General features: G+C 47.6%; 2 protein-coding genes and 1 pseudogene across 2 annotated transcripts; 2 read left to right on the forward strand and 1 right to left on the reverse strand.

Annotated features, from left to right (window-relative positions):
- The first annotated feature begins 27,952 nt into the window (after nt 1-27,952).
- On the forward strand, nt 27,953-30,221 carry LOC136518032 (pectinesterase-like). The gene is made up of 2 exons (XM_066511684.1): nt 27,953-29,018; nt 29,300-30,221. Exons 1-2 carry the CDS (start codon nt 28,013-28,015, stop codon nt 29,998-30,000), a joined length of 1,707 nt encoding a protein of 568 aa, XP_066367781.1. The 5' UTR covers nt 27,953-28,012; the 3' UTR covers nt 30,001-30,221.
- A 5,714-nt stretch (nt 30,222-35,935) lies between these two features.
- LOC136516176 (uncharacterized) lies at nt 35,936-36,394 on the forward strand. Its single transcript, XM_066509545.1, has one exon. It carries the CDS (start codon nt 35,936-35,938, stop codon nt 36,392-36,394), a length of 459 nt encoding a protein of 152 aa, XP_066365642.1.
- A 15,270-nt stretch (nt 36,395-51,664) lies between these two features.
- Nucleotides 51,665-53,019, reverse strand: LOC136516177 (uncharacterized; annotated as a pseudogene).
- Nucleotides 53,020-72,089: the final 19,070 nt, after the last annotated feature.

Here is a 72,089-nt window from a genome sequence, read left to right on the forward strand (position 1 = left end):
AAAGATACAGAGGTCTAGTTATCTCCACAAAAATTTCAGAATTTTTATCATCCCAGATTTCGAGATACCAGATAAAGAACATAGGCTGCTCCAGAAATCAGCACAGCAGAGATAAGATAAAGCGAAACATCTGCATTAAGATTTCATTCTAACAAAAAGTTCCAATCTAAGGAAGTTGTGGACATGCCCACAAACTTCCAGCAATCAAGCAAAATACCAAATCAACCAAGTTCACAAATTAAACATCTAATCAACCAAGTTCACAAGACCAACAAGACTAAATAAGAACACGAACTAACAACGTGGTAATCTAGATCAAGGCACCTAACACCTATGGAGCGGTGTCAATCATGGTGAAGGACCGGCGCTTCTTCTTGTAGATGGAAGGCTGTCCAAGTTGTGCTCAAAGTTCATCCACTTGTTTCTGAAGACATCTCTGCGTCCTCTGAGATGCACGCAGTTCTCCTTTGACTTCCTCATCCACTCCCTACATAGTGTGGACATGCTGCACCATTGCCTCCAGAGTTGGGTCATTCTCTGGTGGAGCCAAAACCTACCAAACACCCTCATGATCATTTCGAGGAAGGAACCTGAAGCGATCCTCCCTCATGGCCTCAAAGCGACGACCATGGTAGTGGATGTAGGCATTCTGTGCTGCATCCTCCATGCCATCCAAAGCATGGGCTCTCCTAGCAGGGGCATAGTGGACAGTCTCCACCTCATGTCCATTCTTGATATCGTTCCAAGCGGTGACCACCAGCTCTACCTTCCAGAAGGTAGCCTCCAATGAATGCTGGTACTCGGCGCAGTGGTAGCTGATGGAGGCATGCAAGTCGGGGTAGTAGTCGTCCAGCACGTGGGTGAGGAGAGTGTGGTAGTAGGCTATCTCTGGAGCTGGCTTGAAGTAGTACTTGCACTTCCAGCCAATCTCCTCGTCCTCCACGGGGGTAGCTAGGGAGGGTGCAGGTGTAGAGGAAGTAGCCGTCGACTCCTCAGGTGTAGCTACAATAGGATAGACGGGCACGGTGACTGGTGTAGGAGCAGGTGTAGGCGTCGGTGTAGCCATCTCCTCATCGTCAGAGATGATCACAATCTCCCTCTCCGCCGGTGGGGCACGTGGGGTGAACATGGCACGATAGCCGGCGGTGCTGAGGCGATCAGTCTTTGGATTATGAGGCATCTATAGATTTAAAGTGAGATAGAATTAGAATCAACAATTTTAAATAATAGATTAAGGTATGAAAAGCATAAATGTTTTAATAAAATAACAAGAATAAGACAGTAAGCAAGAAACCAGAGGAGCAAAGATGCTAAAACGACCATTTTCTAACTAGGCTTGCGTCCTACAGTCAACACGGCTCTGATACCAATTTGTCACACCCAATTTTAAGGATAAAATTGAATGCACAAAACTCGAGTGTGCCCAGGAATCAATCACACACACAAGCTGACAAATTACATAAAGTATCATCACGGTGTCTCATACATCAGAGTTATAATAAAACTTAGTCTTATACATCACAGCGGAAAAATAAAAATATAATAAAACTCTCGTGGGCTTCATCATAGGGAAGGTCAGCTGGTTGACCACAAGCCTAAAAATCCTTCGGGAAATCCTCATCCCCGTTGTCATCTGTTACCCATCCGGGATTTTTATCCAAATATAGAAAATAAACAAGTGTAAGTACATTCCGTACTTAGCAAGCTAACATGGGGTTATGAAGCTAAAAAAGGATTGACTCTGGTTTACTGCAGTTAGCATTTTTAGTAAGTCAAGCTTTTATTCTTAGGTATTAACAAGTTATGCCTAAGCTCCCATTTAATCCCATAAGAACATATATCAGTGTAAAGTGTATCATAGATCATCATAGAACATCCTAATAGATCATCATCAAGTATTCAGTTATTCTGTGAGTTTTCTGGGCCACTCGTAACCGTGAGCATAGCTATTATAATAGTTTGTTACCCTCTGCAGAGGTGGTGCACATTCACCGTGAGTCGTGATCCCCATATGCCCGGGTTAATTACTCCCATATCACTACCAAGGTGAGCGGGCAGGGTACACTATGAAGCCATTTCATAGGTTTCCCTAACAAGTTAGGGCCGCTAGGTTTCCTTGGCAGGCAGATGTAGGAACCCTCCTTTCCTATGGCACATATCCATCGCGGCTATACTCATAGGAACAGAGGCAGCCCTATACCCAACGTGGCAAGCCCCATTTGCGCCAAAAAGGTAACCTCTAACTAGCTAGGAAAGATCCTATTACTGAGCTAAAGTCAGAGCCATATGACTCTCCCGGTTGCACTATTAGTCCCATCTTTTGCCGACAGATAAGTTCTTATGGAGGGCCAGGAGCAACATGAACAAAGGTCATTTGCACTTTCGCCCTATGGAACAGTTGTTATATATCATGTTACTCACTTTGTTCCATAGTATCATTCATCAACATGTATATCAAGTTCAGTTAGAGCACTAGCAATCTACCCATATGCATTTAACCCATAGGAGACAAGGAACAGGATAAACAATCACTAGGTTGTCCTTACAGGTATCAAAATTAGACACATGCAAATGAGTAATTGATTAAAGTGAAATAGGACATCAAGGAAGGCACATGCTATACTTGCCTTGGTTCACAAACTCGTGCTGGTCCTGCTGGTCGTCGAAGAATTCTTGGTCTCCAACGTTTTCCTCACCGTCTGAACATGACCAACACGGCAACATACAACATTCCAAAAGCATTCATGCAAAGCAAACATTCCTATCATTAGAACAGTACACCAATAGTATTGAAAACAAGATAAATGTTTGTAAACATAATCTACGTCTCGCTACGATCACGTCAACGCGAAGTTCACGAAAAACGGAGCTAAAATGCGAAAGTTATGATTTAAACGGGTTTTCCTATAGCAATATATTTAATTAAATCTAACCATGAATTTAAAAAGTTCCAAACTTGACTAACAGTGGTTCTAACATGTAGGTTATGGAATTACAAAGCTAACGCGATTTGAATGGATCAATTCAGAGCTAAAACGACAATTTTATAAGCGAAACAGTTCAAATGGCATTTCTGTAAATACTAAAAACGTATTTTGAACAAGAACGGTGCACTTTACGTTTTCAAAATGAGAAAGCGTAATCAGCGAAGTGCGCTAGGGACTGCGGGTTCTATTTTCTAAAAACCGAGGGGCTCTTTAGTATAATCACCCGCGAAGGGGTATCTTCTAACGTGAGCCGTCGGATTTGAAATGAACGGCCAGAAATCGATCCGGGGGAGAGAGAAAGAAAAGGTGGCCAGAACAGTAGCTCCGCGGTGGCTCTCCATGGCCGGCGGCGTGAAGCTCACCGGAGTGCACGGTTTGGGGGCCACGGTCCACGGTTCGATGAACCGAGAGCACCGGGAGAGAGAGGGGGAGCAGGCGAACACGTCTGGGCCGATACGGCGGCCGGAGGATGCGGCTGACAAGGTGGCGGACATGGCCGATGGCAAGGAGCTTCCCGGCGCATGCGACAAGGCCATACAAACCACAAAACGAGAAATAAATTGAATGGGGAGAGAGAGGGGAGAACGGCGAGGCTCACAGCGGGGAGAAATAGGGTCGACGGTGGCTCGGAGTCGACGGTTCAAGCGGAGGGCGGACGGTGGATCCCGGCGACCTCGTGGTGGTGGTTCTCTCAGGCACAGCGACACGAGAGTGAGCGGGGAATAGTAGCAGAGGGTGCGGGGACGGCCTCGGCTTCCTTTTGTAGAGGCAAGGGCGCGGGCGATGCTCCCACGATGGCGCAAGACGTGGGCGAGGAGGCGGTTGCGGCTTGCGGCTTGACTGGCATGGCGGTTGCGGAAGGAGGGAAGATGGCGCCAACAGGTGGGGCTAGGCGGTCAGCGGCTGGGCGTGGGGCGCAGGCGCAGGCGCGCGGCAACGGCTGGCGCCCGAGTGGGCCGGCGGGGCTTGCTGGGCCAAGCAAAGCACGCGGCTGGGCCAGCGGGCCGACAGGAGTGGGAGCTAGGCTATGCGGCTGCTCGGGCCGAAAACGGAGGAGGGGGAGAAAAGAAGGAATTTTCTTTTTTTTCCAAACAAATTTTCCAAAAACATTTTCAAATAATTTTAGAATTCATTTGAACTCTAATTCAAGAACAATCATCACATGAATAAATATTGCAGCAGCATGTATGCATAAAAAAGTTTCTAATCTTATAATTGATTTTAATTCCCCAAAAATTATTAATTTCCTATAATTGAATGCACACTTAATAACATAATTAAATCAAATTTACTTATTTTAAAAGAATGAAAAATTTTGGGTGTTACAAAATCTCTATTGTCTTGTGATAGTTGATGACTACTCTGGATATACTTGGGTGTTCTTCCTTCATGACAAGACCGAAGTGGCTGCATGTTTCAAGAAGTTTACCAAGGGAGCACAAAATAATTTTGAAGTAAAGCTCAAGAAGATAAGAAGTGATAATGGAAAAGAATTTGATAACACAAACATTAAAGCATATTGTGATGAAGTTGGGATCAAGCATGAGGTCTCTACAACATACACTCCTCAACAAAATGGTGTAGTAGAGAAAAAGAACCAGACACTTATCACCCTTGCAAGAACAATGCTTGATGAGTACCATACACCCAAAGCTTTATGGGTGGAAGCTATCAACAGCGCATGTTATGCATCCAACCGGCCGGACCTCTCATTCTTTCGGGTATTTGTTTGCAAATGCTACATCTACAAGAAGCAGCAACACCTAGGGAAGTTCCAAAGATGTGATATTGATTTTCTTGTTGGGTACTCATCAAAGTCTAAAACATATTGAGTATTTAATCATGCCACCGGCTTGATTGAAGAAACATCTAATGTGGAATTTGATGAATCTAATGGCTTCCAAGGAGCACATGAGAATCTTGATGATGTAGGTGATGAACCATTGAGGAAGGCCATGAAGAACATTCTAGATAGAGACATCAAGCCCAAAGATGATGTACAAGTGATTGATCCATCCTCTACATCAAGTGTACCACAAGATGATGATAAACAAAGGAGAGTAGAAAATGAAGATACTCATGTCTCCCATGATCAAATGGTGGCACAAGCTCAAGATGTTGATGCTCCACAACCTCCCCCTTAAGTGGTTGATAGAAGAAATTCACCCCTACTACAAGCACATCCACAAGATCTCATCATAGAGAGTCCTTCAAAGGGTGTAATGACTTGCTCTCAAAAACTTGCTTGATTTATTGAACATCACTCGTTTGTTTCTTGCATTGAGCCTACAAATGTACAAGAAGCTCTTCAAGATCTGGATTGGATAAATGCCATGCATGAAGAGTTGAACAACTTCACCCGAAATGAAATTTGGACACTTGAAGAGCGACCACAAGATGCAAGAGTCATTGGAACAAAGTGGGTGTTCCGCAACAAGCAAGATGATCAAGGCATTGTTGTGAGGAACAAGGCAAGACTAGTTGCAAAGGGGTTCTCTCAAGTTGAAGGGCTAGATTTTGGAGAGACTTTGCACTGGTTGCAAGACTTAAAGCCATTCGTATCCTCCTTGCATATGCATCGCATCATGAAATGAAATTATATCAAATGGATGTTAAAAGTGCATTTTTAAATGGCTTCATAAATGAACTAGTCTATGTTGATCAACCTCCAGGGTTTGAAGACCCTATATATCCTAATCATGTTTATAGGTTGTCCAAGGTGCTATATGGGCTCAAGCAAGCCCCAAGAGTTTGGTATGAGCGCCTTCGGGATTTCCTCATTGAGAAGGGCTTCACCATTGGGAAGGTCGACACTACACTATTCACCAAGAAGCTTGATGGAGAGATCTTCATTTGTCAAGTATATGTTGATGATATCATATTTGGCTCATCAAATGAAGAGTATTGCAAAGAGTTTGGTGAATTGATGTCGAAGGAGTTTGAGATATCGATGATTGGAGAGCTTATATTCTTTCTTGGTTTTCAAGTCAAGCAAATGAGAGGAGGGATTTTCATCTCTCAAAAAAAGTATACCAAGGACCTTCTTAAGAGGTTCAAAATGGATGAATGTAAGCCAATCAAGACACCTATGCCATCCAATGGATATCTCGACCTAGATGAGGGAGGTAAAATGGTTGATCAAACTCTCTACCGCTCTATGATTGGTAGCTTGTTATATTTGACTGCATCTAAGCCCGACATCATGTTTAGTGTGTGTATGTGTGCTAGATTTTAAGCTATTCCTAAGGAAGCTCATTTAGTTGTCGTTAAAAGAATCCTTAGGTACCTTAAGCACACACCAAGCGTTGGTCTTTGATATCCCAAAGGAGCTAGATTCCAACTAGTTGCCTATTCCAATTTGGATTATGCCGGTTGCAAAATTGATAAAAAAACACATCTTGAGGGTGCATTTGCTTGGTAGATCACTAGTGTTTTGGACATCTAAGAAGCAAAATAGTGTGGCTTTGTCCACCGCTGAGGTAGAGTACATTGTCATGGGTGCTTGTTGTGCACAAATTCTTTACATGAAGCAAACTCTTCTAAACTATGGTGTAGTTCTAGAAAAGGTACCTCTCTTGTGTGACAATGAGAGCGTGGTAAAGCTTGCTAATAATCTAGTTCAACACTCTCGCACCAAGCACATAGATATCCGCTATCATTTTCTTAGAGATCATGTTGCTAAAAAAGATACATCACTAGAAGGTGTAAGGACCAAGGATCAATTGGCGGATATCTTCACTAAACCACTAGATGAGGCTACATTTTGTCGGTTGAGAAATGAGCTCAATGTGCTTGATTTTAATAACTTCACTAAAAATGAGCTTATGTTGTCCCTTGCATTGCATTGTAATATAAAACATTTTTATTTTTTAGTAATGCACTTAGGGCTTGTCTAACATGATTAAGATAACTACTGAAAGGCATGTGAAGAAGATTAACCTTGGATCAAACTTGACAAGCAACTAGACTTACTTTCAAGTATTGCATTGCATGTGCATGTGTATTGCTTTGTCATTTCTTTTCAGTTATCTTTTGAGCACCCACTGTGTTTGTCCACAAATAGGGGGAGCATTTGAAGCTTCTATTGATTCTAAACCCTATTGTGCGGCCACATGTTGCTCCTCACCCATTTTATTGCATATTTTCTTAAGAAGAATTATAGCCTAAGGCAAAATACTTTGAAAAAATTGAGGGCTTGAGAGAGGTCTCTCACATCAGTCCCAATTAGTGTTTATTTGTGTCTTATTGAAGTTGGGACTTGATTAGGAAAAGGCAGCATGAAGGAGCTTTAAAGATTTGCTGAAAAATGGTGACCGGATGCTGCATAGTGTTCCTCCAGCGTCCGGTGTGAAGATGGCCCTGCGTTCGGTCAAACAAAGAAGATGTCAGGATCGATCGGACTCTGTTGTGTGTCCGATCATGAGGCACCAGACGCGCCTGGTCGTGACTTGAAGGGTTTTGGACCCCTCTGTTGTCAACCGGACTCCGGGTGACAACGTTCGGTCATTGCCACTGGTGCGTCTGGTCAGTTGAATCCATGTGGATCTAAAATTCCTTTTCTTTCCTTGTCTGTCATGAGGGGGCCACCATATACACCGTTCTTCTTCCGTATGCCACGTCGCTGATGCTTCCCTAACCACCGCCTGCATTGCGCTGCCGTGGTCCCGCCATCATGCATCCCGCGCACCCACGCCACTCGCATCTCCACCATCGTGCCTGCGCCTACGCCTCCACCACCGTGCATGTGCCGCTCGCATCTCCACCGCCGTGCCCACACCTGTGCCTCCACCACTGCCTCCACGCCGCTCGCATCTCTACCACCGCACTACTCTGCTCCGCCACACCCGTGCCTACCTTACGAAGTCATGCTCTGCCCGCCACCACCATTGTCGCGCCCATGCCTGTGCCTCCACCATTGTGTCCGCGCCGCCCTCACATCTGCACCGCCACATACTCACGCACCGCCGCGTGGCCACATCTCCTCGGCCGCCCAGCGCCCACGGCTTCTGAGCGCCATGTTTCGTCAGCCGCCCCGTGCCGACTATTTCCCTACATCGTGTCTCCTCGGCTGCCGCAACGCTTTGCGATGCCTAACCCTAGTCCTAGGCGTGACCTTGCCGATCCCGAGTGGTGCCCCATGATCCTTTCCTCTGCTTGTTGGTCACCGGATCATCGAATTTCATTAGGTAGCAAGCTATCGATTTCAATTTCTCATCTACTGCTTGCTTCTTAGGGTGTCTCACCTCTAGATGAATATAGTGATTATTTATATTTCCTATTGATTCCATCGTGCAGCGAGTCGGTGCTCTTTTGATTGATTTAGCAGTTGTCAGTGAACTCGGGGCCAAGCCTGCGAGTATGGATTGAGGCCAAGCCTCACGAGTGTTAGTTGGCAGTTGTTCCTTATCAGTGGTAGTGGTTCTTATCAGCTTCTGAGATGGCACGTTGCAAGAACGCCGGGGGTGGTCCTGGTGATGAGGATCCAAGGCCTCTGCCTCGCCTGATAGCTCAGCAAAAACAAAAGGCAAAAATGACTACAAAGAAGAAGCGCAAGAGAGATGATGTTGAGGTAGAGAGAGCAGCAACAGTGGTAGCCACTGTAGAGCGTGCAGAGAGAGGTGGATCTAGGAGTGGCATTCACATAGGTGATCAGTTATCACCAGCTCAGAGGGCCACCGTCGAGAGGATTGAGACTAGTCTTGGTAGTCCACCCGGGACTATCACGCTTGGAGGACAGCGTGTCTCTTTAGAGGAGAGTCAGACTCAGGGGGTGACTGAGTAGCAGACACAGTTGGTAGAGCAGTCAAAGGATGCTCAACAGGAAGAATAGGTTGAGGAGGCAAAGTAGGCAGCACAGCCATAGCTTTGACGCTCTAGTCACACATGCACTCAGGTGTCACCGAGGCCTCAAACACAGAGGCAGGGCTCTTGTCCACTTCCTAGACCATAGGGTCTGCCTCCGATGGTTCACCTTGACCTAAGAGCAGCTATAGCCAGATAGGTGCAATAGCTATGGTTCGTACAGTTTGAGGATTGGTTTCTGCCGAGGCGAGATGAGCATGCCTCAGAGCACTTCTACATTGTGTTGCAGGAGGACTTCTATAGTGCATATCTCAACAGCGGTGTTGCCTTCAGATCTCAGCAAGTCTGCTCCTTAGAGTTTCTAGTTGTAGCTATAGGTGAGTAGATCTGTCCTCACCTTTCTTATCTGCCAGGTTTGATAGATCTTCTTGGATGGACTGGTCGCTGTGTTCCATCATGGGTTCATGAGTTCTACTCCTCTCTATGGATTGACTCGAGGCACAGATTTATTCACTTTGCTTTCAGAGGCCGTGACTATAGGCTCTAGAGCTCAAGGGTGAGAGAGATACTAAGGATTCTAGAGTCACCTATTTACCTTCATGAGGTATGCTATGGACAGACAGAGCCTTCGAGACTCCCTCACAATAGACTTGTGCCACCTATAGATCTTGTCAGACCATGCTTCACTAAGCCGTTTGGCGAGGGGTCGAGCAGGACACCATGTGACCTTACACCTATAGCTCGGCTAAGGACTCTGCTTCCGAGGATGGGCTACCATGAGGGCCTGACTCGTATTCAGCTATGGCTAGTGTATTACCTGGTGTCTTAGACTATCTTTGATATTTGGGATGTTATGCTTTCAGACATGGAGGACACACTAGTAGAGGGCTTCAGAGGTCACCGCCAGCTGCCTTATGCTCCTTGGATCACTTTCCTACTTCAAAAGGCAGTTACACACAAGTCTCCACAGACAATGGCAGAGTGGACAGGTGCTACCACTAAGTTTCCATAGTATGACATGAGCTAGATGCTACATCATAGTCATGCGAGGACACCTTGCTAGCCGAGTCATCACCTAGAGGTACCAGAGACAGCAGCTCAGCAGAATGAGATCATCAAGGGCATTGCAGCGACAGAGGAGGAGGAGCTTGATGCATAGCAGGAGGATGAGGTCAAGAGCGACCTGAATGATAGCTCAGACGATGACTATTAGCCAATTCCACAGATGACACCTTGTCCTCATGATAGAGAGGCTAGTGGCTCCAGTTCAGCTCCACCACAGCCACCGTAGATAGACCTCGCACTTCTAGCTGTACTTGAGCAGATGAGATAGGACCAGGCATGCTAGGCATAGGAGACCGCAACTACACTTGCTTAGGTTCAGGAACAATAGGATGAGTTTCAGCACTAGCAGCAGGCCCTACAATAGCAATAGCTTATGATTCAGCAGCAGTTACTTGGCTTTATGCAGCATGTATTCACTACTATTGGGGTTGCTCCTTAGCTATCTACACTTCAGATAGGCCAACCTGCTACTACCACTCTAGTGACTCTAGCTGTACAGCCCAGTGGGCTTCAGAGAGGGGACAACTAGCTCCTTAGTTTGACTCACCTATAGAGCATGTATCTTAGTGGTTTGCTTCACCAGGGCCAGCTTAGGGTCCGTACTTTACTCCTATTGTTATGGGCTTCACTCTGTCTTAGAGTTCTTCAGTGTTAGTGATAGACACCCTAGTCTCTAGGAGTCTCAGCACTACATTTAGTGAGCTTACAGGGCAGCCTACACCTCTAGAGTTTTGAGTCCCTATCCCTACCACCGCTGCTCTAGTTACCGAGACTACCGAGATGATTCCATCATCAGTTGCATCGTCCGAGCCACCTCAGACAGTCACATCTACACTTGAGGCTTCAGCGACAGCGACATCAGTAGATGTTGCTCCACTTCCTACAGTGACACCTCCAAAGTCACAGGTCACGCTAGTTACTGAGCTGACCAGATCGCTTCACCTTTACTTCTAGCTACAAAGGGTTAGACTGCTCAGAGTTTGGGGTCAGAGGATGATGCAGCTCAGTTTCATATCTCTCACCACACCTTAGCGCCCGACTCATTTGCTCCTGTCCTGTCGTCTGACCCTTAGGTTTTGGTGCTTGATGCCAAAGGGGGAGAGGGAGCGAGTATGTTAGATCTAGGGGGAGCTATTAGATCTAGGGGGAGCATGTGAGATGGTCTCGATTAGTTTCTTTTTGTCTTTTGTGTGTGATACTTCGTGCATTCACGTTTACTTTCATGCATTGCATTATATACATGTGATGGTGAGACTTATGTGACATGTGTGCTCTCTACATTGTTATATATATATGTCATGTCACTTGGTTATGCTCATTTGCTTTGCTTCTGCATTTTACTCTGATTCAAATGAGCTTTACTTCATGTACTCATGCTTAATTCATATCTTTTGAGTACACCATGTTGGCTTGGGTCATATAAGCATGTCTAACCCCTTTGTTCTTATTGTCAAAAGCTTATATGAACCAAGCATGTTGAAAACCTCACTCATCTCTTTTACATACTCGAGGTTGTGTTGTCATCAATCACCAAAAAGGGGGAGATTGAAAGCATCTAGGCCCCTAGTTGGGTTGCGGTGATTAATGATGACACAAGATTACTATGACTAACGTGTGTTTTGCAGAGACAATTTGAATTAGGTCATGGTAATGGAAATTAATCGGGCAATCATGTTTGGCATGTCCCTGTCGATGGAAATCATTTTAGTTTTCAAAGGATGGATGACAAGGTAAAGGACGGACTGGTTCTAAGTGTCGTTTGGTGTTGGAGAGACACTTAGAGTAGTTTAGGACTTTGTTTTCCTTTGGCCATACTATTAAGGGGGGTATGGACTAGTATCTTGACCTAGGTGAGTCTAGTGGGTTAGGTGTGGTGCACACTTATCAAACCTAGCACTAGGTAGCTCAGGAATAGCCCTAAGATCAATTGGAGTCAATTTTATTCACATAGGATTTCAAGTTGGAAGTGAATGGAGGGTCAAATGACTGATCGGATGCTGGTCTGGTTGTGACCAGACGCTGGAGGGTGATTCCGGTCAGTTCATTTGATCAACTACAATCGTCTGGTACTAACTTGATGCTGGCCTGGTTGTAACCAGACGCTGGTGGGTGAGTCTAGTCAGTTCTTTTGATCAACTACAATCGTTTGGTACTGACCGAACGCTGAGTGGAGGAGCACCAGACGCTGGGGTGCCTGCGTCCAGTCGACTTCAGAGAGGTTCCAGAGAGTTTTTTCTTAATCGGATGTGTCTAGTGGGTGCTGACCGGACGCTGGTCAGAGTCTAATCAGAGCTTAACGGCTCTCTCTAACACAGTGGCGGGTACAATTGACCGGAGCGTCCGATCAGCACGCAGAGTGATGACTTAGCCTCCAAACATTATGTTTTAAATGAGAGGGTATAAATACTTACTCCACTAGTCCATGGAAGGTCTCTTGCCTATTTGTTCAGCTGAGAAACACCTTTGAAGTGTAAGGGAGAGCAAGAGCCTAGTGGGGTGATTAAGATTTGATAATCTAAGTTTAAGGACCTCATTAGTACATAGGGAGTAGCAAGTGTGTATCCACCTTTCTTATTAGGTTTGTTTTGGTCAAGTGAGAGTTTGTGCTTGTTACTCTTGGTGATCGCCATCACCTAGATGGCTCGGTGGTGATTGGGAGCTTGGTGATCATCCGGCGGAGTTTGTGGATGACCCAAGTCAAGTTATGAGCGGTTGTGGGTGATTCACCGCGATGGAGTGTCAAAGAATCAGCCCGTAGAGAGACTTGATCCTTGCGCGGATCAAGGGGGATGCAACACCCTTGCGCGGGTGCTCCAATGAGGACGAGTGGCGACTCTCCGATACCTCGAGAAACATTGTTGTATTCCTTTCCCTCTCTTTACATTGAGCAATTCATTTCATATCTTTACATTCCTAGAATTATCATGCTAGAGTAGGATTAGAACCTAGGGTGCAAAAGTTTTGTGCGGGAGAACAATAGAAACTCATTCTAGGCACACGGGGTGAAATGGGCTCAGTGTAGGGCTTAATTATAGCAAAAATTTAGAATTAGCCTACTTCACCCCTCTTAGATATCTTGATCCTTTCAGGATGTCCTTATCATATCATTATCGATCTAATATACTTATTTGATATAATAAACATTAGTTTTTTAAAAGAGTTTGGTTAAACTAAAGATGGATTAACTAGAAACTATAGTCGGAATTGTACTCATTCTGAAACGGAGGGTATAAGCCATTGGAGTTCACGATCCGCAATAGCCTTATAGTTGAGAAAATTCCTTATTTGACACTGAAAAAACTTGTTGTTCCCAATTTAATACCCAAAGTTGAAATGTTCCTTATCCGACCTCAGCTGAAATTTACGTTCCCAGAATGGCACTACTGTCAGAATGGCCATGTAACGGTGTTAACTGAGACGCAAAAAGATGATTTTGCTCCTCCTTCAGCTTTTTAGACTGGACACCTTCTCTCTTGTACAGGAATTATTGTTGGCCGGCACGGAGGTGTTTTAACGCCATCTTTTTTTTAATTTAACATGGTTGCTGTTCCTGGAGTACAAAAATGATTTGGTGTTTTTTTTTGACAATTTTTGCAGCATTTTTTAGGCCATTTGTGCACCTTTTTTTTGGACAATTTCTGCACCAATTATTTGGACAGAGTGCATAGATAAATTTTTACAGCAATTATTTGCACCATGATAATAAGGCAAACAAAGTTGAAAGAACATCCACAATAACATGAGATCAACAACATCCAGCTAGCATATACACTAACATTCAGATTCACAAACCATCCGGGTTCACATCCAAACAACATAAATATGAGGTTCATATGCACGGTGCTCTTCACATAAATATTGAGACATACAGGTTCACATCTAAACCAAAAGACATGGCATTTCAGCTTCTTAGATTCACAAACTCAGTCTTCTTTTACTCCTTGTGCTCATTGCAGGACTTGTAGGCTGAACCATTTTGCTCCTTGTGCCCATTGCAGGGCTATCAAGTACCAACTTCTTTTTTGGAGTCTTTTTAGAAATTACCTTCTTCCTTTTGCCCTTCCCCTTCTTAACACCTTCAGGTTCGCCAATTGAAAGTCCCTCGGGCTGATTTGAGCCACTTCGTGACCTATACATGTTCATGTATATCAACAATTATTTAAAGAACATATGTAAAAGTGCTATGCAAAAGAAGTCTAGATTTATTATAGCTACCTTTTGGAGCCTGCAGAGTTCGAGTTACCAAGTTTTCCCTTTTTGTTACTTGAAATTTCCATGCTTTGGCTACTAAAAATCAGAATTAGTATATTATACTTAGAGTTCAACATGAGCTTTCAGATTTAGAAGTACCTTTTTGAAGCTTCAGAACACAAGTCAGCATGTTTTCTCTTTTTAGTAGTTGTAGCCTCCAAATTTTGACTATAGAAGTGTGAAGGACTATAATGAGTCACCATGCGATGCAATATAAATTCAGAACAATGAGAGATGAGGAAACCTTGGTGGAAAGGACATAGAAGCTGCTGGAGCTTCATCTTCCAATGCCATAATGGAACTTTGATCAGATACAATTGCATTTTTTCTCTTTTTTGGTGGTCCTCTACATAAGAAATTACAAATTAAACATTTATTGATTGTACAAACTATGCATGAATGGAACCTGAAACATTGGCATGTACCTCACAGCTTTCATTGCTTCTATGTCTTCTTTGCTTCCCTTTTTGCAGTTGTGCCAATGGTGGCCACAGTCTTTACATATAGGGCATTGGTGCTGCCCTTTCTTCCTTTTATTGTCACTACAACCTTTGTACCTCTCAGTTTTAGGCCTACCAGCAACAGCTTTCAGTAGTGGTGGATGCATGAAAAATTCATGCTCAAATTTAGGCCATTGAGACTTGTCCGGCAAAGCAGGGATTAGTGCACTATAAGCTGCTCTAAACTTCTCAATGGAGTAGTACAAATCAACATGTTTCTCAATAGGTTCATTAGTAAGTGAGGTAATAAATGCTAGTGCATGTTTGCAAGGAATGCCAGATACATCCCATTGTCTACAAGAACATGTCCTGTCAACCAAATTCACCACAAACTGAAAGCCACTACCACCAAATGTTGTCACTTCAGCCACATCTTCTGAGCACTCTGATACTTCCAAGGTCAATTCTCTGCTTTTCTCATTCAACATCTTAATTATGTGAGGCAAAATCAAGCCATCTAATTTCTTCCCAATTTTCCTTCTTTGGTTCCACTTCACCATAAGTAATTGTCTAAGCTTGTCCATGAAATCATCGAGATTCATAGCCTTAAGGTCCTTAATCCAATTGTTGAAGCACTCAGCCAAGTTGTTGGTCACATAGTCAACTTTACAAATGGTTCTGAATTGACTTCTTGTCCACATCTTCTTGTGACACTTTCTTAGGTAATTTGTTGCAGCAGGCTTTGCTTTCTCCATTTCAGTCCAATGTTTCTCAAACAAGTATGTGTTCCATGAGTAAGCTGCTACCCAAAAGTGGTCATCAAAAACCTTCCCATGATACTTCTTCTTGAAATTGCTAACCAAGTGGAACATGCACTCCCTATGCTCTGCTTGAGGGAACACTTCAGCAACCCCTACCATCACTGTCTGCCCTGCATCTATGCTTATTGCTAATCCCCTTGGTGACCCAATAGCCTCCCTGAGCTTACTCATGAACCAGATCTAATTTTCATTAGTTTCTGAATCAAAAACACCAACACAAACTAGATACAACCAATTGTGGCCATCAACTGCATTAGCACTTGCCAATTGCCCCTTGAACCTGCCTGTCAAGAACGTACTGTCCACTGCCAAGTAAGGTCTGCAACCATTAAGAAAGCCATCTATGCAAGGTTTCAATGCAAAGAAGAATCTTCTAAATCTGATTTTCTCATTTATTGTGTAGTGATCAATGATTACTAAGCTGCCCGGGCAAGAGTTCTCCACTTGTGCCTTGAACCTAAACAAATTGTTGAAGCTGCTGTCCCAATCACCATACAATTGTTGCAATGCTAACTTCTGGCCATAATATACTCTCTTGTAGTGAATATGCACTTTGTGATGTTCCTTAATCTTCTTTTGCAGTTCTCTTGCTCCTAAAGTAGCATCTTCTATTAGAAAGTCCTTCACCTTCTTGCATACCCAATGTTTAGTTCCATTCTTCACCTTCTTTTTCCTTCTAGTGCTAGAGCAATCATGCTTAAAGTTGTTCTTCTTGACCTACAAAACAGCAGCATACATTATTAGTTAGACACACATAGCAAGTATATAATGGACAAAATGAAGAATAATGAGAATAACATAATGAGATCTCCAATACTTACCACTACAGTCACTTTGTCTACTGTTGTAGAAGCATGTATTTTCCATGGACAGTTATCCAAGACCTTCCTTGAATAGTAACCCCTAAACCTCTGCTTTGAACTCTTCTCTGTGGCGAATTCAAATTCATGTTTGATTGCATGCTGACAAAGAGCCAACTTGAACTCGGCCATATTAGGATAAGTAGAGCCTGGTTCCATAGGAGGATCTTCTTCATCATAATCAATAATTGGGTGATGATTTACTTCTTCATATCCCTGCTGAGGCTCTACTTCATCCTCTGAGTCATCCTCCAAATCAATGTCACACTATAAGTCAGATTCCGAGTCATCCTCGAAATCATCTTCATACTTAGCCACAACCTTTTCCTTCCCTCTATCAGAACACCCAACCACACTTAGAGCATTGACAGGTTCATTTTGCATGTAAATTGTCTCCTCATCAACACCGACATGTTCATTCATTGGATTTGGATTTCTTAGATAATCATCGTCAGCTTGGACCCTGTTGCTGTCAGGTTGCTCTTCCCCATCAAAATCCCATTCAGTGATAGGCTCAAATGTTTTAGAGGGATCACAATAAATAATAAACATGTCTACAACCTTCTCCTTATTGTGCATATCAAACATGTACATCAAATCTTGGTCTGAATTTACTTTCGGAAAAGTTTTCAGAACATGATCATAGTACTGAATATGAGCAACTTCCAAATAACCTGGTGGATACTTGTCTACAATTGACTCAACGAAATCCATATAATTTGACAAGTCTGAATCGACAACCATATCAAAACTAAAACATTTGACATCCTTTCTAGCCTTTTTGCGATTGCCAAGCAATTTGATTTTCAGCAAATAACTGGTATTTGTATCCAACCTGATATTTCACAACAATAGCAGCATGCATCAGATTTCAACTATCTATGTACAGGCGGTCTGTGTACTCCTAAACTGCTAATTGGATGGAACTCATGCAAGGACAAGGGACCCACTAATACATGGGCAACATTCCGTGTCTTTTTTTAGAAATATCAGCATATGTGGACAACGTTTCCTTATAAATCAATCTCTCTTAAACCAGCTAAATAATTTTTCATATGAAAATTACTTCACTTATAGTCAGACTGTGCAAGCAAATCTTAGCAATTGAATGGTGAAATACATGCAAGGCTATGAGTTGTACTTCTATACACAACCGCTAATATTTCCAGATAGCCTTTTTCTTTGTCTTCTCAACGTATTTGTCCCCTAGGCTTCAAAACTACAGGTGTTTACATAGAACTAAAAAAATAAAATCTTGCAGTTGGGAGTAAACATTGTGCAAGGCAAAACAAAGTTCTAGAAAATCCAAATATTTCATCAGTCTCGGAAATTGGCAGAGCGCGAGAAGATTCAGATATGAGAGGCATACTGTAATAAAATTTAGCATTGACACGACATTTGATCGAGCACCTTGTACGCATAACAGATACTACTACAGGAGAAGGAAGCTAAGCTACATCCGCTGACATGCTCAACATCTTCGGCAAGCAGTGCACAAGAAGATGGAAGGCAACGAACTCACCCTGTACAGCCGGCCGCAGTGCAGGCCGCCCCACCCGTGGCCGTGCTGGCGTCGCGCGGGGAGCCTGCCCCGGCCCTGCTAACGGCGGCGCTCGCCCTGGCCGTGCTGGGCTCGCGTAGGGAGCCCGCCCCGGCCTCGCATGCGGCTCCAGCCCCGCCCGTGTCGGCCTCTAATGCTCCGCCGCCATCGTCGTCCATCCAATGCGGACGAAGCCAAACCCGATGAGATTTGAAGCCCTATCCCCTTCTCTTCTCTCTTTCTGTGTGAGCCAGGGGCATATTAGTCTTTTAACAGGTGGCCCTACACGTCGGTTAACCATACAGTAGGTCCAAAGTGACGGTAGTGTCATTTTGGGAACATAAATTTCAGCCGAGGTCGGATAAAGAACCTTTCAACTTTGGGTGTTAAATTAGGAACAACAAGTTTTTTTAGTGTTAAATAAGGAATTTTCTCCTTATAGTTTGCGCGTTAAGTTTGTCCTCCAGTTCATCAATTTGATAACCAAATTTTGTAGTGAGAAAGAATTGATATTCTTTTAAATTAAGAAAAAATATCTATATATCTATATCTATGTCTATATATTGTATTAAAGTACGAAGTGTTTTCATGGTCTTCACTTTATTTCTCTTGAGAGTACCATATTCAAGCATTTTGCACCGTCTGATCCTAATATAAATTAGAATACGAAACGTTTATATGGGTCCACTATCTTACGTGCCTTTATGAGTTAGAGCAACGTCCAGACACAATGTGGAGTCCGATCTCAAGACAAATTAGAATGCATGACGTGATTATTGGATAAATTTCTAAACTTCCCATGCTAGTAGTCTCATACAAGTTAGAAGAATGCGGTTCAGGCACGATGTCAAGTTCGATCCCAAGACGAATTAGAATGCATGACGTAATTATTGGTTACATTTCTAAACTTCCTGTGCTCACAGTCTCATACAAGTTAGAGCAATGCAGGCACACTACGGAAGTCTGATTTTAAGATAAATTAGAACGCATAACATGATCATTGAATAAATCTTTAAGCTAGACACATGTTGTTTAGGTGTCATGTTGGAACGCACGTACATGTTTATTTACTAACTTAAAATAAAGTTCCAGTCATTTGTAAGGTAATGCACACAACTAACATAAAACGACTAAGAAATATAAAGAGGAAAATAAAATTTAGTATATTATAATAGGCAACATAGAATCTTATACTCGAGATACAGCTAAAAACCATCAATCAACCTTCTTTCGACTACATAGAAAAAACAAGAATTGATATATAAATATTTTGCTAGGTTTTTACTGGCCAAATTTATTATTGGCAAAAGTGCAAAACGGGTCGAAGAGGATACCTCTGCACAGTGCACTGTAGAGGTAGTGTCTTGGGTATATGTTCATGTACTGGTCATTTAAAACTCTCAAGATGGCTATAGACATCGTGCATTAGAAGTTTCTTTTTCTTTGCACTCTCTCTCTCTCCCACCGCCCCACCCCCTGATAGAACATTGCAAATTTAGAGCGGCCTAATGATATAGAGTAATATACGTGAGGTTCACACAGACATTCACGACATATAAACTAAAATAACATGGGGTCCAAGTGTCCAACTAATCAAGGCATGGATCACTAGTTAGATAAGGAGTATGCAGTACTTTTTGGGGCTGTTTGAAAGAGCTTTGACTCCAACTAAAATGGCTCTGCCTCTAGCTTCTTTGGTAGATCGGAGCAGCTTTATTTGGTTCTAACTTAACTTTTTTTTAGAGAAATTTAACAAAATAGCTCGTCATTTTTTACTCATGGACCCACTTAACACATCGACTCATTTATCATCGGGCTATTTTTAACAAAATAGTCCTATGCCCCCTTCTCATCTCTGCCCTTACCTCTCTCGCCGTGCCATCGGCCTAATCCTTGCATCGCCTCTCTTGCCCGTGTCGTCCCCATCACCGCACCATTCCTCTCAGCCCCGATGCAAGCAGCTATGTGCTGCCCTCCTACTCAGTGTTGGTGTCTGTGGACTGTGCACCACCTCCTCACGTCGGTGGACGCTTGTAGTCCAACCCTGATGGTTGGCGGGCTGCACACCCCTTCTCCCCATTGCTGCCCAACATCATCAAGCCGGCCTCCTCGGGCGTGTGGCACCATGAGAGCGAGAGGGACTGAGTTGAGAAAAGTTGCTATTTTTAGTTCTCCCTCCTTCCTGTTGCTCGGGACTCCCAACGCTGCGTCCGCCTCTGCCTCTCTGCGACAGCCTTGGGCAAACCTGCCCATCAGCATGCGTGGGCCCCAGAGCAGATGGTGAACCCAAATGAAGCTACATTTTTCAGATGGTGACTTCACGTTGAAGCAGACGCGCGAAAGCCCGTTTGGGAGGAGAAGCTGTTTTTCAGCTTTGTGAAGTCACCAATAATCCCTATCAAACAGGCCCCTCCGCCCCTAGTTAGCGGGAAATCTACAATTCCACATGCGAAGCACGATGTTTAGTTGGCCTTGTGTAGAAACTACTCCGGGAGCTGTTCTTGGAGCAGTACCAAACAAACCTTTATATGCGCAAGTCTAGTGCATGTGCATGCCTAACCCTCAGCTCCACATATTCGTGTATCATGCCGATTGCCGAAACCGATGGCACCTTGGTAATATCAACCAGACAACTAGTCCCTGCAAGGGCGCAACTGTCAAATCGGCCATGGCTCAGAAATGATCCCGATTCACGGATCCATGCATCACCCGGCCCATGCACGTTATTATTGCGACGTTTACATCCATACGCACTAGCTGGCATACGCAACAGCATCTAGCTCCCCCGTGCGATATGCAAGTGCGCTTTTAACGATCTAACCGGCATGCACCCACAGCACCTTCAGTTTAGTTGCATATCGACCTACACAGCAGCAGCTCGGTGGGGTTTGACGACGCAGTGCTCAGTTGCGGCATCGCACGCGCTTCCGCCATTGAGACGTACTCCATATGGCTTCTAAAGTATAGGCCATTTTGTATATATTTTTTACTATACATCTAAGTGTACATAATATCTTTTGTTTAGAATTACACAGTACAACGTAGACGCCTACACACATGCACACTCACTCCTATGAACACACGTATGTAAACCCTACCCCTATGAGCACCTCCGAATGACTGAGCCGACAGATCTTGAGGTTCACGAAGTCACCACAGGCACCTCGCTGTCGACGGCGACGTTGCCTGCCACTGAAAGCATAGCGCCTTTAAATTCTGGAATAACACGGGTGCTGACATTTTAAGTGTACATAATATCTAGATACATAACAAAAGAACAAATTTTGTTAACAACACTGTTTTTATGAAGTATTTGTTTATATGCACCATTATCTCTCGAATGTGCAGTACTACGAGACATATTTTCAGAGATAGACAAACCAACAATCTCTAAAAAAATATCTCTATCAAATGGTCTCAGTTAAAATGGATGTGTTCACAGGGGTGAGTGTGCGTGCATTCTAAATGTCTGAGTTGTATTGTAATCGCAAAAAAAAGACCATTTAAACCAAAAAAAAAAACAAAAATATGTGTTTTTCTAGAATTTGAACACATGAGCTTCACCTCACACAACATTTCACGACTACTATACACTACCCCATCATTTGTGAGTATACATAGAATGTTGTTATCATTTTTAACAATATGTCATAATCTTGTATTGAATATATTAGCCACAAATGATCTAAATGAAAAAGTTTTAAATCTTTTCAAGATCTACAAATTCGGTGTAGGACATGTCTCCATTTGAGATTGTGTGAAAATTTTGAAACTCTGAATGTCAAAATATGAGAACATAAAACAAAAATTTGAGGCTCTCAACAACTTCAAATAAAAAGCTTATTAACTACAAACATGTAGATCTAGTAGACCACTACAACTTTGGTATTCATCATCTGAACAACTAAGGTCTGGAAATTCTATATTTTGAGTTTCAAAATTTAAGAATGTAAAACATATATTTGGGACTATAAAAAACTTCAAAGAAAAACCTTGTGAAATATAAAGTTGTAGATTGGATTGTGAACTATAACTTTGGTATAGACCATCAATTGTTTGAAAATTATAAATTTTAAATTGCAAAATATGAGAACTTGTAACAAATTTTTTGACTCTACAAAACTATCAACTATAAAATAGTAGATCGAGATCTAATATTTTGGTATAAAACTCGTCTTCATATGACTTCATATGTAAGAATTATTTTTATGCAACTATTTCTAGACACAGGTCTCTTAAAAGTGCCACCTCTATTAATTGATTTATAGAGATGGGCTCTTAGAGTGCCTATCTCTACTAATATCCATTTACAGAGCCCAAATCTTAAGAAGTCTGTGTCTGTTAATCAATGAATAGAGGGGATTAATAAAGGTAGGTCTCCTTGGGGTGCCTGCCTCTCTAAATGGTTAAGCATACGTTTGACTAAGACCCGCCTGACCATTACAGAAACGGATCCTAAAAATACAGGAATCAGGGAGCCTACCTTCTAAAACCATTTTTGTAGTAGTTTTGCTTAGTACTATTACGAAAGCATGTATCTTTGCTGTGGACACCACCACCATTAAAATAATCATTTATCCAACACCCAGAGAGAATGTTTTTATTGAAATGTTTATTTTCCATATACTTTATTTTTAACGCTGTAACAGCCGAGCCCATTAGAAACAGCCGAGCCCATTAGAAACATGAAGTGGTTGTGTTGTTGGCCTATGTGGACCATGTGGCACATGAGGAGTTGTTGATGGTGGATTTAGTACCACCTTAGAAATTTAGGAGGGCTACGGCCAGCTTATAATCCTTGTTCCAAATGTAGCACCTCGGGGTAACCCTTTTACACGAAGTGATTGTGAAAATGAGGTGCTACGTGTATGCAGTCCCATTCCACGTGCGGAACTAGGCCCACATCCATGTTTGGTTTTGAGTTAATTGTTGGTATTGTTAACACATAGAAATAATCTGCAAGCGCATGGATACCACCGTAGCTTCCATTCGAGAGTATTCGAGGGTATTCTAGAATATCGAGTTTCATAGGAAACATGAAGTGAACTAGCAATGAATCAAGAACATCCAAGAAAAAATATGGTAAAATGTTTTTGTGGTCCAAAGAAAAATAAGGTAAAATGTTTTGTGGTATCTACAAGCGCATGGATACCACTCTAGCTTTCATTTGAGAGTATTCTGGAATATCGATTTTCATGGGAAATAGGGAGTGAACTAGCAATGAATCAAGAACATCCAAGGAAAAATAAGGTGTCGGGTTCATAAACCCGGGGTCCCTCGCGGACCGGTTTTCTCGCAAAGGCTCGGCCCAAGCAGACATCGCGCAACTCATAGGCCGTCCCAAGTGTCTAAAACAACATGCCAGGAGAGCGGTCCAGTCACCGATCGAAAGGTCAGGCCGAGGAGGAACAGCGCCCGCTTGTCGACTCCGGCCCACCTCTCCGACCGGAGCGCTCACTTCAGTCTCCAGCGCCTCCGGGCGGTCTCTCCGACCGGAAGGCCTAGCAAAGAACTACCTCCGACTCCGACCCCACGTCTCCGACCGGGGTATGCAAAGACCCTACTCACTTCACTTCTCCGACTGGCGCAACCAGAGCCGCCTAGGACCAACCGACCGGGGACGCCCGCCCGGAAGGGACCAAGGAACGAACGGAGAAAGCAAGGCAAGGCGCTCAAGTCAAACCATGATACCAGGGGACTGTACCCTGTCACCTATAGGAACAATACTCTGCAACCGCCCTAACACAAACAGTATTGTAGGCGCCAACATTTTCCTCTACAGTATTGTGGGCGCCGTTAACTCCCATACGGTAAGGCCCCCCACATGCCTCTGAGCATCGACAGTGTTGCGGGCGCTAGGATTTACCATACCAAGTGAACATGGTGAGACTCCTCACATGCCTCTGGGCATCAACAGTATATGCAGGTGCCAACATCTGCCATACCCAAAACAAGACGACGTAACCTCCCACATAAAACCGACATCCAACAGTGTTGTGGGCGCCTACCATCCTCCTGTACCCGCCGGCGTGGGCAACAAGACTTAGAAGCATATGAACTCTCTCCCTGTCACTTGTAAGGCCATCCCCTTCATCTATAAAAGGGGATGCGCTCTCTCCCAAGAGACTATCCTGGACGATTCTGGCCCTAAACTGCCCGGGGGCTCGAGAACTAGCCCTATGCGGCCCTCGCCTAGTCTGGCAGACAGGGTCAGCTCAACCTTCCCATTCGATCCTAAACCTCTTGCCAAGCCCACAGAATCTCCATTGAGGGGAGGCCGTTAGGCCACCTGGGTCGTTCTCCGAAACGACCTAGGCATCTGCCGGGTTGCAGGTAAAGGAGCAGTGGAATGTCTTAAGAGGGCTATGCCGACCCCATGATGAACGACGGACCTAGATTTCACTTGATCATCCCCGTTAGCGAACTCATCGAGCGTGTCAACCGAGCCCGAGCAATCGGGACAAGCGACAAAACTCAGCCCCTCCGGTTGTGAGGAACCGAGGACGGAGTAACGCACACAACTCAAACCGACCCCTACTAAAGCCCAACGGGGCTCGGGCACTCAAGACACAAAACGCCTGGGTTTGTGACCCTGAACTCACAGCATCAGGATCCACGAGCACCACCTTGCCGCCTCGCTCGATCCCTAAACTATTAACTAAACTGCCTCGGCTGCACGGGCTGCACCAACGCCAGGATCTGTGAGCACTGCCTTGCCGCCTCACCTGATCCCTAAACTAACTAACTAAACTGCCTCGGCGGCGTGGGCTGCACCGACGCCAGGATCCGCGAGCACCGCCTCGCCCGATCCCTAAACTAACTAACTAACTGCCTCGGCTGCGCGGGCTGCACCAACGCTAGGATCTGTGGGCACCGCCTTGCCGCCTCGCTCGATCCCTAAACTAACTAACTAAACTGCCTTGGCTGCACGGGCTGCACCGACACCAGCATCCATGAGCACCGCCTTGCCACCTCACCCAATCCCTAAATGAACTAACTAACTGTCTCGCATGGTCCCACGACGCGCACCGATGCCAGGACCCGCAAGCTCCAACTCGACCGGTCCCATAGCGCGCACTGACGCTAGGACCCGCAAGCTCCGACTCGACCGATCCCATGGCACGCACCGACGCCAGGATCCACGAGCTCTAACTCGTTTGATCCCTAAGACTAACTGCCTCGCCGGTCCCACGGTGCGCACTGACGCCAAGACCCACAAGTTCCGTCTCACCTAATCCCTCGAAACTAACCGCCTCGGCTGCACAATGACGCCTTGGTCGATGACTCACGCACCCCCCCCCCCCGCTAAACAAACACCCCCTAGATGGTTCTGCCCGAACCGTCCGGGGCTTGGGGGCTACATCTGCGGGTGCGCTCGCGCGCACCCGTCGACGAAATGAAAACCTCCCTCGCTAGCAACATGGAAAAACCCCCCAGACGGTTCTGCCCAAACCACCCGGGGGCTCGGGGGGCTACACCCGCCATCGAGACAAAAACCCCCAGACGATTCTGCTCAAATCACCCGGGGGCTCAGGGGCTCCTATCAGGTTCATAAACTTGGGCTCCCTCACGGACCAGCTTCCTCGCAAAGGCTCGGCCCAAGCAGACAGCGCGCAACTCATGGGCTAGCCCAAGTGTCTAAAACAACAGGCCATGAGGGCAGTCCAGTCACCGATCGGAAGGTCAGGCCGAGGAGGAACAGCGCCCGCTTGTCGACTCTGGCCCACCTCTCCGACCGGAGCGCACACTTCGATCTCCAGCGCCTCCGGAAAGTCTCTCCGACCGGAAGGCCTGGCAAAGCACTACCTCTGACTCTGACCCCACGTCTCTAACTGGGGTATGCAAAGACCCTGCTCACTGCTCTTCTCCGACTGGCGCAACCAGAGCCGCGTGGGACCAACCGACCGGGGATGCCCGCCCGGAAGGGACCAGTGAACGAACGGAGAAAGCAAGGCAAGGCGCTCAAGTCAAACCATGATACCAGGGACCGTACCCTGTCACCTACAGGAACAGTACTATGCAACCGCCCTAACACAAACAGTATTATAGGCGCCGACATTTTCCTCTATAGTATTGTGGGCGCCATTAACTCCCATACGGTAAGGCCCCCCACATGCCTCTGAGCATCGACAGTGCTGCGGGCGTCGGGATTTACCGTACCAAGCGAACATGGTGAGACTCCTCACATGCCTCTAGGCATCAACAGTATATGCAGGTGCCGACATCTGCCATTCCCAAAACAAGACGACGTAACCTCCCACATGCAACCGACATCCAACAGTGTTGTGGGCGCCTTCCATCCTCCTGGACCCGCCGGCGTGGGCAACAAGACTTAGAAGCATACGAACTCTCTCCCTCTCACTTGTAAGGCCATCCCCTTCATCTATAAAAGGGGATGCGCTCTCTCCCAAGAGACTAAGTGGATTCAAGTTCATACAAGTCATTCCAGATTTATTAGATCAACCAAGTTCACTAGCTCACAACCACAGAACCTCCAGGTTCGGACCTCAAGCACACGCTTGAACACTTAGCTCATAGAGAAGCTCCTGTCACTCTTGGCCCTTCCGACCAGAGCCAACCGGACCTCTCGTGCACCCCATCTTTCTCCTTCTCGTTTGTAACCCCACTGCAAACTTCGAGCACCTAGGCTCAGGAATAAAGTCACCGACCGACTCAAACTGGATGTAAGGCACGTTGCCGGAACCAGTATAAACCCTGTGTCATTGAGTGGTAGGCCACCTCCGATCACAACGTACGGCAAAACTACAAATATTTACTTGGTGGTCACTTTCTGCACCGACATAAGATAAAATGTTTTTGTGGTAAAGAGGGATTTCCTAAGTTTTTTCTAGATGAACTAGATAATCAAGGTTCCAGTTACTTTTTCAACCCTCGAGGGGGTTGAGAAAGCATAGTCAGGGAAAGGTTACCAAAAAGCTCTAAAAAACATCAATCCAAAACATGGTGGATTACAAAGACTCTGACAGGGTGGTCACCCTGGGGCTATCACAACTATCATGGGACTAGGCGCAAGCTCAGGTAAACACTAGCCTAGACATCGCGTCAATAATATGATGATTGCTATTCTAGTCAGAATTGACAACTAGAGCACTCAGTGCGAGTGGAGATCATATCCTGTAAGTAAAGTAAAGTAAAGTAAAGTAGAGTAAGAACTATAGACTTTATTAAGTAGACAAGCTAGAAATACCAAAGTGTGATCTATTTACTCAGGAATAGAGGGACTAATATGTATAGCACGGCAAGATAAAATTTAGCCTTTATCTTAAAGTTAAACATAATTATGTTGAATAATTAATGTTTTGATTGAAACTCACTAATGTGGCAGCTATGTTTCCTAGTTAATTGTGCAGTGTATGACACACAAACCCTAAGATGAAGCAAGAGGGCCTACACCAAATTTTACGGGAGACTTAGAAAAGGAGGTCAACCTCAGCCGCTTTACTTTGACGAAAGTACAAGAGAACAACAGAGAGATCCCCATTTGAATCCGACCAAACCAACCCAACCCCAAAATGATGAATGCCATCAACTTCCAAACAAGTGCGTCCATGCATGCATACTCTCCAGCTCGATCGAGTGAGTGCTTGAACCCCACTCCACGCACATATCCATTGGCCCTGTTTAGATACTCTAGCACAGCTAGAGGTTAGAGTTAGTTTCTAGTTAGGATTAGCCCTGAACTAACTCTAGCCTAAGAGATGTTTGGATACAAGGGTTAAAATGATAATAAATGTGCTTTCCAAATCATTGGTGCAGGTGAAAGTAGAGAGAAAACAGTGGACCCCACCTCAAATAGCCCCAACTAGCCTAAATAATCACCTCTTTAGGGGGATAGTTTTTTAGGGTGGGCTAGTTGCAAATAACCCACTCTAGCCCTCCTATTTGGCTACTTTAGGGCTAGTTGAGCTCCAACTAATCCAAACTAGCTCTAACCCATGGATCCCAGGGCCATTATTTCGTCTTCAACGCGCTTTTTCCAGACGCAAAAAGGCAAAATAAAATCCTCAGTCGCCACTCCCCTCACTCACTCAGTCACTTCTAGTCTCTACACTATCATTTTGTCAGTTTCTTGACCCCTCTTCTCCACAAAATTACCATGAATCCCTCTGCTTTTCACCTATAAATTCGCAACCTCACCTCTTCTCGTTCCCCCCACCACCTCAAACAAAGCTCAGGGGCAGTGCAAAGCATCAGCACGAAGCTTAGCTAGACGTGCATTGGTACCATGGCGCTCCACTCCGCCGCCGCCGCCGCTCTCTCCGCCCTCCTGCTGCTCTCCTCCTCAGGCCTTGCGCTCTCTGACTCGACGCCGTCCACGCCGGTGTCACCGTCGGCCGCGTGCAACGCCACCACGGACCCGACCTTCTGCCGGTCCGTGCTCCCGCCGGGCGGCAAGGGGGACCTCTACACGTACGGCCGCTTCTCGGTCGCTGAGTCCCTGGCGGGCGCGCGGAAGTTCGCCGCCCTCGTGGACCGCTACCTCGCGCGCCACCGACACCTCTCCTCGAGCGCCATCGGGGCGCTGCGGGACTGCCAGCTCATGGCCGAGCTGAACGTGGACTTCCTGACGGCCGCCGGCGCTACGATCAAGACGACGGACACCCTCCTGGACCCGCAGGCCGACGACGTGCACACGCTGCTGTCGGCGATCCTGACCAACCAGCAGACGTGCTTCGACGGCCTGCAGGCCGCGTCGGGGTCGTGGTCCGACCGCGGCGGCCTCGACGCGCCCATCGCCAACGGCACCAAGCTGTACAGCCTCTCGCTGTCGCTCTTCACCAGGGCGTGGGTGCCGACGGCGAAGCCGGCGCACTCGCACAAGGGCGGCAACAACAATGACCCGCCGCACCACGGTCACGGTGGCAAGAGCAAGAAGCCCCCCGCGGCGAGGAGGGGCCTGTTCGACGTGACCGACGACGAGATGGTGCGGCGGATGGCGATCGAGGGGCCAGAGAGTACGGTGGCGGTGAACACCGTGGTCACGGTGGACCAGAGCGGCGCCGGGAACTTCACCACGATCGGGGACGCCGTGGCTGCCGCGCCAAAGAACCTCAACGGCAGCACCGGGTACTACGTGGTGTACGTGCTTGCCGGCGTCTACGAGGAGAACGTGGTGGTGCCCAAGCACAACAAGTACATCATGATGGTCGGCGACGGCATCGGCCAGACCGTGGTCACCGGCAACCGGAGCGTCGTCGACGGCTGGACCACCTTCCAATCGGCCACCTTCGGTATGCCATGCATCCTGTTGCGTTGTTACGATTTGAAAATTGATTAAAATATAATTGAAACTTGCCACAGTGAGCTTGCACTTTCAGTATAAACTGGACTGCCAGCCAAGTGTGACATTAGGCGCATAAATATGGATGAGATAGGGGGGCTGAAACCTAAAAAACGCGTCGCTTTTATTTGGTCCCATTCCACAAGGATTCAACAAGAGGATTGTGGTCTCGTCACAACATTAATCGTGCGCACGATCAGACACATGATGGAATTCTCCTTCTTCCTGCAGCCGTGGTGGGGCAAGGATTCGTGGCGATGAACATGACGTTCCGGAACACGGCGGGGCCGGCGAAGCACCAGGCGGTGGCGTTCCGCTCGGGCGCCGACCTGTCGGCGTACTACGGCTGCAGCTTCGAGGCGTACCAGGACACGCTGTACACGCACTCCCTCCGGCAGTTCTACCGCGGCTGCGACGTCTACGGCACCGTGGACTACGTGTTCGGCAACGCCGCCGTCGTGTTCCAGGGCTGCACCCTCTACTCCCGGCTGCCGCTGCAGGGGCAGTGCAACACGGTCACGGCGCAGGGCCGCAGCGACCCCAACCAGAACACGGGCACCTCCATCCAGGCCTCCTCCCTCGTCGCGGCGCCCGAGCTCGCCGCCAACTCCGCCTTCGCCACGCTCAGCTACCTCGGCCGGCCGTGGAAGAACTTCTCGCGCACGATGGTCATGGAGTCGTACGTCGGCGCGCTCGTCGACCCCGCCGGCTGGATGCCCTGGTCCGGGGACTTCGCGCTCGACACGCTCTACTACGCCGAGTACAACAACACCGGGCCGGGCGCCGACACCAGCCGCCGGGTGGCGTGGCCGGGCTTCCACGTGCTCGGCGACGGCACCGACGCCGGCAACTTCACTGTCACAAGCATGGTGCTAGGCGAAAACTGGCTGCCGCAGACTGGCGTGCCATTCACCAGCGGCTTAATTTCTTGAACCAAGCGCGCGTGCTAACCAAAGCGTCACATTATTAATAGCTACTCCTATATACGTATGTGTGTTTCTGCAATAATATTTTTAGTTCAGTAAATCATCATAAGGGGAACGAGAAATGTAGTAGGGAGAAATCAGGGAATGAAGACATGTACGACGACCTCGATGTAGTACCACTCATGCGCATAATTAAGTATTTTGAAAGAGCCAAATATATGTATTAATTCGTGCGTCAATTTGGGCTACCGGCAAATCAAACTTGCATATTGCTTATAGTAAAGTCCGATTCACCAACTGAATTAGTTGCTGAATTTGATAGACCATCTCGAATTTCAATACCGGAGAATGTACAGAACCAGATTTTTAAAACCAAACAAAATATCCTCTGACCATTTCAAGGTGGTTTCTTGGATGGTTTGCCAACCTAGCATTAGGGCCCACCTGTCATTTGGTCTCTCTCTTTCTCTTGTATAAGAAGCATAACTTTTTCATACGAAGTAGTATGAATACTAAATTTATATCAAAGTTATAGAGCTCGACAAAATATATAACTTTGTAGTTGATAACTTTTCTATTTAATATATTTTAAAGGATCAAATATTCCTTTTCAGTTACTAGATTTTAAAATTTATGTTTTGGAATTTTTCAAATGACCTCGGATGCACTACTACAGGAATAAATTTGCGCAGCGTGGCCAAAATGGGCTCCGTGGCGGGCACCTCTTTTGCCCGCCACGGTTAACCGGTGGCCGGCCAGCGAGGCCGGCCACCGAGGCGCCCGCTGCGGGAAAAGGGTTTACCGCGGCGGGCCATCTTACTCGCCCGCCACGGTAAATCGTTATTTACCGTGGCGGGCATCGTTTAAGGCCTACCACGGAAAATCGGAGGCCCAATAGGCCCAAAGCGAGGCCCACTATTTCCGTCGTCATATATATACACAGACTAGGGTTTCACTCGCACTCCCAGCAGCCGCGCCTCCCTCTCTCATCTCACTCTCTGCGCCGCGACTCCCTCCCCTCCCCGACTCCCTCTCTCTCTCCGCCTCCCCACTCTCTGCGTCGCGAGAGGGCTGAAGCCCACGCACACAATCTATACGCGCTGCCGCCGCCGCGAGAGGGCTCGCTGGCGTTGCAGCCCCGGCAACTAGGCAACTAGATGGCACCGGGATGAGCGAGACTGGGAAAGCCAAATGCCGGGATCGTGCGCGAGCCCAGGGAAGTTCAGGGCAGGCGGCTACACATACGTTCTATGTGATTGCATTGCATCCGCTGGCGGGCGGCTAATCGTGCTTTGTTTTGCAGTGTCGAGCGGCGGCGGCGCCGTTTCGTTCCTTTCTTTCTTCTTCCACGGGATAGATTCGAGGTAGGTGAGTTCATCTCCCTCTTCCTCTCCATCTCCCTCTTCCTCTCTCCATCTCCCTCACTCCTCCCTCTTCCTCTCTCTAGATCCGGCGGCGGCGACTTCCTTCTCCACGGATCGTGGGACGGCAACGACGAGCCCGTCCTGAGGTGGATCTGGCCGGTGGCGGCGCGCGGTGACCGGATCCGACAGGTGACAGCGTCCCGATGCGGATCCGGTCGGTGGCGACGCGCGGTGGCCAGATCCGGCGGGCGAGGATGGTTCGGCACGGTGGCCTCCCTCCACCACAGTGGGATCTCCACCACGGCCACGACACCGGGATCCACCACGGCCACGGATCTGCAGCCGTGGGAAGCCCGGATCCATCGCCGGTGGGCTCGCCAGTGGGCTCGAGAACAGGCTCGCCGGTGGGCTCCTATTTTTTTGTTTTTTTTAAATGATTAACCGCAGTGGGCATCCTAACATGCCCGCCGTGGTAAAAGTATATTTACCGCAGCGGGCACATTACACCGCCCGCCGTGGTAAATCGGTTAACTGCGGCGGGCAAGGCCGCCCGCCGCGGTTAAGCCACGATTTACCATGGCCTCTAGGCCGCGGCGGACGGCTTTGCCCACCGCGGAAAACCAAAAACGCCCGCCTCCAGTTAAATTTGTGTAGTAGTGATGTTAATATAGTCTATACCTAGGTTGTAGTTCTGTCGGGGACCAATATTAGGGTACCCAAAGAGGAGGAGCTAATGACTGTCGAACGTTGATCCATCCACGCGATCAAGAGCGCGACTATACCGCTTGCCGGGTCACTCCTCGTCCGTCCACCGGGACCATGGGCCTTGCCCCAAGTTGACTCCCGAGGGGTGGCTCCGCCTCGTCCAACATCTAAGGGTAGACTCCTCACCCGACCCCCGGGGACTGGCTCCGCCTCGCCCGATGTCCGAGGGCAAACTCCGCCTCGCCTGACGTCTGAGGGTAGACTCCACCTCGCCCAACCCCCGGGGGCTGGCTCCGCCTCGCCCGATGTCCGAGGGCAGACTCCGCCTCGCCCGATGTCTGAGGGCAGACTCCGCCCCGCTCGATGTCCGAGGGCAGCCTCTGCCTCGCCCGACGACCGAGGGCTAACTCTGCCTCACCCGACATCCCGGAGCAGACTCCGCCTAGCCCGATGTCCAGGGGTTGGCTCCGCCTCGCCCGACATCTACGCGCTGCTCTTTCATAACTACGCGCGTAGATAAGGCAGGGCACTCAAGTCAACCGCATTACCAAGGACCGTACCCTACACGCCTGTAGGAAAGCACCGTCATGCTATGACAAGACGGGCGCTTTAAAGCCCTTCCAGGCATGTAAGAGCTCTAATAGTGTTGTGGGCACCGAGATTTGTCTTATAGTGTTGTGGGTGCCGCCATTTGCCCTCGGACGCGGATCTTGATGGAAGAATATGACAACCACTATGGTCCAGGAAGAGATTCGCATTCTCTACAGTGATGGATGTGCGGTCACTGCGCCATCTGCTCCCCATAGGGTCACGGATCAACACCCTGGTCCGTTGCACCGCCCGCCAGGGCGGGATGGGACGTGGCCACTTGCTGATCAAGTCAGAGTATGGCATCATCAGTGGACAGACGCCCAGCATGGACCTATCCCTGGCACCATCTGCCGTGTCAGTAGGGCTCGCTCAAAGGAAAAGGAAGATCCGGCACCTTCGAAGGACCTTCTTGGCCTATGGTTTTTCTTCTTTCTCCCATCTATATTCCCTGCTTCCCCTTGGTCTATAAAAGGGAAGGCAGGGCACCCCACTAAGGGGATGGATCGATTCAACACACCACACATCTCATCACACATAGCTGAGCAGCAACCAAGCTCTCAGCATCCATTCGACCTTCCCATCAGAGACTTAGGACCTGTCCCTCTCTCGCCCATTTGTAACCCCTACTGCGAACTTTTCAGTGCTAATAACACGAGCAATAGCCATAAACTGGACGTAGGGACATTCTGCCCGAACCAGTATAAACCTTGTGTCTTTTAGCACACCATCCGAGTCCAACGCGCAATAATACAAATTTACTCATTGGTGTTTACTCGAAACACTGACAGTTGGTGCCCCAGGTAGGAGACCTTTGCGCATTCCGACATTAACATTAGGCCACGGATGGCTAGCCATGATATCAGCTGGGTCCTAGGCGCACACGTACGCTTTGGGGACCTAGACTTCATCGTCATGGTGGGAGGAGAGTTGGCATTGGCTCACGCCACCATCCAACCTCTCCCTTCCATCAGCCTCGACTATGGGAGGCTTGGGCACCAGCTCGGTGTCTCCTTAGGACCCCAGCCATCCAGGGAGGACCCGCGCCACCTCGCCTTCTCTGACGCCAACATTGTGTCATGGCTCACCGGGGGGAACTCTTCCCTCCAAAGCACCTCATATGGAGTGTCCCAACAGTGCTTCCATTCGGTCTCTGCAATGCCGCGGAGACTGTTAGCCACCTTGTGGAACAACGCATGTTCCCACCTCCCATGAATGATGAATTCATGGGGGTGATTGAACATGTCGTGGAATCTTTCCATGACCTCCTAGCATAGGAGCCAGAGTCGCCCTCTAGCTCTGACTACAGTAGGGGAAGCCATCATCCCTCATGTGAATGTTTCATGATGGGTGTCCCCGAGGGACATGTCGAAAGCATTTGCGAGGAGGAGGCTACCCCTAAAAACAACCTCAGCGATGAGGCCAAGGGGGAGATAATGGCCCCACCTCGCATGTGGGTGGAGCAGCTAAAAGCCTGACACTGAGAGATAGAGGAAGCATGGCTCTAGCTCAAGCAGGAATGCATAGAGCTTGATCGAGAAATTGAGCGCTGTGGAGACGGCAGGCGCGCACGCGCCATGGCCCGCGACGTGAACCGAAGGATGATCACCGACGATGAAGCCCTTCCTCGCTTCACCTGGGCAAGCTAGAACATCACCGCTATGGTAGCCCTACTCCATGGTATTCTAGAGGCCGCAACGCTTGAGGGTCATCGGGCCCACCACAAGATTCGCACGCTGCTTGAGCATGCAGCGGCACAGTAAGCCGAAAGCTCGTTGTCTCAGTGACGTGAGCTCAATGTGAGCTAGCGCACGCCCTCGAAGCACCTTGGCAGGGATGCATCAGTCCACCAGGAGCCACAAGGAAGTAGGTAGCGCACCATGGTCCTGGTGTGTCAGCGTCTCGGCCACAACCGTGACGCACGCAACACCCTCAATGCCCACAAACGTGCCTACAACGACCCGATAGAGGGAGCCAGCCGTGGCTACCACCCTTGCTGTGGCGGATGCTATGATAGCGACGAAGACCGAAGCTCGAGCCCTAACCTCCCGGGGCATCAGGCCTTCGGCTGACACATCCTCAACGCTGCCTTCCCGCCAAGGTACCAGCCACCAATCAATATCCTGAAGTACTCTAGGGAAATAAACCCCAGACTATGGCTCAAAGACTATCGGCTTGCCTGCTAAGCTGGTGGTGCGAATAATGATGACTTCATTATTCACAACCTTCCACTGTTCTTAGCCAATTCGGCATGAGCATGGTTGGAACACCTACGGTCCAACGGAATGCAGAGTTGGGCGGACCCAAAGGAGATCTTTGTGGAGAACTTTCAGGGCATATACAAGCGCCCTGGGAACCCATGGGACCTCAAGAACTGCCGATAGAAGGCCAGTGAAACCATCCGTGGGTACATCCGACGCTTCTCCTGACAGTGCAACGAGCTTCCTAACGTCGCCGACGCCGACGTTATAGGAGTTTTCCTGGCCGGGACCACCTATAAGTCTCTGGTTCATAAGCTGGGGCACAAGGGCCCACAAACCACCAAGGAACTCCTGGACATCGCCACCAGCCATGCCTCTAGAGAAGAAGCGGTCGGAGCGATCTTCGATCATCTCGAAGGCAAGGCAAGGCGGGATGAGGACGCCGGCGAAGGTGCCTCTAATCATTTCTCCAAAAGGAAGAACAAGAAGCAATGGCCCGAGAGCTCGCTCGTAGCCGCCGCTGATCGTAGGGGTGGATGGAAGCCCGCGGAGGGCACTCCGAACCATTTCAAAAAACTACTTGAGGGGCCATGCCTAAACCATGCCTTCCTAGTCAAGCATCTATACAAGGACTGCAGCCTCATGAGGCGGTTCTTGTCTGGAGGCTCCATCAAAGGAGAGCACGCGAAGGACCCTGACCCCACCACAGACGACACTGAGGGGAAGAACGGTGGCTTTCCTACACCGAATGGCTGCCTCATGATTTTCGGAGGATCAACGGCCTATGACTCCAAACGCCATCAGAAGATCACACACCATGAGGTCTATATGACCGAACTGGCCACACCTATCTTCCTTTGATGGTCAGAGTCCACCATAACCTTCGATCGGACTGACCACCCGGAAAGCATCCCGCATCTGGGGAGATACCCACTTGTGGTTGACCTAATCTTCGGCACAAGGCGGCTTACCAAAGTACTGATGGATGGAGGCAGCAGCCTCAACATGTATGCCAAGACGATCGATGAAATAGGCATCGACCGGACACGCATCTGCCCAACCAGAGCACCTTTACACGGTGTCATGCCTAGAAAGCAGGCGGTGCCACTTGGGCAGATCGATCTGCCCGTTACCTTCGGGGATCCGTCCAATTATAGGACAGAAATCCTCACCTTTGAGGTGGCCAAGTTTCCTAGAACCTACCACGCCATCCTAGGACGTCCATGCTACACGAAGTTCATGGCCATCCCCAACTATACCTACCTCAAACTAAAGATACCAGGTCCCAGCAGGGTCATCACCGTCGACACCTCCTTCCAGCGCGCCTATGAATGCAAGGTTGAGTGCTGCGACCATGCCACGACAATCGTCGCCTCCAGAGAGCTCATTGCCCTCAAGAAGGAGGTCATCGAAGAAGCACCTGACCCCAAAATGTCGACCGGGCCTTTCGAGCTTGCGGAGGGCTCCATAGAGGTCCTCATAGATCCTGATAGCCCTGATGGCAAGGTGGTGTGCATTGGCGCCACACTTTCCTCTAAATAGGAAAGCTCGTTTGTCGACTTCCTCCGCGCCAATAAAGACATCTTTGTGTGGAAACCCTCAGACATGCCAGGCATCCTAAGGGAATTCGCCGAGCACACCTTGAAGATCTATCTAGGCTCCAAGCCAGTGAAACAGTGCTTGCGTTGCTTTGACGAGGGGAAACACAGGACCATCGGTGAGGAAATCACAAAGCTTCAGGCGGCTGGATTCATCAAGGGAGTGTACCACCCAGAGTGGTTAGCCAATCCCATTCTTGTACAAAAGAAGAGTGGGAAATTGAGGATGTGTGTTGGCTACATAGGTCTCAACAAAGCATGCCCAAAGAATCTGTTTCCTTTGCCGCGCATAGACCAAATAGTTGACTCCACCTCGGGGTGCAAAACCCTCTGCTTCATTGATGCATACTCCGGGTACCATCAAATCATGATGAAAGAGTCTGACCAGCTCATGACATCTTTCATCACCCCCTTCGGATTGTTCTGCTACATCATGATGCCATTCGGTCTGAAGAACGCTGGGGCCACATACCAGTGTTATATGCTTAAGTGTTTCGGGGACCTCATCGAGTGGACTGTTGAGGCCTACGTTGATGACATCATGGTCAAATCCAAATGAGATGACCACCTCATAGCCAATCTTGAGCGGACCTTTGCAAAACTCTGAGCAAATGGCATCAAACTCAATCCCAAGAAGTGCATTTTCAGGGTCCCAAGGGGCATGCTGCTTGGTTTCATCATCTCTGGGCATGGCATCGAGGCCAACCTAGAGAAGATCTCAGCTATCACAAGGATGGGTCTAATTCAGAATATAAAGGGGGTGCAGTGAGTTACAGGGTGCCTCACTGCACTCAGTCACTTCATCTCATGCCTCGGTGAACTCTGATCACTTCGAATGGACATCCGAGGCCCAGGACGCACTTGGCATGGTTAAGCAGCTCCTGACAAAGGCCCCGATCCTAGTTTCTCCTACCGAGGGAGAACCCCTTCTGCTCTACATCGTGGCCACCACACAAGTGGTCAACGCCGCCCTAGTAGTGGAGCGGGAAGAAGAGGGGCATGCCCTTAAAGTGTAGTGCCCTATGTGCTTCATCAGTGAGGTCCTATCTGACTCGAAAACCCATTACCCCCAAATCCAGAAGCTTCTATACACTATCCTTGTCACCAGGAGGAAGCTACGCCACTACTTCGAGTCACATCCAGTGACAGTCATCGTCCTTCTGCTCGGCAAGGTCGTCCAAAACTAGGACACCACAGGATGAACTATGAAATGGGTGCTCGAGCTGATGGGTTAGGGCATTGTGTATGCCTCTCGGACAGCCATCAAGTCCCAAGTGTTGGCTGATTTCATCACGAAATGGACCGAGGTCCAAATGCCACCAGCAGTCATCGATCAAGAGTACTAAATGATGTACTTCAATAGATCACTGATGAAGAAGGGCGCTGGTGTAGGTCTAGTCTTCGTGTCGCCCCTTAGGGTACACATGAGGTACATGGTCCGTCTCCATTTCCCCTCCTCCAACAATATGGCCGAATATGAGGCACTCATCAACAGCCTACGCATTGCCATCGAGCTGGGCGTCCAATGCCTTGATGTTCGAGGAGATTCCCAGCTGGTCCTCGACCAGGCCATGAAGGAGTCAAACTGCCATGATGTTAAGATGGCTGTGTACTGCCAAGAAGTCTATCGGTTGGAGGACAAGTTCAACGGCCTCGAACTCAATCACATCCCGAGGTGCCTCAACGAGGCGACCGACGCACTTGCTAAAGCAGCATCCAGTCGAGAGCTGGTGCCAATAGGCATCTTCACCAGTGACCAGCACAAGCCCTCGGTTCGCTATGAGGGGTTAGAGCAAGGTGGTGATGGTTTGTCCAATCCCAGCCTAGGGGCTAACCAACCATCGGGTATATCTGGCCCCGAAGTCAAGGAGCTCGAAGAGGACCTAGTAATAGAGCCTGACCCTTTGGTTGACTAGAGGACGCTCTACCTCAACTACCCTATCTATGACACACTACCGACAGACAGGACAGAGGCTCAAAGGCTCGCACGTCGCGCCAAGTCCTTTGTTCTTGTGGAGGGCGAACTCTACAAGCGAAGCCACACCGGGATCCTATAGCGCTGCATCCCCTTTGAACAGGGGAAGCGTTTGCTAAGCGATATCCACGATGGGGTCTGCGGTTACCATGCCATGCCTAGAACCATGGTTAGAAACGCGTTTTGGCAGGGCTTCTACTGGCCTACCACGGTAGCCAAATGCCGAGAAAATCATATGCACCTGCGAAGGGTGCCAATACTATGCTCAGCAGACTCACCTACCGGTCCAAGCGCTCCAGACGATCCCCATCACCTAGCCTTAGTCTAGGACTTGATCTGGTTGGACCACTCAAAAAAGGTGCTGGGGGGCTACACCCACTTGCTTGTCACCATAGATAAGTTTACCAAGTGGATAGAAGCTTGGCCTACCTCCATGATAAAATCCAAGTAGGTCGTGATGTTCTTCCTCAACATCGTCCATCGCTTTGGAGTCCCAAACTCCATCATCACTGACAACGGCATGCAATTCACTAGAAAGAAGTTCCTTCAATTCTATGATGAATACCACATCCGGGTCAATTGGGCCGCCGTCGTGCATCCCTGAACGAATGGGCAGGTCAAGCGCACAAACAACATGGTCCTACAGGGCCTCAAGCCTAGGATCTTCAACTGGTTGAACAAATTCGATGCATGCAGGGTTGCTGAACTTCCTTCAGTACTCTGGAGCCTAAGGATGACCCCAGTCGAGCCACCGGCTATACACCCTTCTTCATGGTCTACGGTTCCGAGGCTATCCTCCCAACTGACCTCAACTATAGAGCACCAAGGATCAGGGCATACGACAAACATGGAGCTAAGGCATCCCATGAGGACGCCATGGACCAGCTGGACAAAGCTCATGATGTAACCCTCCTCCGCTCGGCCAAATACCAGCAGGTGTTGTGACGGTACCATAGCCAATGAGTGCAGGGTCGAGCCTTCAATATTGGGGAACTGGTCCTCCGCCTCGCCTAGAGCAACAAGCACCGCCATAAGCTTTCTCCGCCATGGGAGGGACCATATGTCGTCATGGAGGTACTCTGACCAGGCGCCTACAAGGTGAAAACCATCGACGGCAAGGTCTTCACCAATGCCTAGAACACCGAGCAACTACGTCGCTTCTACCCCTGATAAATGCACACTTTTTACTTATCAGTTTCATTATCAAAACTCCCCAATCCTTCATGACATCCGATCCCAGCAAACACCAGGAGGTCAGGCCTCACTCGGGGGTTGATAAAAGTACATTTATCCTAAAAAAAATTCTTTGTGCATGCCCTCTTTATGTTAAGTCCTAGGAGCTAGGTTTTCAGGAACAAGCTCTGAGTAAAATTGGGTGGACTACGAAAAACCTACACCCCAGCGGCTACGGTGCCTTTGCTCACCAGGGTAATCAAAGCTAGCTCACCAGCACTCTGAGCTTTTATGACCTTAACTGTGGGAAGGGTCGGAATGCACTAAACCTCTTTTACAAAAAGAGGGAGAAGAGCTAAAAAGTTGTTTGCTATAATGAAGAGCTCGTCCATTTTGCACAAATTCGACTCCTGGCTTATCTACCTAACTAAATTCTTGCATGGGATATTCTTATCCTCTGTTTTCGTAGGGAAATCTTGTCTCAATAGGTAACCGAGTCGATCGGACTGCTTGACCACTAACGATAAACGAAAAAGGAACAAGCAAGATCATGCTCATATCTAGGGGTGGCTTTTCGAACCGATCACTCTTACCATCGAGGTAAAACCGGTGCCTAGGTTGATCAGACGGCCCAAGACCGCTGCCAAAATATAAGCATCCTCACTTGCTTACATTACGTATTAATTTCATTACCGAGCTTCTATCCCCAGTGACAACAGAGGATCGGGAATTGCTCGAGGGCTGGCGAGGGTGTTTATTTGCTAGACATTCTCTTTGCCTGGCCCCTCCTTATGTTTAAAAAACTAGAGGCACGGTGTGTGGGCGCAAACTTTGAGTAAGCTTGGTCGAATCGCTAGGACCCCATGCCCCAGCGGCTACGGCGTTTTCGTCCACCAGCATGATCGAAGTCTTTTTTCCTACACTCCAAACCTTAACCTCCACCTTCTCGGGAAGGATTTGGAGGGGCCTACCTATGGAATCTCCATCAAGGAGAAGCTATCAGGTCACCCAAATCGATCAAACGGTTTGGGCCACTGTCGAATGGCAGATATGGAAGAATGGGAGGCCCATGCAGGTTATACTAGTTCCGCCACGAACATCGGACTTGGACCCCGCACGGACATATCTGGTAAGAACTCCTAGAACCTATCACCCATGCCATCGAGGTAACATTACCGACCCCTGCTATTTCTTTATATAATCATTCATACACTTATCTCATACATCCAAGCATCGTGTATGCGGTCACTGCATCACAATGCTTCGCGTTGCATCACGAAGCGGTAGTCATCTCATTCGATATGAGCTGCAACGGATCGAGGTTCGAAGGTCAGCCTACGAAGGGCTCGAGGCTGCCTCATGTCAAACTGAGCTAGGGGAGAAAACCCAAGATGAGACCCAGCAGCCTTGCCCAACCCCACTCAAAAGTGGACAGGGACAGCTCGACCTTTCTGATTCGATTCTAACCTCGAGCCAAGCCCACAGAGTCTCCATCGAGGAGAGGCCAATGGGCCACCCGAGCCTATCGAACGGCTCGGGCCTCTACTGGGAGGCAGGTTAAGAAGTAGTGGAATGCCACTTGAGGGCTCTATCGACCCCGTTAGTGGATGATGGACCTGGATTCCACTCGAACAAACCTGTTAGCGAGCTCGCTGAGCACGACACTCGAGCCATTGAGGCAAGTGTCATTAGCCTAGCCCCTCCGGTTGCGGAAACCAAGGATGGGGTGACACATGAATCATGGATGACGCTTACTGAACCCCACAGGGCTCGGGGCTTGAGCCGCCCAATCCTAGATCGAAATACCAAGGGTCAAAAGAAGATGAGCCTTAGCGGCCTAAGCCCATCCTGCTTAGAAGTGGACAGGGTCATCTCAACCTTCTTGTTCGATCCTAGCCTCTAGTTGAGCCAATAGAATCCCCATTGAGGGAAAACTGTTGGAAGGTGGGTTAAGAAGCAATGGAATGCCACATGATGGCTTTGCCGACCCCATCACAAGCGATGGAACCGGATTCCATTCGAACACGCCCATTAGCGAGCTCACCGAGCATGTCACTCGAGCCACCGTGGCAAGTAACGTTAACTCAACCCGACAGTGAATCGACCCTTGACTAAATCCCTACCACGCGTGGGGGCTCGAGGAAGGTTGGACTTGCAAGGAGACCTAATGCACGGTCGCAAAATGATAGCTAAGATCCTAGGGAGAGGGTACGTGTGAATACAAGAGATGCATTCTCCTAAGTTTCGCCATCCTCCCCTTGATTTTCAGCAACATCCGACCCTAGCAACGGCAAGGGGTCGGATCTCACTTGGGGGTTGATAAAGGAATAAGTATACTTTTTCTAAAACAGTCGCTGTGTTAGACCTCTTCTTTATGCTAAGCCTAGTGGCAAGGTTTGTGGAAATGAATAATTGATCATGTCTGGTTGGACTACAAAACACCTACGCTTCGGCAGCTACGGTGTCTTTGCTCACCAGCGTGATCAAAGTTCTCCCCTTACACCTCGGGCCCTATGGTCTTAACAAATGGAAGGGTCGGAATACGTGAGCCTTCTCTTTTCGCATATAAAAAGGGAGGAAAACAAATTCAATCAAACAAAACAAAAAAACAAAGTTATGAATTTGTTCTTATAATGCATAAGGATCGGCAATTGTCCACAGAGTACCATGACGTTCATCCGAATTCACCCAACCTAATGACTAACTATCCCCTCCAAGGGAGAACTATGTCTTCGACTCTATCCGTTAGGTCCCATGTGAGAGGAGCCACTGCCATCTCTATTTCATCTAGCTTAGAGGCTTCGTAGCCAGGCGCGAAGCCAAGGCTCATTGTCTCCAAGTCAATACTGTCGGCGTAGTGGGAGCAGGCGATGGTGAAGGCTTGGGTCATCCCAGAGCAAAGAGCTTCCCTCTCGAGCTGGCGCACCCGCGCCATGATATCTACGGCATAGGCCGCAAGCGAGCTGGTTCCCTCTGACCGTGCCACCTCTAGGTCGTCGAGGACCACCCCGAGGGCAGCGCGTAGGAGATCGTGCTCCTTGCTCTCCACCTGAAGGCCCCTCCGTGCCTCGGTGAGCTCTGTGGCTAGCTTGGCAGAGAAGCTCTCGGCCTCCAGCCTTCGGGCTACCGCGGTTTTGAGATTGGCCTGCAGGGAGCCGATCCTCTGCTGCACCTCATCGCGCTCTCGGATGGCCTGGTCATGCTCTTCGTGGGCTGTGCCATGCTCCGAGTGGAGCCTCTCCGCAGTCTGGCGCAGCTCGTCTCGCTCCCTACGCAACCTAGCAACCGCCTCAGTGTCTAGGTTCGCCCTCTGTTGTAGGGCCGTGTACCTCTCCTCGGCTCCCAGCTTGAGCTCGCGATCCTTCACCTCGACTAGGAGGGCGAGGATCCACTGGCGGGCCTCAGCACCCCTCTAGAGCAGCTCGTCCCACTCCTTCCGGACTCTGACGGCCCCCTCCTCATCCTGTCGTGCCCTCACCGACAGATCTTGGAACGCCTTCTTGGCATCCTCTGCATCTCGATGGGCCTCAGCCTCCCGCTAACGAGGGGAGTCAGCTCGGGCACCCTCTGTTGGGCGACAGCAAGCTGGGCGCTTACATCCCCACGTAGCTAGGCCTCTTCATTGAGGCGGTCTCATTTCTCCTTCTGCTCATGGAGGAACTCAGATTTCTCTCGGCTACAAGCAATAAGGGACTGAGAGAAGATTAATGTCAAAACACAAAAATATATGAAGAAAGAAGAAAGCGAGAGGAGAGATCGAGTGAATACCCGACTGGTAGGAATGACGACGTCGCACAGGGCGCCTCGGGCCTGGTTCAGAGCTTCCAGCATGACCAAGATGCCCTCGTTGAGACTCTCCTCCTCTATGCTCTCGGTAGCGTCGTCGAGCGAGAAGAGTATCGACGTTGGGTCTTGTGGATCCATCCACTAGAGCAGCGACTCACCCCACGCGGGCAAGCGGCTGCCCCCCGATGTCAGGGCCAAGGGTGACCCCCCCCCCCCCCGCTGGTCCTCTCCACCACCGCCATGACGCCTGGGGACCCTTCGGCCATGTCCCCCTCCGTTCGGCCCACGTCGGGCGCCGTCACATAGGCCGCTGGTGGCACGGATCGTGCCGCATCCTCGGGCACCACCATGGCTGTGTCTGGCTACGCCTGGCTTGCCATAGTCATGGCCACCTCCGCTTGCGTCGGCGGGCCTCGACCGGCGGTGTCACGCCCACCACAGTCGGCGCCATAAGCGCGAGCGGCAGCTCCGTCCTCTCCGACGTCGGCAGTGGAATCACCTCCATCGCCGATTGCTCGACGACCTCCAAGGGTGCTCCTACAGCCCTGGCATCCGCTTGACCCACTGAGGGCACGAGCACCACCACGGGCGGCGTCAGACCGGCTAACGAGGCTATGACGCCGGCTCCGCTTCTGCCTGAGACAAGAACAACGTCGGGCGACAACCGCCATCTCGCCTGAATGGCGACGCTCTTCTTCGGCGCCAACGCCAAAGAAGTACCCCATCTCAGGACGCCGCAAGAAACAGAGGGCGTCAGTCACGCTAAAAACAGCTACGGTTCAGTGCGGCCGTGGCCTCACGCGCGCGCGCGAAACCAAGCGACGACGGACTGGAGCTGGGACTCCACGGCGGCAGTGGACCACGACGACGGCTCAGACTGGGCGCAGTAGCTGCGGGAGTGCCGAGCAAGGGACGCAGAACACAGGCCAAGGCGACGCGGATGAGGGCCAGTGGGGAGGGCAAGCAGGAACTAGGCATCATCCCATCGGCAGCAGAGAAAAAAAAAAGGAAGGAGGAAACAGCGTGAAAGCTCGGCCTGCACGGAAGCGGGAATGCAGGGACAGTGCAGGCTAGCGTGGCATGGCCGGCAGCGGCGCACCTGCGCGTGCACAAGGAAGCGAAAGGACATGGCGTGGGCAGAGCAGGGCCACGTGCTCTCCTAGGGGAATTTCAAGCGAAGCAGTACACGGCAGCAGCGGCCTGGCCAACTTTCTTAAGACGCTCTAAGAGAAAGGATGCGAGGGAGAGGGAGCAGCGACACAGTGACGGGGGAGTCAGACAGAAACAAGCAAAGCAGGCAGAGATGATGTGACGAAGCAGACAGATGGACGGTGGCGCTTAGCGGGGACGTGGGCACGATAGAGCCGTGTGCTCCCATTAAAATTTAGACAAGACGCTTGCGAGGGAGAGAAAACAATGGCGCAGGCAAACAGACACGCCGGGGTACAGAGCCACGACGGAAGACGAGACGGTGCATAATTGCAAAGCAAGACGAGTACGCAATACGGCGCGCCAGAAAAAATAAATGAAGTTGTTGCGCTATCTCTCGTCTGCTACGTGCTTCACCAACCACGTAAATTTATGAAAGCGGCCAGACGGGCCGCTGTCGTGGGTACGTTACCAACTTATTATAGTGACTAAAACGAGTCTATACATAAACATATCACTAGACCAAGGCTATACATATATATATCGTTCTATTTATTAATGGATTTTATTTTATTTATAAAAGTTGCTTTTCCTACTTAATCTAATAGAATAAACCGTTCACTATTTATTTGTCAGAATTATTGTCAAACATTCCTAAATATCTCTAAGCGCTGAATAATTTCACCTGAGCGTTTATGTGAGTCCACTAAACTGAGTCACACAGGATTCGCTTATCGCCTCAAGTATTAGACACACTGGATGAATCAAGCATAGAGATCCATGACGTGAACGATTTGCTTCTGGACTACAAGATCAAAAATCATTGTATTACTTTTAGATTGTCGGATGTACTTATGTAAATAGGGATTTGTCAAAGCCGCTAAACACAATCAACTTGCTTCCATGCTTGTTTTGAAGGATTTTTTATCCTGCCTATGGTAGTTGATCAGGATTGACTGCTGATGCCGAGCGGTATCTCTCATCGTGTCGTCGCTTCCAAGTCACGTATTAGCAGAGCTGTGGTGGGAATGTTCGATGGCGCAGACGACGGCCGGCAAACCATGTTCTTGCGGCACGAACCGAAATGCGCGCAAGGTTATGTCAAACATAATAACAGCAAAAGAGTTACAAAATGGAAGATGCATTCGCTCATCCAATGTAATAAATAAGAAAAAAATATAAGAGATGGGAGCTTGTGCACAAATCAGCAAGAGAGCTATGAAGCAATAATAGAGCACGAACTCTACAGCAATGGCCCTTGGGGCAAAACATCGAACACCTTTGGAGCTGGAACACAATGTGACAAAATGAAAACAATAACCTTGTTAGGGATACAATAAACCAGGGAGGCGACGTCACGGATCATAGCTGAGGCAAGAGAGGTTACAAAGGGAACGCACAGCCACTTACCAAAGGGGTGTCCGGCGCCATAGATGACCATGCGAGGAGGCGGCCGTGCTAGATGGCGATGGCAGCGCAGTAAGCCTTTTAAACACCAAGGTGGTGACGACTCAGTTCAATCAAGCAGTTTCTTCCTTATTAACCTCATCTGTGGCTGCATTTGTGTTAATGAAAGGTTGCGGATGGTGGGAAAGAGAGCAGGGGAAGAGGCGCGTCAGCTGCCTTGACCAACGGATCAGCTGCCTTCTTCGGTGGCTACGAGGCAATGATGAGGATGGGTTAGTGGAAGTCAGTTTTAGACTTTTAGGTAGTGTGAAGGGGATGATGACGTGGCTTCACCAAACTGTAGAGAATTGAGCCAGTGGGGTTCTCCTATTTTATGTACATAAGATATAAGATAAGAAGCATAATTTTTTTACTTCTCCTCTATTATAAGCACCTGAATTTTAAGATAATTTCAGACAACACTCTTTTACTACCAATTATTACATTAAATTGTTACTTTTGTGATTTGTTATTTGTCTTTGTGTCATAACATATCAAATTTTTGTCCTTGTCTGACTATAGAAATAATTGTAAATTGTTAAATTATCTTTTTGCCAACACATATAGATTTTGTCAGGTTTGTGGTTTTATCTAATGGGTTTTTATTCTCGGAACCAAAAATTACAGATTGTGTCTATACAAATTGCAACGAACTAAAACTGCAATTTTAGTATAAAATAGATGCAATTACCGTCGCCTGAAAGAAAAACTAAAAATCAGGCACCTGAGATTTAGCAAATCCCTAATTTTTTTCATATGAAGTAGTATGAACACGAAGTTATAGAGCTCAACACAATCTAAAACTTTGTAGTTGATAACTTTTCTATTTAATATATTTTAGAGGTTCAAATATTCCTTCTAAGTTACTAGATTTTAAAATTTATGTTTTTGAAATTTTTAAATGACATCGGATGTTATTATTAGTCTATTTAGTATGAGTACAACTTTGGACTTCACGACCTTTTTTATCTAAAATCGCTTAGGGGCCGATGCATCTCTTATTCAAGACCCGAAGAAGAGTTTTTTTTATCAACGTTTGTAAAAAACAATACCATTTCTTGAGATATGGAGCCCAATAAATCGTTATGCCCCATCAACATATTTAATCTATTGTTTTTCTCTCCTTGTCTAACCCAAATACAAAATAAATCATTTAAATATCTTGGATGTGTAATATCAAATGTACAGAAAACAACATGCCAAAGAATGTTAGCGATAACAATCACAAAAGAGGTGTCGGATGGTTTCATATGACTACAAAATCATATTAACCATTTTTTGCGGTTCTTTATATTATCTGTTTGTGATATTCTAGTTCTTATGATAGTACTTATACTTTTCTAAAGTTATTATCGTTTTCTGAACTTTATTGCATTTTCTTGATTTTTTCCAATACAATGTCACAAAACCTTTGCCTGCCAAATTAATTAAACATCATAATGGGCCTCGGGCCATTAACTGTATCCAGGCTGGACTCTACAACCGGGTCATATTTCTTGTGGACTCCAACATTCCCTCGTCCAAACCACTCAAGAATGGCACATGCTCGAAATAAAAAAAAAAACAGAATTGCTAAACCTCAATCGGTTGATTTGGCCTCTTCAATCAACTGATTTTTGGGCCATCTAATCTTACGCGGACGGACAGCAGGGGGCGCGGCCGATGAACAGGCGAGGCACGCGTAGTCAGCTAGGGCTAGCGAGGCAGCAGGTGCGGCTAGCCTCAGAGCTCGCGGCCCGACGGGCGCGGTGCGGGGCCGGTGGCCGACGACGAGGAGGGCCACCCCCAGGCCAGATCACCGTTGCTGCTTCTTCTCCGGATTCTGTTTGTGTGCGCATTCGACGGAAGGGAAGGGAAGGGAAGTGCGCAGGCGACGGAAAGGGAGGTGGGTCCCACCACAATTTGGGAAAATTTGTTTTGAAATTTATGAAAAATTTGTGAATAATTTAAAATATATTTCTCTGTTATCTGCAATTCATATAAATGATTTGAAAGTATTTTTGAAAAATTTGGCATATATTTGTGTTATCTCCAAATTATACCACCGTGTTCAATAAATTACACTGAAGAAATCATTGTAAATCTAGTAATAGGATAATGTAAATATAGCTAGAAGGCATTGTAAATACATGGAAAAAATTCAGTTGACAAGAGGGACGAAGACAACTGAATGCCACCTAGACAGATCCAAAAAAAAACAATGGCACATGCGCAACAGTTAGTTCGATAATGATCCAACACGGGTGTCCGTCCGTGACTCCCGTCCGGACACGGCTCCACAGGAGCGGGTCCATCTCTCAGAAACAAAAAAAATCCTCACTCCCTCATATGCTTATCCGCCCAGCCCTGAAGCAGCGTGGCTACTCATTCGTCCGCCCCTTCCCCACCACGCGCTCGCCGACCGCGACGTGCCCTTCCCCCAATCGCCGGCCACGCCGCTTGCCCTCGCTCCCTGCGCCACTCACCTGCGTCCCAGTTACCTGGGCCGCTCGCTCCCTCGCCGTCCGTCCGTCGCCCATCGCCGTCGGCGTGCCGTTGACCCCGCCATGGCCGTTGGGGCGCACGTGCCATGGCGCCTCAGGGGTCTTCCCCGGCCGAGCCAAGGGCACCCACACGAGCGTGCTCGGTACCGGTGGTGCTCGCGAGCTGCCGCTCGCCGTCGGATCCCACCTCGACAACCGAAATCGACCGGCCCTGGCCTTTCCCTTCCCTTTGTTGTAAATGTACGTTTCAAGTGTGTCAGGTGTTTCATAGGTATGTTGCAATTCTTATATATGGATGTTGCAAAAGTAGATCGGGATGTTGCACATGTTGCATATTTTTGCAAGGGTTTTCAGTGTTACGTTGCAAGCGTTTTGAAAAATGTTTCATCTATTTCGAACGTATATTTCAACAAGTGTTTTATCTGGATGTTCATATGTTTCACACACATATTTGTTTTATCTGGATGTTGCGTATATTTCACATACATGTTGCAAGTGTTTTATCTGGATGTTGCATATGTTTCACACATGTTGCAACAATATATATTTCAAATATTTCATCTGTGTCCGACCGTACGTTGCATCCCAGTGTTTCATGTTGTAAGTGTTCTCGGATCTAGAGTCAGACAGAAATAGTGTCAGACGCTTAGTATACAGATATCCATTCGTATGCCTATCAAATATTCAACTTTGAGTATTGAGATATGGTACGGATATTGAATGTCCGAATTTAAATACCCATTCATATGCCTACGAGATTATCAACTGTGAGTTTTCAGATATGGTACCCAAATTTAAAAACGAATACAAACCTAATGAGTTTTGCTATTTTTCATGAATCCCAAATTTTAAGTATTTTTCATTTAAATGAGTTTTGTTATTTTGTTATGAATCAGAATCGAGTTTACATGACAAATAGTCTCCTAAAATGATTCTGATTTATTAGAGAAATGTTACGAAGATAATCTTAATCCGAAACCTTTCTTGCTTATACTGAACTTGCTTACTAAGATAATCTACAAGACAGATAGTCTAATAAAGCATTTTGCCTTGCTGATACTGAACATTCAGCGGAGGAGACTGATGATGACTTGCCTTGCTGATACTGAACCTTCAGCGGAGGAGACTGACGATGGTTTGCTTGATCAGCGTAGTCTGTTGGGTCCTGCCCGCATTTGGTGAAATTTTTGCTGTCTGATGGTTAACATAAGTTGAGACTCTGGTTGTAATGGCAGTACGATTATCTTAGACATTAGAGCTAGTCAGGCCCGTCCCATGGGGGAGGGCAGGCAGTGGGACGTCCGGGGGCCCATGGCACTAGGGGCCCATGAGTATACGTATATGTAGTACATGTATTTGGCTCCATATGGTCACGTCCAGTTCAGTCTGCGGCTCTGCGCGGCAACCCTTTTCTACTCGCGACTCCGCGTCAAAGCATGCGTGCTGTTGCGCCGCGGCGGCTGTTCCGGCGTTCCCAAATCCTGAAATACCAATTTCCGTAATCTGGAATCCCGTGATCTCAGCAGGCGCCCACTAACCCAGCTACGCTGCAGTCCCTTCATCCCTGTCCCCGACTCTCTGCGGTAAGTGATTATGGTTTCAGTTCATCAGTATTTATTGTTTGTTCGATCTGAAAACTTCAGTTTCTTTTTTACCTTGCAATCCAATACATACAGGCATCAAGCGATAGTGCAGCGAATTATTGATCTATTAGTTTAATTATTTAATTCATCAAGGAACTTATGGACGTGCCACAGGCAGCAGGCTACCCATAATTTATTTTAAATTTTAAGTCATTTCATGTTACTGTGATTTCACCGTTCTTTAAGCTTCTTTGATGTATTGTCGTTTTTTAACGAACTATATTTTGCGAGTTAACTCTTATTACCACTAGTACTATATAGTTCAATCTCGTGATATTAAAATATTAGATTACCGGGACTTCATTGTCTTGCTTGCCCAAGGGTCCTAGAAATTGTTGGGACGGCCCCGGAGCTAGTGCTAGTTTGCCCAGTCACGTTTGATAGTTTTATAAGTTCTGCTATTGGTTTTTCGTTCTTGATGTTGCTCAAACTTTCCTTCCTTATCATCCTGTGAATCTACGACGGATGTTTTCGTTGATAAATGGAAAAAACGCTACACTCACTAGTAGAGAATAGACCTTTCATCCGAGGTTAAAATGGGCTCTAGTCCTGACATTTTTTGCGCCCGGGACTAGAGAGACCTTTAGTCCCGGTTGGTGTCTCCAACCGGGACTAAAGGTCCCTGCCCAACGGCTACTGCGCTCGGCACAGTGGCAGGAGACCTTTAGTCCCGGTTGGAGACACCAACCGAGACTAAAGGTAGACCTTTACTCCCGGTTGGAGCCACCAACCGGGACTAAAAGTTATCAACCTTTAGTCTCGGTTGGTAACACCAACCGGGACTAAAGGTAGACCCTTTAGTTCCGGTTGGAGCCACCAACCGGGACTAAAGGTCCCCCAGTGGGTTAGTTCAAAAGGGAAGCATCCCATCTATTGTCAGATGTGTTGTCTAGGTGGGGTGGTAAGCTACGCGCGAGGCAATGCATGAGGTCTTGGGTTCGAATCTCATGGGACGCAGCGGTGGGAGGTATTATTTTTTTTAAAGCTGGGAGGACCATATTTTTTTTAAAGCTGGGAGGACCTTTAGTCCCGATTGGTGTTACCCACCGGGACTAAAGGTCCCCCTTTATTCCCGGTTCCTAACCCGGGACTAAAGGACCCTCTTTAGTCCCGGATGCTTACTCCCGGGTGGGGAACCGGGACTAAAGAGGGTTCCCCACTAGGAGTAAAGTCCGTCTCTGTATTAGTGACTATGTTTGAATAGGAACTGCTAATGATCGGTTGCTACAACCATCTTGAGTATGAAGTGATTTCTTGTAGTTGGAACTTAAAAGTTGTGAGCCTAAGTGCTTTTGTGGTCGTTGTAATCGGCTGTGTACATCCGAAACGATGTAGAGGCTTCTAAAAAAAACAGAAAGACTCATCATCTACTCTGTCGCTAATGCACGAGCTAGAGAGGAAAACAGCGTTCCTTGCAGTGCAAATGGGAATATAAATAAATAATAAATAAATAAAAATCACCTTTAATAGATTTTATCAATACGCACACAAGCTAACTAAGCACAAACCACACATGGAGATGGAGAAGACGGCTCTCGCTGTCTCGCATGAATTCGAGTTCAAGCGAAGTGGGTTTCGGCAGACTTGTTTATCAACCAGCCTTCGATCTCGCGCATCAGCTGAACCTGAGTCCACATGGGGCCCTCGGCGAACTCGCACCACAGCATGTCGATCACCGGCGCGTTGGAGAGCAGGAACTTGACCAGCGCCCTCTGCGCAGTGCCGCCCTGGTAATGCACCAGGTTGATCTCCCTCGCTTTGTTCCTCAGGCAAGGGATCATGGCGCTCGGCGTCGCGAGAGCCGAGTGCAGATTGTAGCTGAGATGGTGCGCGTCAATTAGCTCCTCCTCGCTGAAGCGAATGTATCTAGGACGGCCACCCGAGTCGTGTTCCTGGGAATGGAAGGCTAGCGACAGCGTCTCCAGGTTCGGGGCGTGCTCGAGGACCGTGCTCACCGCAGCGATAGCGATAGCTCAGGTGTCGTCGTCGTCGTCGTCGTCGGGAAGGCATCCCCTCATCTCGAGGTTGAGGAGGCTCGAGAATGAAGCCAACCTCATAACCATAGGCACGTCCTTTTCCAAGCTAGAGCCGAGGCGAGACTTGAGGTGCAGGTGCTTGGCGTTCACGAACAGCTGTAGAAGCTGCCTCAGCCCAGGTTGACGAGGCCGAGCTCCAACTCTAAACTGGCTTCTTTTCCGCAGATGTCGACCTTGCAGTAAGCGATCCTCGTGGAGCAGCCGTGAATGGTCAGGAACGAGCTGCCGGGCACGGCGCCCCTGTACTCCAACGCTTGTAGCTCTGACGAGTCGACGGCGACGGCCGTCAGGTTGTGGCAGCAGCGGAGGGCCAGCCTGCGAAGGCGGGCGCCGCCGCCGATGGAGAGCGCGGTCACCGCGCTGCAAGCCTCGAGCGTCAGGTCGGCGAGGCGCGGGCAGCAGGCGACGAGCCGCTCCACGTCGCTCCCGGGATCGGAGACGCGGGACAGAAGCAGAGTCACCAGGGACGGCAGGCTGACGGTGTCGGGCGGGGCGAGCCAGCAGGAGCCGAGGGAGAGCGACCGCAGGTGGGCGCAGGAGAAGATCACTCTCGTTGCGGTGTACTCCGGCACACTCCACGACCACCAGTCAGAAGATCTCTCGCAGATTGGGGAGCGGCACTGGAGGCGGAGGTCGAGGCACTCGGCGGCGCCCTTCTGCACGGCGTACGAGACCCACTGGTCCACCGTCAAGGAATCGCCGCCGCTATAGCTTTCCGCGGCGACGCAGAGGGCTCGCAGGGGTACCGCGCCGCGTCGTCGTTGGCGGGCGATGATCGCGCCGCTGACGATGATGTAGTAGGGCGACAGCGCGTTGGGGTCCCTGGAACGGCGATACTCCTGGGTGCGCCGCTGACGATGACATGGCTGATGTAGCATCTACCGACTAATGTACCCGACTAGTCTCAAACAAAGAAGAAATGAGGAGCAACAAATTATGTTTAACAATTTTTCTCCTAATCCTACTTCTAGCTCGATGTCTTACTTCATCTATGCCAATCATCTTCTTCAGCTCCATAAACCGCAGGCGTCCGAGTGACTTGGCGAGGATGTCAGTGAGCTGTCTACCGGTCTCGACAAACTCGATGGCGATCTACCTTCCATCGATATAGTCCCGGAGGAAGTGGAACTTGATGTCCATGTGCTTGCTCCGGTCGTGGAGGACATGGTTCTTGGCGAGGGCGATGGCGGGCTGGTTGTCCACTATTAGAGCTGGCGGGTGAGCTTCCTCGCCGGTCAGCTCGCCCAGCAGCCGGCACAGCCAGACAGCCTGGCACGCCGCCATAGCCGCTGCGACGTACTCCACCTCACACGTCGAGAGTGCCACGATCTTTTGCTTCAGCGACTGCCGAGCAATGGGGGCCGCTCCAAAGAAGACGAGCACACCGGAGGTGCTCCGTCGCCCATCAATGTTGCCTGCCATGTACGCATCACTGAAGACAGTGAGCTCCGACTCACCTTCCTTTGCCTTGGGGGCTGCCTCACTGAACACCGTGAGCCGCAACCCACCCTTGCCGCCACTCTTGGGAAAGATGATTGCTTGATCGAGCGTCCCCTTGACGTAGCGCAGCAACCTTTTCATTGCCGACCAATGATCTTCGCGCGGGTCCTCCATAAACGGCCGATGCACCCAACTGTGAACGCGATGTCCAGCCGAGTATGCGTGAGGTAGCGTAGCCCGCCGACGATGCTTCGGTAGCACGTCGCGTCTACCTTCGCCGCCATGTTGTGCTTGGACAGCTTCAGCCGCTCTTCCATCGGAGTTGCGCACGGCTTGCACTCCGCCATGCCGCTCCGCTCCAGCAGCTTCTCCGCATAGGCGCGCTGACCCAGGGAGATGCTCTGTGTCCCCTACCTCACCTCAATGCCGAGGTGGTAGGAGAGCGCGCCGAGATCACTCATCTTAAAAACGAGCCGCCATCTCGCGCTTGAAACCGTCGATGACCTCTGCTCGCGCTCCGATGACGATTAAGTCATTCACGTACACGCCACCGACAAGCTCCTCCTTCCCCCCATCGTCGTGTGTAGAGCGCGTGCTCTGTAGCACAGCGAGTGAACCCAAGCTCGCCCAAGGTGGCGTCGAGCTTGGCGTTCCACGCCTAAGGGGCCTGTCGTAGTTCGTAGAGCCCCTTGCGCAGCTTGAGCACCTTGTGCTCAACGCCCTTGATGACGAAGCCCGGAGCTTGCTTGACTAAGACCGTCTCCGTGAGCTCACCGTTGAGGAACGCAGACTTAACGTCGAGGTGGTGGACGCGCCAATACTTCGCTGCTGCCATGGCCAACGGCAAATGAACGGACTCCATTCACGCCACCAGAGCAAAGACTTCCTCGAAGTCGATGCCCTCATGCTGCACGAAGCCATGGGCGATGAGCCGAGCCTTGTACTTGACAATGGCGCCGCGCTCGTCCTGCTTCACCTTGTAGACCCACTTCAAGCCGATCGTCCTATAGCCCACCGGTGGATCTATCAGCTCCCATGTGACATTGTCCTCAATGGCCTTCATCTCTTCCAACATCGCTCGTCACCAATTAGCATCGCGTTCAGCCACTGCGAACGTCGGTGGCTCCTCGGCACTCACACGGAGCAGCTCTGGATCATCGAGCAACCAACTCGCCAGGCTTGTGGCCCCTGCATTGCCGACGATGTTGTCTAGCCTGCGGAACCGCACCTCCTCGCCATCGTGGAAGGCATCTATGAACTTGCTGACATAGTTTGGAGGGGAGGTGAATTTGATCGGAGGTCCTTGGCCTTCCTGATCTGCCGGAGTGGTCGGCATTGTTGCCAGACCGCTCGGCACCACTGCTGGAGTGGTTGGATCCACTGCTGGAGTGTTTGGCACCACTCCTGCAGTGCTCGGCACTATTGCTAAAGTGCTCGGTGCCCCCTCTAGAGTGCTCGGCACCCCTCCCGGAGTGCTTGGCTTTGTTGCTGGAGTGGTCGACACCTCCTCTCCAGCGTCTCTACCACCGCGGATGACCAAGCAATCGATGACGAAAGTGCTGGTGAGGTTGCCAGTTTCCCCCATGCCCGGACTGTCCCAGTCCTAGGCCATCATCTCATCGAACACCACATCCCTAGAGATCACCACCTTGCCTCTCTTGCGATCATAAAGTCGGCGTGCTCCTATCTTCTAGCTTGCCGAGGTGAGGCTTGGTGTTCTTCACATGGCCGACGCAGCCAAATGTCCTGAGAAAGGACACATTCGGCTTGCGTCCATACCAAGCCTCAAACGGTGTCTTGCCCTTCAGGGCCTTGGTGGGCGCGCGGTTGAGGATAAACACCGTCGTGGTTACCGCATCTCCCCAGAACTCCGCCAACATCTTCTTAGCCTTCATCATGGATCGAGTCATGCCGACCACCGTCTGGTTCTGCCGCTCCAACACGCCATTCTACTGTGGCGAGTACGGCGTGGTGTGGTGTCACACCACGCCCTTATCCGCATAGTACGCAGCGAATTCCATCGAAGTGAATTAGCCACCGCGATCAGTCCGCAGCACGCGTAGCTTCTTGCTGCTCTCAGCCTCTGCGTGTGCCTTGAACTTCTTGATCACTTCTACCGGCTCGGTCTTACTAATCAGAAGCTGCAGCCACATGTACTGGCTATAGTCATCCACCAGCAAGATGAAGTCCTTGCGCCCTCCGGGCATCGCCGGTGTGATCAGCCCGTAGAGGTCACCATGGACCAGTTCGAGGGCCTCTGCCGCTCGGTACTTCGCCGACTTTGGGAATGGCAGACTTCTTTGCTTCCTAGCCAGGCAGCTGTCACATTGCTCGCCTACATGCTTGATGTGAGGCAGTCTAGTCACCATCTTCTCCAGCCGACCAAGAGCGTCGAAGCTAAGATGTCCATACCAGGCATGCCACAGCCATGGCTCCTTCGTGCGCCAAGCAGCCAAGCAGATGCGCTGCTCCACCTTCAGGTTGAGTAGGTACAGCCGGTTCTAGGACCTCTTCACCTTAGCAAGAAGCCACTACTCCCGATCTCTGATTCTGAGGACACCGTCCTTGATCAGTACCTCGCTGCCGCGCTCATCTAGTTAGCCAATACTGATGATGCTTGAATGTAACTGCGGGATGTAATATACATTCGTTAGTGTGTGGTGCTCGTCGTTCTGGCACCTGAAGATGATGGTGTCGCGCCCTCGGATCGCCACCCTTGAGCCATTACCGAACTTCACAGTACCGGTCACGTTGTCGTCGAGCTCAAAGAAGGCTGCCTTGGCGCCCGTCATGTGGTTGCTGGCACCGGAGTCTAGGTACCACCGCTGCTCTTGCTCGACGCCCACACGTCCGAGGTGGACTTGGACGCATGGTTCATCGAGGTTGACAGCCTTTAGCGCCTTTTTAGGCCCTTCCACCGCCATCACCTCTCCCTTCTCCTTGGCTTCAATGTTGTGCAGTGCACAGAATGTCGCCATCAGGAGAGTGGTGTCGTCATCCTCATCAACCTATGCCAGATGAGCCTCTGCCTTCTTATCTTGCTTGCGATTTGGGCACTCCTTTGCCCAATGACCTGTCTTCCCATAGCGCCGGCAGGCGTTGGGGTCGACCTTCTTCTTCTTCTCCGAAGAAGCCTTACCACGACGCTTGCCATTGCCACCGCGGTTGGAGGGGGCTTCCTCGGACTTCCTCCCCTTCATCCGGGCGGCCCATTCCTCCTCTGTCAATAGCAACTTGCCACTGTCCGTCGTTGCTATCGCCAGCTCCAGGCACTCGTCCACCACCCGCAACCGACCAGTCACATCCTCAACGGTGAGGGTGGACAGTTCCAACATCGTGTCTATAGAGAGAGCGATTTGAATGTACTTCATCGGCACAGAGTGGAGCTACTTGGAGACCGTCTCTTCTTCGTCGATGGTGACGCTGTGGCTCCTCAGCTTGCTGATGAGCATCTGCAGGAGGAGGGAGAAGTCCTCCATCGATTCAGCATCCTTAAACTTGGAGTTGGCGTACTCCTGCTTCAGCAGCTAGGCCGTCGCCTTCTTTGCGCGGTCGGAACCAACGCGCATCGCCGCAATGGCCTCACACGCCTCCTTAGTAGAGCTCTTTGCCCCCAATGGCTCTATGTACTCCGGTGGCACAGCAGCGAGGATAGCCTCCAACGCTGACATGTCATCTTCTTCGTTGTCGGTGCCCGTGTCAACAGCATTCCAGAGCCGTCGGGCTCTAAGCTTGACCTTCATGGTCACCGTCCACTCGCCATAGGTGGTGTGAGTCAGCGTCGGCCAACTAGTGCCGCTGACCTCCCATACTATGTACACGACGACCTCCTGTTGTGGCTGGGACGCCACAGCAGCACCGCTGCTGTCGCCCATCTCCAAACCGTCCGTCATCGCCAGCGGTTAGTCCGACGACGGCGCTTATACGGCTCTGATACCACTTGTTGGTCCCTCGTCTGTCTAGCACTGGTAAGCAACTAGCTTACCGACCAACACACTCACTCACTATGGCTAGAGGTAGAAGAAGAGATTGAGAACAGCGCGCACACACACTGTATAAGCACCAGCATTGGCCGGAGCTCTCCGCTATAGCTCTGAACCAGAGCTCTGTAGTCTGAGTGTGGCAACTGAACTTGTTTTTATTTCATTGCCCTTTGGATGGAATATATACAGCTCTAGCTGTACCTCTATCAGGTACATAGTTATTGGCCAGCTACCTACTCCTGAGTACAAGAGTACACTAACTACCTACTCTTAAGATACAGGGTACACCAACTACCTACTCCTAAGGTACATAGTATACCAACTATTTCTAGTAGTACAAAGCTTACCTCAACCCACTACCATAACATGGCTGATGTAGTATCTACCAACTAATGTACTACTGCTTCAATTATAGGAACTGGTTGGCAGAGCCGATCAATCTCCAACTCCCAATAAGGAGTGATCGACCGAGCCAACCAGTCTCCAACAAAGAAGAAATGGGGAGCAACAGATTATGTCTAACAGCTTTTATCTAGAACACTGCTTTGTGATAGTTATTATGAGTTACAATTATGGTGGTTCTAAGAAAAATGTTGTAAATTTAGAAAAACAAAACATAGGGTTTTATGATCACCGTCTTGTAAATATTGTAAATATTGTACGCTGGTTCTCCATTTCGATCATTCTCAGTGGACAACCAGTAGCTGCCGAATCCATTCAGATACTTTCAAGGTTAAGTCCCTGTTTAGATCCAAAGCATGAAGCATCTCCCTGTATATTGTGACCCCTCACAATCACGACATTGTATTAGTACTACTAGTACTACACGTCTCCAGAGGATCCTCTGTCCTCAATAAAAATTACCCATAAATTGTAGGAGTTGATGATTTTTCTTCCTCCAGCACATCACCTTTTCACATCCCATTTTATTGATGATCACTCTCAACTCAACTGCCTAATAGGTTCTCAAGTGATCAAGGAAGGTGGCCCTCTGCACAGCATGCTTGTGAGCACCTTCTACCCTGAAATCTTCCTTTATATATGGTTGATAGTATCCCTTCTAGCACAGCTCCTTTGGTAGAAGATGAATCAAATCTTTTATTTAATTCTACACAAGCAAATGAAGTGCAAAACCATGTGCCTAGATGAAGGGCCAAATCAGCTGCTAATCGTCACACAGCCAACCTCACCTCACCAAGTGGAATTAGAAAAGTTAATAGAGCCACAGAAAAGTCCAGTCCCTTTATGGAACCCCAGCTGAAGAAACCAGTGTTCTTGCCCCCAGCGATGTGGTAGACAGGAAACAAAATCCCTTTACCCGACGAGAGAGAGGTTCGACTGCAGTGTGCAGTCCAAACGCCACACCGTCTGTTGGATTGGATGAGCAGTCCGACCAACACCTATCCCCGATGACGCCCAGCAGCTACAATAATTTGATACATAATCCTACAGCTAGCTCCGTTCAGCATAAAAGAAACCGGCTCGCAGAAAAGGCTAAAACTAACAACGGCAAAGACACTTTGCAAATTTCTCAAGAATTACTTGTTAAGAAGCCCAGGGAATCCCCCGGGAAAACAGTCACAAAATCTCAGGACGTTGATTTCTTCGTGCAGCACTTTGAGAGGCACATCAGCAAGGCAAAAAGATGGAAGCTATCAAGGCTCTAATCGAGGTGGGAACCAAGCAACAAAAGACTAATCTGACAACAAGGAAGCTGCAGTGGGAGAAGCAATGCTGATGGCCTGAGCACAAGCAGAATGCGAGTAGTGGTGACAAGTTATCAGTAGTCTGTCAATCAGGGTTTGTTTGGTTGGGTGGTGACAACGGTTAAAGCAACTCAAAAGATTATCTATATCTATACAACTAATATTAAAGAGGTAAAATTTCTCTTCTATTTTTTAGCTGACCTTTTCTATCTATTTGTGCCGGTAGTAAAAGTCGAATACATCTGTTTTTCCGTGTCTGGTTTTGGGTCTCGGACTCGCGAGCAAGCGTACCAGCAGTGGGCTCGCGTTGCCTCGGAAGTCTCCCGCACCGCCCCGGATGTCGCCCACACCGCCCCGAACGTCGCCTACGTCGTCAGCCGCTCCCCATGCAAATCTCATATGCAACACATATTCTACTTTTGAAGCATCTAAATACAACAGTTGCAACATACAAAAGAAGACAGATGAAACACTTGAAACAAGTTTCTGAAACATTTACGAAAACGCCAGGAAAACATATGAAAATCAACGAACATATGCAACATCCAGATGAAACACTTGCAAAACATACGTATGAAACACCTGAAAACACTTGAAACATATGCTTGCAACATGCATGCCTATGCAACATCCAGATCTACTTTTGCAACATCCAGATAAAACACTTGCAACATAGATTTGGAACCGATAAAACATTTGGAATATACACTTGAAACATACGTGTATAGTCATTACAACATGTGCAACATCCCGATCTACTTTTACAACATCGATAAATAACACTTGCAACATACCTCTGAACCATATGAAACACTTGAAACATATTCTTGCAACATGTGATTTTTCACCCTTCTTCTTCCGTACGACGCAACACAAAGAGGGGGAAACGGCCACAACAACAACAACAAAGCCTATTAATCCTAAGCAAGTTGGGGTAGGTTAGAGTTGAAACCCAACATGAGCCCCTAGTCACGGTTCAGGCACGTCAATAACTGCTTTTCAAGCACTCCTATCCAAACAAAGATCTCTGGGTACATCTCAACCTTTTAGATCTCTTTTTATTACCTCCCTCATGTCAGCTTTGGTCTTCCTCTCTCTCTCCTCACATTGTTATCTTGACTTAGGACTCCACAATGCACTGGTGCCTCTGAAGGTCTCTTTTGGACATGACCAAACCACTTCAACCGATATTGGACAAGCTTTTCTTCAATTGGTGCTACCCCTAGACGATCACGTATACCATCGTTCCAGACTCGGTCCATCCTTGTGTGACCAAAAATCCAGTGCAACATACGTATTTCCATGACACTCAGTTGTTGGACATGTCGTCTTTTTGTAGGCCAACATTCTGCTCCATACAACATAGCAGGTCTAATCATCGTTCTATAAAACTTGCCTTTAAGCTTTTATGGTACCCTCTTATCACAGAGAATGCCAGATGCTTGGGGCCACTTCATCCACCCTGCTTTGATCCTATAGCAAACGTTTGTATCAATGTCTTCATCCTTCTGTAACATCGATCCTAGATAACTGAAGGTATATTTCTTAGGTACCACTTGACCTTCCAAACTCACCTCTCCCTCCTCATGTGTAGCATTTCCAAAGTCACATCTCATGTATTCTATTTTAGTTTGACTTACTCTAAAACCTTTAGACTCAAGGGTCTGCCGCCACAATTCTAGTTTCCTATTTATTCCTACCTGGCTTTCATCAACTATCACTACATCGTCTACAAAAAGCATACACCAAGGGATATCCCCTTGAATGTCCCTTATCACTTCAACCACAACCAAGGCAAAGAGATACGGGCTCAAGACTGACCCTTGATGAAGTCCGGGGGAACGGCCGATTCTAGAAATCTACATCCTAGCCATCGTCATTGTAGCCGCTACTGGGGAAGTCACCCCTGCTAGGAGAGTCATCCCTACCCGATCTCGTATGCATCACTGCTGGAGATCGTCGCCGAGGGAGGCAGTGGACTAGGCGCCATGGAGAGAGAGGGTGTTGGTGGTCTTTAATGATCAAATCCGACCACCAATTAAGGTACAAAAAGAGGACAATTGGCAATCTTAAACACATATGTATTTACTATTAACCAAGTTCCACATATATTTGAAAGATATTATTTTGTAGGTCACAAACACAAATACATGGAATAATTCACTAAAAGGCGCTTTCCAACGTTGATTCGCTCAAAGGAACAAGGGAGACGCCCATCAACTCGACTCAAACCGGGCAAGGCACCACCAAGGAGTGATCCATGTCTAGCCCACAGCCCACTGCATGAAGGCGGTGGCGAGGGGACATGGTCAGGGGGCGGCCAAACCCTAGGGGCGGGTGACCCCCTATCGAAGCCTCTCGGCAACCCCTTGCTCTGGCGGTGGCATGCCTCCATGCATAGGCGGTGCAGCTCGTTCTTCGTGCCAAGAATAGCCCCAGCACCGCCTAGCTCCTTGTATAAATAGAGAGGTACCCCCCTCTCATAACACACTCAACTTGAGCATTACCTCACTCCCTTCTCTAGTAGCTGTAGCTTTACATTTTTAGTAGCTTAGAGCAAGGCAAAGCTACCTTGGAGAGCGTGGCTCCTTGGAAGAAGAGACCTTTGGGGTATGAATAAAAATATGAGTTCTTCCAAAGTTATGCTCTCATATTATAATTACAGTCATACTTATGAACTAGAGTATAGTTATGTTATAATCTTGATATATAAACTAGTCTATAGTTTGTAAGTCATGAGAGTAGCATACAAGACTTTATGCTTAACTACTCATATAACTTATATAATCAGAATTAGAGCTAAGTTGAGATGGTGGTTCATCATGCTTTTGGGTGTGCCCAAGTGCTTTACATGTCGATCTGTAGGGTCGGGGACCGGGGGGAATTAGGTAGTTTCTGTATACGTAAGCATGGTGCTTGGGTTTAGAGAGACAGGTGAATGCATTGTCCCTTTCCACGGTTGAGGTGGTAGGCGGCAGGTGGTGACAACCTTGTCCATCCCATGTAATCCCTCACATTCGACTAGGGTGTTGAAAGGTCCTAATGGCTAGAGGGGGGGGGTGAATAGCCTATTAAAAAAATCTACAACAACACTTTACAAACCGGTTAGACAATTATGAGGCGAAGCAAGTGTTGCGCTAGCCTACTAAAATAGCAAGCCACCTACCACAATTCTAGTTTATATAGTTTCTATCCACACAATAGCTATGACACTATACTAAGTTAGTGTGCTCTCAAAAGCTAACTAAAGAGCCACACTAACCAAACTAACAAGCTCTCACAACTAGCTACACTAAAGAGCTTGACAACTAGTTTGCGGTAATGTAAAGAGAGTGAGCAAGATGTTTATACTGCCGTGTCGAGGAAGGAGCCAAATAATCACAAGAATGAATATCAATGAAGACCAATCACCTTGGAATCAAATGATGAACACAATGATTTTTTACCGAGGTTCACTTGCTTGCCGGCAAGCTACTCCTCGTTGTGGTGATTCACTCACTTTAAGGTTCACGCGCTAATTAGCATCACACGCCAAACCCTCAATAGGGTGCCACATAATCAACACAAGATGAGGATCACACAAGCCACGAGCAATTCACTAGAGTACCTTTTGGCTCTCTGCCGGGGAAAGATCAAGAACCCCTCACAATCACCATGATCGGAGCCGCAGACAATCACCACCCTTCGCTCAACGATCCTCGCTGCTCCAAGCCATCTAGGTGGCAGCAACCACCAAGAGTAACAAGCGAATCCCACAGCGAAACACGAACACCAAGTGCCTCTTGATGCAAACACTTAAGCAATGCACTTGGATTCTCTCCCAATCTCATAAAGATATTGAATCTATGATGGAGATGAGTGGGAGGGCTTTGGCTAAGCTATCAAGGTTTCTATGTCAATGTAAATGGCCAAGAGAGTGAGCTTGAGCTAGCCATGGGGCTTAAATAGAAGCCCCCATGAAATAGAGTCGTTGGGCTCCTGACTGCACAGAACACGAGCCGACCGGATGCACCGGTCAGATTGATCGGACGCTGGACCTCAGCGTCCGATCGCGCGATGCACGCCACGTGTCCCCTCTCTTCAAATGTTGATCACCCAATCTCAATGGTCAAGTGATGACCAGACGCAGCAGCTCAAAGTGACCGGACGCTGAACCCCAGTGTTTGGTTGTTTCTAATAAGCATCCAGAAATGATTTTTCACAACTGGACGCGTCCGATCATGCTCGACCGGACTCACCCAACATTTGGTCACTTGGCGTTTTCCCCTATGCATGACCATGTCAGTGTGACCAGACGTAGCCAGCCAGCGTCTGGTCGACGATCGACGCGACACTTCTTCTGCTGCTACTGACCGAACACGCCGGTCCTTCAGAGACCAGCGTCCGGTCACTTATAGTGACCACGTTCACCTAAGTTTAGGGCGCCGGTGGCACCGTCGGACTGTCCACACTCTACGGGGGGACACTCCACCGGTGAAGTTTCTAACTCTTGCTCAAATGTGCCAAGCACCAAGTGTATCACTTTGTGCACATGTGTTAGCATATTTTCACAAACATTTTCAAGGGTGTTAGCACCCCACTAGATCCTAAATGCATATGCAATGAGTTAGAGCATCTAGTGGCACTTTGATAACCGCATTTCGATACAAGTTTCACCCCTCTTAATAGTATGGCTATCAAACCTAAATGTGATCACACTCTGTAAGTGTCTTGATCACCAAAACAAAATAGTTCCTACCATTTATACCTTTTCCTTGAGCCTTTTGTTTTTCTCTTTCTTCTTTTCAAGTCCAAGCACTTGATCATCACCATGGCATCACCATCATCATGTCATGATCTTCATTTGCTTCACCACTTAGAATGTGCTACCTGTCTCATGATCACTTGATAAACTAGGTTAGCACTTAGGGTTTCATTAATTCACCAAAACCAAACTGGAGCTTTTAGGTGTAGGAGTCTAAATTGTCACATGAGGTTGCTGGCAGACCAGTACTCGGTGGCCTCCCGACCTGCTTCACACTTAGCCCTAAGACTAATTATGTAATTTGTATGATCATTAACTAATATTTGTATGACTATACTAGACCAATGCCTACTCGACTTAGAATTATTCTTTTACTCTTTCTCTTTATTTTATTCTTTGAGGAATGTCAAGTGTGTGTCCACTATCTTGAAATCACCATTTTACCCCTGTTATAAATATTGGTGTACTTGTAAGCATTATTATTCAAGTTCATATCCATACTAGACTCTTAATCAAATGCCTTCCTTTGGAAAAATATAAATAACGATACCCTGAATACTTCCAGGTGAAATGCTACAATGATAGCTCATGCGCTTGTGAATAAATATCTAAAATTATTAAGGAACTATCAAGGCTATTACTTAGTGGCATTGCTATTTATTAGTGATGACGCTAATAAATACCAACAAGCACTTCTGGCGCCGTTCCTAGGGATACAAACCTAGTAGCTACGCTAAGAAGTGCCAACAAAGGGCTAGGCCAATTGGCCGTCGCTCCTAGCCTAAGCTGCACTAGAGAGGGACAGAAGCGGGTCAGGGCGCGATACAGAATGGAAACGATACACATCAATCGATGAGCACCGTGGAGAGTGAAGAAGTCATGCGGCGGTGCTCAAGTGTGGTGGAAAGGAAGGACGAAGGCAGACGGGTGGCCGATCGTAATGAAGAACGCCACGACAAAGGGTCTGTTGACACCTGCAGAGGCACACAAAGACAAAATCCGCAAGCGCATGGGTATCAGAGTAGTTTTCACCTGGAGTATTATCGAGTATCGTATCCACGGGGAAACATGTGTGTGATATCTAACAACTAGTTTGTATAGGGATAGCAATCAAGGTTTAAGATATGAGTAGAGAGGATTCCTATGGTTATAACCCTATGCAAAGCAAGGCTTATGATTCTAATGTTCACTTTGGGACGCCGCTTAAACGGTAAAGCACCGCTAATAGATAACTCTACCGACATAACTACGGTTCTACTAATTTAAGAACCTACTCAATTCGATGTGGACTACAAAGGATAGACAGGACTATCACCTCCCGCTGCTACCAGACAACTAGAAAGCAGGGAGCAAACATAGGTAGCCGATAGCCTAAGCACTACGCTTATACTAACGATTACTACTCTAATCCAACTAGCAAGAACTATAGCACTCAAAAGAACTGTGAACCCGTAAACAAAAGAGCACAAAACTTACTTTAAACAGAAATAAATTACCAGAGTTATCTCAGATGTAGACTTGGCTGGTACTCCCTCCAAACTCTTCCCTCACTCTCTAGCTCACTAATTCTATTGCAAGACTAGATCCTATAGAGGACTAATATTCTCTTGAGAGCTGGCTCTGATCCTAATGAGTAGGATATGAATTAGTGTTTCAAGATAGCTCAAGGAGAGGGGCAAGGGCTGGTATATATAGGCCGGAGCATCAATTCTAGACCATCGGATCAAACCGACTTGAAAGAACAGTGTAGATGCAATCTAGGAGGCGGTGGAGAACCGACATTCGAAGGAGGGGCTGATAGGTGGGCCTAGGGGCCGAGCGGCCTACAGGTGGGATCGAACAGCCCCACATGGCAGCCACCTACCCTACGCTTTGATGGTTTGCCTTCTGAAGTCTTCTAGAGTCTTTTCACGTCGGTTTCGCAGCGGATAAATGTGATTTGATTTGACGAAGAGGTCCTCCTTACTAGTTTTCTTGATAAACCCTGCTGAAAACACAGATTCACCAAAACTCGTGGAATTGGTCAGTTTAAACCCCTAAACCTATGTTAGCGATCATTTTTATGCATTTATACAAGTTATGGGTTTATGATTAATGTTAACGATAGTCAACAGAGTCCACGACCATGCCACCACGGCAAGGAGAACTCGACGAGTGGAGAATATGGTTTGGTTCTGTTTTTGGAGTGAATTAGCTGAACGGTTCTCAGTTAAGCGAGTGTAGTGGAATTGTTAGCCCATTCAGGTTGGCATCGTGGCCCACCAGTGGAGGCCGGATGATCGGACGCCGGGGTTCGCTTGTTGGTCTATGTCCATGGTTTTCATGGAGTTTGTTTTGTTTTGCATCCGTTTTGGTCAGCGCCATCTTTTCAAGCGTTCAGCGTCCGTCTGTTTTCATCTTCCCGTTTGAATTTCTTTTTCCCTATAAATATAAATAATAAATATAAAATTAGGGATTTCCCTTGACTTCTTCCTTAAAAATATTTTTTTCACCACCAAATTATTAATGCAATTTTCATTGGTTACAAAGCTTATCTTATTATATAATGGTTTAGCAGGTGGTCCAATTAATTAAACCTTGAATTGAAATTTAAAGCAGTTTGTTGTCCAATTTATTCTAATAAATATCTCTCAAAATACAATCCAGATAAGAGGGCTGTCATATAGAAAATCGAAAGAGAGGCTTCCTGTCATAATCATCGATGAACATACTTATACATTGGCAACTAACACCTTTCTATTTTTACTCAGAGATTAGAATTATGATTTTTCACTACTACAAAATAAGGATATTGTAGCACTTTCTTGTAACATATTCATCAATGTGTTTCGATGAAATTTCATAGTAACATAAAATAGTGTGTTACAAACTTCGGTTGTAACACAAAATGCTTTTTTTTTAAAATGTGTTACTGACAATAATTATACTAACACAAAATTAATGTTACAAGCAAAATGTTAAAAAGTGTACTACGTTGTAACACATAAATGAAACATATAAAATGTATTACAAATATATGTCCTGTAGTAACACAAAATAATGTTACAGTCCAAGTGTTACAAAGAAACATATATATGTGGACCTTCCTATTCATAGGCGACACAGACATCGCACCTAGGTGTCGCCAAGGCTGTTAGGCAATCACATCATGGTCATCACATGAGAACCGAGTATCAATGAGTAAGTGATTAAAAATATTAGTTTGATGCCAGAGCCTATTGTCAATTTATAATTAGGCCGAGCTTAAGACACTCTAGATGCTGTATCACAAGAAGAAGTACAACGGAGAAGGAAAACCAAAAAACCAAAAATGTGAGAATAAATGTGAGTAATATTGATATTTTTTATGTTGTTGCGCAAACCCACTAACCTACCACTGTAGAGGTTGATTAAGAATTTGATCTTTTTGGTTGACATGTATGCCAGTCAAATTTACAACACATTGTCATGTAATATTGTTTTTTATGCTCAAAATCAGACTGCAAACATTATTTGTGGTTTTGAGGCTAACATAAAGGATATGCCAAAACAGTCATGTATGGCAGCCACAAAAAGTTAAATCAAATAAGTAATCACCTATGCATTGTTGCAAAGACATAGTATAAGCATCCACCATGGGTGTTGCAATAGTAACTATTGCAACACACCCGGCGTTGTCAGAGATACCTGTTGCCATATACCCAAAGAGTAGCAATAGGTGCAATAGCAATGACAATGGGTGTTGACTAGACCTTATTGCCACGCATCAATAGCATTGCAATAGATGGACCCTCTATTGCCGCGCTATTTCAATGGTTGCTATAGGCAGAACCCTTTATTGCCACGACAAATATTCAGTTGCTACAGGTGGCCTCTCTATTGCCACACTATCTCTGTGGTTGCTATAGGTGGAACCCTCTATTGCCACGATAAATATTTGGTTATTATAGGCGGAAGTCTCTATTGCCACGATCAATACTTGGTTGTTATACTTTGAACCTTTATTGCCACGCTTACTATTGTGTTTCTATACTTTAGAGACTCTATTGCTACACACCCACGGTGGTTGCTTATACTATGGCTTGCAACACTTCATGATGTTGCAACAACACTCCATTATGTTGTAATAGGGGAAAACCTATTGCGACACAAAAATGAATCGTTGTGCAAGCCTATTGCTATGGTTACTGTGGCAACACCTCCCAACTAAATTTTTGTGTTGCAATTTTATCTATTGCAATCATTTTTGGCATATTGCAACACTTTTAGGCCATTGCATCAGGGGTGAAACCTTGTAAAAAAAGTGTTACAGACAATCCCTATAACACTAGGAAAGTGTTCTGATAGATAAATAAATGTATTGCAAACTATGCATTCTACCATAGTGTGAAGTGTTATTAGAGAAAAAAAAGTGTTACAGTAAAAATCATTGTAACATTAGACAAATTGTTCCTGTAGACAAATAGATGTGTTACAATAAACCAGTCTATAGTAACATGGTCAATTGGAATATAAAATAAAATGTGTCACTAAGAGAGCTAGTAACACTTTTTCCAACCTATAGTAACATAAATTGGTGTTACTATATCCCTACGCTGTAGTAGTGTTTATGGGTCCACAAAGAAAGTCACTTAACTCAATACTTAACAGTACCACGTATGGATATTATGAAATTTTAATTATAAATTTGCAAATAAATATTTCTATGTGCTTTGTAACAGGAGAAAAAATATATAAACTTATATTTTAAATCCAGTACATGTTTAATTGGGCATTGTCATATTACCAACATTAGCTTATTATGGATGTCGTAGTCATCATAAAATAAATCATAGCTTAAACTTTTTTAGAAAGAGCAAAATATAATAGATATGTGTAATTTAAATTCTCATTTTTCATGAATGTTTGATAGTTGTTCTTCTTCCGTTGCAATGCACATGCATGTTTGTTAGTTAACTTATGCAAGATACTATCTTAATGTGCATTTTTGGTTTGTTATCTCTAGGATAGAAAAGTTTTTGCAACCTATAGGTTCAAGTCCTGTCAACTAACCTAGCAAGCTAAACTTGGAAAGTAAAATACACAACTGAAGGAATGCAAGTAACACAGAAGCTTAACTGAATAATTGAGACAGAGAATGCAAACTCCCATTGACGATTGATTTTTCATGAGGCATTGTGAAGCTCATCTTTCCCCCTAGTCCTCGTTGGTGAGCCCCGCGTAAGGATGCCCTTGCAAGAGTCAAGCACCTGGCCCAGTCGGTTAACTCTTGCGTTTTCCACCTGCAAGTGGGTCTACATGTGTCCTTCTCCCAAACTGCTCCTTGTTGTCTTCGCTATTGAGCTCTAGCTTAAACATTGCAGGCCTCATTCCCTCCAGTACAAGTTAGCCGGCCTCACCACAATTAGAGTTTATGTGATCTCGCAAGATTACAAAGCCCCTAGCGTACAACAATTATATGGGGGAAAGCATCGAGTGGCAAAAGGTATGCAAATATAATTAAACACGAAACTTAAGCCTAGATCAAAGTGCTAAAAGAGTGGTTTAACTACCCAAAGAACATTGCAAAGCACTACGTATTCCTAGTATTCCTTAAGTATTTTTGTTGGCTAGAGCACTAGAGATGAGCCTCATCTCACGAACAATCCTCAGCTCTTCACACTGTTGTCATCCAAGCTTAGGCCTGAGATGAATGTCTTTAGGCACCACCAGACAAATCCGGTGGTCTTGAAAACAATATGCAGAAACTCTTCACACTGTTGTCACCCAAGCCTAAGCTTCTGTGCTCAGCAATAGTATACCGCCGGAGAATTTTGGTGTATACAGACGAGCAGGGTATTGCATGAACCCAAGCTCTGGTGCTATGCCGGGGATACCACCAAAAAAAATCTGGTGCTCTCTGTACAGCAATGTTTTTCCTTATTTCTTCGTGTCTTCTCATTTGAGTTTCTTCTTCTTGATGCCTTGAACTGCATCCAAGTCTTCTAGGGTCTTCACAGAAGCTCCTTGTCCATCCTTAAGGTGTCAACCACTTGATCTTCACGTTTTTGCCTTTGTCCAAGCCATCATTGCATCCATTGAACTAAATACCTTATACACTAGCAACCAACATTAGTCCAAATGATCATGTTGTCGTACAATCACCGAAATCACATATGGCCCTAACTAGGTGCTATTTTTCTTACAAAGACCACTCCTAACACTCTATGGGAAAACATAACAACGCTTGCGGAAAATATTTTATGGACCACGGGCAAGTTATTAGTTGCCAGATTGGCCATGTGAGAAGGAAGGTTTTCTATGTTGCATGATCAAGGAAAAGAAAACACACGTGTACAATGGCGGAGCCTGAAGCTAAACTTACAGGGGGGGGGGGGGGGGGGGGGGGGGGGGGGCAATTTGCCAAATGAAATGTTTCTCTTCTCTTCCACGGCCAACTTCTCTCTGTATGCTTTTTCTCTCCTCTTCATTCTCTTTCTCCTCAAGCCAACAATTGCAAGGCGTCTCCATGCTGAACTGCTCTGGCCTTCACAAAAATCTCAGTGGCAAGGGGGGAGGGGGCAGGGCCTACTATGGCCCCAACGTGGCCTTGCCGCTGCACGAGTTAAATTGACCTGGAAAGTCGCTTTGATTCCTTATATTTCAAAGATAGGGAGAGTAATCCACGTGCATACCTAGAATGAATTGGACTTTTTTAAATATGGAGGTAGTAATAAGTTGGGAATCAAAGGCAGCAAAAAGTAAGGAGAGGTGCAGTGATTGAATATACGAGGACGTACCAAAGGCAAGCTGTACCTTGCACTGCTGAAATCTTCGAATGAATGAATTAGGGTTTGTTTAGCTGGGGAGTTGAAAATTTTTTGGTGTCACATTGGATGTGTCGGAAGGATATCGGGAGAGATTTTTGGATACTAATAAAAAAACAAATTACAGAATCTATCAGAAAACTGCGAGACGAATCTAATGACACTAATTAATCAGTCATTAGCACATATGGGTTACTGTAGCACTTAAGCTTTTCATGGGCTAATTAGGCTTAAAAGATTTGTCTCGTGATTTCGCCGAGAACTGTGCAATTAGTTTTTTTTCGTCTACATTAGTGCTTCATACATGTGTCCAAACATGCTCTTTTACTGTAGGAGGAATTTTTTTTTTTAAACTAAACAGGGCCTTAATCAATCATCCCAGATGCCGATCCGCTCTGTACCTGGCCGTACAAAACCCCAGAGGCCAGGACATCTCAGGACGGGACGACGATCGATCTCAACGACGACTAATCTAATCTAGGCCCGCAATCGAAGACGAACAATTAGACGTAACTCGTGGAATAGCAGGTGTGTCGCCGTCTCGTCCCATGGGGATGGAGACAATCCAATCCATGCATGAATTTTCTTTTGCTCCAGACGGTACGGTGTGTCATGTGTGTGCACCCTACCATGTACTAGCTTGGCCCTACCTTAGCTACCTACTCTACTCGTCAAAATCTGTGCTTATAAGCTATATTTTTTTTATCAATAAATAATATTTTTCTATCATAACCAATCAGTCATCAATACTTTCAGTCATGTCTCCCGTCGTCGGTTTCATTCAGCACACGGATATCCGGCCGCACCGCACACCGTAACGCACCTAGCTTTCGTGGCTTCCGCGACCGGACGACCTCGCTCGTCTATGGCCTTTTGTCGCGCTCGCTTTGAAAAATGGATGGGAAGGGCGACCGAGACTTGTTCCATTCCATGGCCGGCGATGCTGCGTGTCGCTATCCATGTACGAATCGGTACCATCTGAGGACGGCACATCTGACGGCTCGATCCGAATGGTGGATGAACAGAAGTGATCTCTTCTGTGGATTTGATTTGATTTGATTTGATTAGATTATATATACTGTATGTACACTTGCAGGGACTGATGATGCCCTTTTGGAACCGTAAAGGACTTGCCCAGAGTGGGCAGCAACCATTCCACGCTACTCCTTGCTTTGCTTGTGTGGATATTTATATACTGGATAGGGAGATGAGCTGTCGTTGTTGTTGTTAGGCGGCATCTGTGCTGAAACTGACAGCAGGGTATACTCCTGCTAGCTGAAACTGACATCG

Source organism: Miscanthus floridulus, chromosome 17 (assembly GCF_019320115.1).
Source record: "Miscanthus floridulus cultivar M001 chromosome 17, ASM1932011v1, whole genome shotgun sequence".
NCBI lineage: Eukaryota > Viridiplantae > Streptophyta > Magnoliopsida > Poales > Poaceae > Miscanthus > Miscanthus floridulus.

What these genes read in the sequence shown, in the direction of transcription:
- LOC136516176 (XM_066509545.1), top strand. Translation starts at nt 35,936, where the DNA reads ATGCCTAGAAAGCAGGCGGTGCCACTTGGGCAGATCGATCTGCCCGTT.
- LOC136518032 (XM_066511684.1), top strand. Translation starts at nt 28,013, where the DNA reads ATGGCGCTCCACTCCGCCGCCGCCGCCGCTCTCTCCGCCCTCCTGCTG. An exon ending in CTTCCAATCGGCCACCTTCG is followed by an intron (nt 29,019 to 29,299) that starts GTATGCCATGCA and finishes TTCTTCCTGCAG; the next exon opens with CCGTGGTGGGGCAAGGATTC.